Below are 72089 nucleotides of genomic sequence, written 5' to 3' on the forward strand. Positions count from 1 at the left end.
ACACCACCTATCTTTGGCCGTAACTATAGCGATAACCGCTGCTTTTTGTATAAAGTTTGACAGATTTTTGACGTTTGTCAAAGTTAAAGTAAGATGGTGCAACCCAGCCTAAGATTTTAACTTTGAATTGGAATAAAATAAATTTTTGTCAAAAGGTTTAATATTTTACAAGTTTGTCCTAGAAATTGGAACTCAATTTTTCCTAAGCTCCTTGATAATGCGTTATCAAGCAATAAAATTGTAGCGACAGTAAACGAGCGGGGCGGTTGCTATTTTCATTAAGGCATTAAGTCAACCTGCGAGGGAGGCATTAATCTGTTTACGGGATATCACGTTACGTAACCAGCCTACCTGGTATTACGTCGGGTTATTACAAGTACGCTCCTCGAACTCAATATACCGGATATTAATTAAATAATTACAGTTTTGCCTCGGGAAGCATTTGATTACGCTATCAATGGAACGGCGTTATAGGATTTGGTCAAGAGGCTGCCAAGAGTCACTGTAGTTATTACAATTTGGGCAGCATTCATTTTTGTAGTTACCCTGTTTCTCAACATCGAATCCATGTAATCTGATAGAAATTTAATACTATAAGGCTGGGTTGCACCATCTTACTTTAATTTTGACAAACGTCAAAAATCTGTCAAACTCCATACAAAATACACCGGTTATCGTTATAGTTACGGTCAAAGTTAGGTGGTGCAACTCAGCTTAAGAATTAATAGCTCGTTATGTACAATTATTTACGTAAAATTACGCCAACCAGCAACGTAGTTATTGATAAAATAACACTCTATTATTTATGAAGAAACCAAATAATATTTTACTGGAAAAGAAAAAGACGGGCCAACGATAATTGAGATATTGTACCAAATATTTTAAAAGTTGACTTTATATAATTTGGTTGGATTATTAAGTTTCACGGTCAATTTCGGTTAAGTTCGTCATAAAAAGAGCACGTGTATTTATTTCGGGAATGCTTTTACAGGCTACCTTTATTGGCACTACTCAAAGGCTGCTGGAATAAAATTTTTAACTTCAATAGGCTTCTTTTGTTTTGTTTATTTTAGTACTTCAACCTCTCAGACAAAGGACTAAAAGCTGCCTGTTTATGCCAATTGTAATCTGCCAAAATTATTTTATTATTTTAATACGTCTCAAAATACGTACTAAACATTAATGACGTAACATAATGTTGAATGAAACTGCTAACAGGCAGCAACTAGTCTGAGACCTGAGATTGTAGATGGCATATAAACAAGTTTTTTGTTGCATATTAATGCTGCAATAAATAGTTTTTAGTCTAAAATACATATAAGTTTATAAAATTTCTTGAAATTATTGCTCAAATATTGGCTGAAATGATGAGAATAATGGAGCATTGTTTGCATCTAAGCTTAAGTTTGAATCGAGTTTTATATATTCTCAACGGAGCAAAACTCCAGAAATACGAAGCCCCGGGAAACGAATGACAGTCGATTGTTTTATTGCTATTACCGTAAGAAAAACAGGAGCGTGAACACTTGTTCCTTTTTGCGAGGTTACCCGTCGGGGCAGCGGGTAGCAACAGAAATGGGAAAGAGCTATTCGCCGCAAATGTACCGGTATTACTGGCAGTGTCAGTCACGTTGGGGAACAAACAGCTAATCTCGTTCCAATGGAAAGAGCGGGAACAAGTTATCACGGCGGAATGCCGCGGGACAATGGAAAAACGGTGTTTTGAACGAGGGTTGGCAATTATAATTGAGTTTTCGTGAGAGTTGCCAGAAAAAAAATCTTATTTATTGATTTACAAACGGTTAGCCTCTTTTAAAAATCAACAATTCATCGCTGTCGTTAGCAACGAGTTGTATGCGACAAACTGACAATGTGGGTTACGAAAAATTCTTGGAAAAAAGTATACCTTTCATGTCACCGTATTTTCCTTTGTGTAATTTGATTGGGAAAAATAATTCAATGACTGATAATATAATAAATATCAATGGGAAGTGAAAAAAAATCTTTTAACCATATTGACAAATATTAATAAAAGCTTTTTTTATGAACTGGTATCGTACTAATACTATAAAGACAAACAATTTAACGATTTTTTTTAATATTTAAACGAGTTATGTTTATTTAATTTGTATGCTCACTGTCCTCAGTCCTGTTAACAATTTAAAAAAATAGAGTATTTCTTGAAAATAAAACTTTTCAATTAAAGAAGCTGAGATTTACTGTGCACACTTAAAGCTAAGACATTTCTCTCCTCGAGTAACGAAAACAATAAAAGCATCTACACACTGTCCCGAAAAGGTTTATCTTCGACTAATGCGGGAGAGCAGCGTTTACGGGCGCGTTCACAATGGCTTCAAAGGAAAGATGGTAAGTGCGCATGTACGCCGCCGCGCCATGAGCGCCCGGCTAAGTACCACTCCAGTCCGCGTACGGAATCCACGCGCGCTGCGCTCCATCGCGGCTTCGCGCAACACCGCACCGAACGAAATGTAAACACATTTTTTTTTAATCAAAACTCAGTGCAAAGGAATCAAGTGCCACACAAACAAAGTGTTTAACCACCAAAAAGTTCTACAAGACTCAGTGCGAATTTTTCGACAACAGCGAACGGCATTTAAAAGTTTCAAATTTTACCGCCGTCGCGTAACGTGCTCGAAATTAAAGCGCTCCCAGGTAAATAATAAAATAAGTCAAGGCAATAACCATTACCCAAATATTTTACGGGCGACTTTACAAAGTCACAAAATGGAACTAAAGATTACTTTTAATGTGTACTGCCAACATTAATCAGAACTCTTATCACGCGACCTCGCTCTTTATAGCTCCATGACTCTTAATGTTAGCGTCTTTGTCTCCATTTTTGTCAAAATTACTTACACGCATGATATCTTTTATGTCCCTTTTGGGCATAATGAATGAAAAGATGCGAACTAGTTCCACTAAATCGCCATAGTTTTACGTTATTGCTTTCCTTTAATCTTTTTAGTGGCGCACATAATGCTGACTGGAAAAACTTTTTAATTAGGTATGTTTGTTAAATTCCTTTCTTGGCTTTTATGTGATTGTTAACTATTCCAGTTTTAACTGCAGACCTAATCAATTCGAAGGTGAAATCCGGCTATAAATTAAAATAATGATTTTCATTTATAGCCGGCTTTCTAGGTGGCTTGGCCACTGTGGTCATTTACTTTTTGATCGATTTTACATGCTTCTATATGCCAAAGATACAATCAAAGCCGACAATAATATATGGTTCGTATTGTTTAATGATGACACTATCCGTTCGCTTTTTGTTTTGGTTACGTTAAAGTGTAATAAGTTCTGTAAATTTTGACTACTAGGTCGCATTTTACTAGGTCGAATTAATAATTGGATTGGTGAAATGAAATCACACATAGTTTACTTAAGATATTTAAAAATTAACAATACAGAACCTTTTTAACGATGTTCATATAAAATCAGCTGAGTATAAAAATAGGCCGTTGCACCGCATTGCTGTCCTCAGTCTTCCACATTATTCTCTTTTATTTGAGAAACGGTTTTATTCATTTATCCATAATCAATGCAACAGCCTTCGATATTACACACGTTTAAACTGGTTATTACAGTTGTGGTAAAACACAGTTTTGGTGGTATTTAACCTTCACATTAATACGTTGGTTACAATCAACATATTATTTTGTATTTACTTACTATACCTATTATCTGACCCGACAGCGTTCAAATGTTTAAAAAGTACAGATACACATGCTCATTACTACTAGCACAATGAGAATGTTACTAGGTATGCAAAATCACTTGAAACCTATGTTACAGTTAGGCTTTTAAATTTACAAATACATTAGTTTTTATTTCATTCAAAAATACCCAGTAGTTATGATTTTATAGGCATTCAAAGTTCGCTTAAATATTGAGTCCCGCCGACGGTCACGTGACCCCGCGTGACGTACATTCACAGTGTCCGCTCACTAGAAAACGGATATAAACATACTTAAATAATTTTTTTTTTGTAAATTCAAACTTTTTATACATATTAACACCCAGACCCATCACAGAAATTAAAATTGAACCAAACCCAAACTTGATGCGATTGTGTCGTTTTATTGCGAATTACCTTCCAGCTCCATCATTAGACCCTGATTACTATATAGAATTAAAGTACTCATCAATACAAAACGAACGAGCCCAAACTCGATGGATTTAAGTCGTTTTATTATAGAGTTCCTATGGCCACCTTCCAGCTCCATCATCAGATCAGCTCCATGTCATCATAATATTGCATGGTCATCCAAATCACATGCGTTTGCGAAATTTCAGCTTAATCGGTTGCCTGGAAGTGGGTCTTAATTCAGCTTGCAAGATTCCACCCATACAAATATGAGCCAGTCACTGTAATATGACGTCACGCGCATAAAATGGCGGGCCGGCCGCCGCCCGCACTTATAAAATTCAATATCTTGGAAACTTATTGACGTATCGAAATAATTCTTTCACGTGTATTTTTTATTTTTAACAGAAAATACAGAAAGCTAAAAAACAAAATTAGTGAACATTCTTCATTGCTACTTAGTAGCATGTATGTCGAAACATTGCTAATAAATAAGCATGCATGAGTATACCTCATCTACCCTGTTTGTGCCGTCTGGAGTGCCACAGGGCTCGCTTCTTGGGGCCATTATTGTTCACAATTTTTATCAATGATATTGGCGCTTGCTTTTCTCACAGCAAAATATTATTGTACGCTGATGACATGAAAATAATATGCCCTGTCCGAGACGAATCAGACTGTCTTAATCTACAACAAGATTTGAATGTTTTTCTAAGTTATTGCTCATTGAACCATCTCGATCTTAACATATCTAAATGCTATATCTGCACATTCTCTAGAAAACCCCATACAATAGCCTATAATTATACTCTCGATGATACAATCATCTCTAGAGTTGATTATATGCGAGATCTCGGCGTTGTATTTGACTCCAAGCTTCTATTTGAGAACCACATTGACTCGGTTGTGGCTAGGGCCAGTAAGGCGCTGGGTTTTGTTCTGCGGATGTCCTCTGAATTTACCGATATAAAGACTGTGAAAATGCTTTATTGTGCCTTCGTGCGCAGTCATTTAGAGTATGCTTCGCAGGTGTGGAACCCAGCCTATGAAACATACGTTACAAGGTTGGAGTCTATACAGAGACGATTTTTACGGCATCTGCAGTACAAATGCCGCGTCTTTATAGAAGACTACACACAGCGGTGCAGGCGCTTCCACTTCTTGCCATTGTATATGCGAAGAGACCTAAACGACATCGCATTCCTACTAAAAATATTTCAAAATCATGTGGACTCCTCAGAGCTTTTAAGTCGTTTTCATATTAATACCCCCAAAAAAGTTACACGACACTTTAAAATACTGCAAGCACCCTTGACTCGAACCAACTATCGCAAAAATTCGTTTGTAATTAGAGTTCCTGATCGATTTAATTCAGTTTGTGATGACATGGAACTAGACTTATTCAATACCCCTATCAACTAGTTCGAAACAAAATTTAAAAATCTTTTTTTTGTTAAATAGTATAGTTTGAACTTCATAAATTAACATCGTTCTGTCCGCAATAATATTTATTAATTGTATAACTATAGGTGGAAACTTTTAATTGGCCTTACTTTAATCATAAAAATCACCTAACGTAACATTTAGCTGTAAGTTTTCCAAAAAATTTTAAAATAAAATAAATAAAAATAAATAAAATAAAATAAAAACTACTGAACGGAAACTTTACATTATTACTATTTATACGTACTTACATCAAAATAACACACTTAAACGCTTATAATATACTCAACATCAAATAAACCGCACCTTCCGCGACGCGAACTTTAACGATTTTCTTCTGACACAATCATGGTGCCCCAACAATATTGGTGTTATTTGAAAGCCCAATAAATATCCTTAAAGAAAAACACATTTAATTTCTTAATAAATGATTAACATATACCATAAATGTGACTTGAAAAAATACCTCACTTTGGGCCCACCTATGGGATCAATTAGACCAATTTTTATGATTATAAAACCAAATAATGATTTCACGTGTCGTCTTTAACAGATGGATAGCGATTAATCCCAACTTAACAGTTTTATAGCCATAAAAGTTGGCTTTAGCGTAACTAACTATTTTTTGAAGAAGTGACTCTGAATCCTTCTAAAGACACATTTTTGGGGTAAAAACCTTTCCTATAATGAAATGAAGGTTAGAACTAGGCTTTTAAATGATGCCAATATTGGTGGGAAGTGGGGATGCATACGTTTGAAAATGCTTGTAGCGGGAGGTGCGATTTATTTGATGTCGAGTGTATAATGATCTGTAATTTTAATTTCACGCGGGCGGAGCCGTGAGCAATAAATAGCTTAGGCTGAGTTGCACCATCTAACTGTAACGGTAACTGTGACGATAACCGGTGCATTTTGTATGGAGATAGACAGATTTTTGACGTTTGTCAAAGTTAAAGTAAGATGGTGCAACCCAGCATTCAATTATTTTTGACGGGCTAAATTTCGGGTTGAGTTCATTCTGAAAGCGATCTTCACTTATTTGACTTAGGTCAGTTGGGAGATGCCGCGGGCATAATTCTATTGTCCGGCACAGAGTGACAGGGATATAGCCCCTTATTTGGCCTACTATTATGATGACGGGTGCGATCAGCATCCTTATCTCTTACCAATTTATTAGAATTACTAGCTGACCCAGCAAATGTTGTTTTGCAGAGGTGGAAATTGTTAACGTCCTATTCTCAGACCTACTGAATATACGCACTAATCTCAGGAACTTCTGGTCCGATTTAAAAAAAATCCTTTCATTTTGGATAGTCCATTTATCAAGCTATATAACATCGCCCTACGGCCAATAGGGGCGAAGCAGTAAAGAAAAATGTTGCAAAAACGTGAAATGTGAAATATTATTCAAACCATTTTCACATGTACGAAGTCGCGGGCACAGCTAGTAAATTATATTGGAACTCCGTGCGTTTATAAGGTTGTTAACATAAATATTTAATTATTTACCTGATGGAAATAGACTGTTTATTTGTCTGTGGGCTGAGTGTGAGTTTACATCAAACGCGCTCTCTAGTGAGCGCGTTTAAAAAATGTATGAAAATTTTAGTTCTTGAGAGTTTCCGTTAGGGGTGCTGTACAATCCGTCATACATTTAAATGTCATTTTTTTACTTCTCTGATGTAAACTCGCACTCAGCCCTTGCTGCTTTAACTGGGCTTTCTCAATCGTTCACTGATAATATTATATGACATTATAAAGAAACATTTCTCCCCTAAAGCAGTAAAGAGCTGTCAATTATGTATGAATGACTATTACGAGTATGGTATTTTTAGTCACGATATTACAACCCTTTACATAAATAAAGACTCATTTAGCGTCTACTAGAACATTTTACCTTGTAAAGTGTATGTCATATGCGTGGTGGACTTGTTAAATCTATTTTTAATTATAATGGATATTCAGTTCTTAACAAGTAAAACATTTTACCATTTGCTGTTGTGGCGATGGAAAATCTAACTGTAATAAAGTATATTTCCGCGTTTAAGTAAGATTAACCCAGATACTCCTGAAACTTTTTATACTTGTCAATTTTTATAAATTTTTAGTATGTTTCTAAATAGAGGTCAAGTATCCACAGAAAAATATTAGAAAAATTCTTGGTCAACTGGAAAAGCCGGAAAATGGGTGGTGTTTTAACACCTGGTCGGAGAATGGACTAGTACCACACAACTACTACTATGAGAAAAAAACATACGATTTTGTTAGGTTTAAGAGTTAAAAACGAGTTGTAAGTTATACTCATTGACTAAAAAAATACCAAAATCTTATTCAGAGCTATGGTATATGGTAAGACATAAATCATAGCCTAGGATGCTTTAGTAAGTGGCGCATTTTTTACACTAAATTGATTTTTTCTTGCAAATTTTACATGTCAGTTGCATGTAGTACTCGTAAGTAAAGTTTTACACAGGGAGGGATGTAAGCTCCGTGGACCCTGGTTGTGGTGCCATTCTTCATAAATATTGTTTAGGAGTATGACTGCTTTGCCATGTATATTTTAGACATTTTGGCACAGAACTTTCACAGAAGGTACTTGCACTATATTGCATTGTTGTAATTGTGATTGCGGTAGGTACTTTCATGGCAGAAGAACTAACTGCATTGGAGGCATCATTAGATTCATTTCGTCTTACTTTAAAAAAATCAGAGAGCGGGATGTTATCATCTTTATCTAAAGAAGACTAATTGTCGTACAGTACTTCTGCCTAGGCTCTAAGTTGCGAACCTGGAAGTTCAGGAAAAATAGCAATAGAAAACTTACACGCTATAAGTAGTAATGCAGAAGCAACGGATGAATATTCTGGTGAAGAAGACCACATTACCTTACAAAATTTTCCAGGTTATAGTTAGATAAACGGAACCAGGCTAACCTGGAAGATTTTGTAAGGTAACGTGGTCTTCTTCACCAGAATATCCATCCGTTGCTTCTGCATTAGCATTTTCTGGTGGTAAAATTGCTATGTGGTTCGGTATCTGAGCATCGTCGTCAATGTTTTCTAATACGTCCACAATTTCGTGAAGTCACAGCGGTCTTTTATATCGTGGCCTAAACTTTTAATGAATATACAGGTTAGACGTGGATTATGCGACCAGGTGTTAAAACATCGATCGTAATTTTGTCATAAAAAGTCTCAAAAATGTAAAGTTTTTCAAAAACATATGTTTATAGTTTTGTAGCTAACAGTAGTACATAAAATAATAACTAGTATAATCTGAGGTATTACTAGCAAGTTTATGAAATATCTTACCATTTATTAGTCGGTTTACACAACTAAATAACAGAATTCAAAATAATAAAAAACTAACAAAATAAAGCAAATATGCGATATCGAACATTATCAATTACAGCTTGATTCGTAATGAAGAGAAAATACAAGGAACAGTAAACAAATTCTCGATATTTTTATAATTTACCTGAGGATATTCCGAACTACTTTTTAGCGGTGTTATAACGCCTGGTAGGAGTAAGTGGGTTAATTTCATTGTCAAGAGCCTATCAAAATTAACAAATGGCAGACACTCATAATTATTTACTTTATTACGACACTGAAACTGCTTGACACGAGTATTGATCAGTAGGTAATTGGAATTTCTATTTAATAATGATTATGATGGCCGACGATTGCTCAGTATTAAATGTTTCGAGGCCTGCTCATTTCAAAGAGTTAATTTGTATCTCTTTAACATAGAGCAGACTGACTTAAAGAATAATAATACTACATAATTCTTAACTCATAATAAACTAAAATGCAGCCGTGTATTCTTCTGTATATTCAGCTCATGTTTCTTTGTTTTAGTATGAGCTATAAAAGTTTAACTTAGCGAGCTAGTTTTGGATGTTGATACAATCGTGTTCGCAGTCCATTCAGTAGCCTAACAACCTTTTCATAATACACAAAATATTCAAGTAAGTTACCTACGTTTTAAATAGATCTTCTGTAATAAGTACCTACTCTTATAAATGAAAATCGAATGGTCCTTGGAGTGTTCAAAAATATTTGCTATTGACTTGGTCGATCATCTTTAATATTTTCCTACTATCCTACTTATACAGGGTGTTAGGTAAATGGGTATATGAGCCGACACTAGCCCATGTTAACATGGTCATATAAAGGGTATGGTGAAGTCAGAAATTTGATATCATCATTTTATTTTATTTTATTTTCATACAAAATAAATTTTATAAAATCCGATTTGTATGAAAATTAAAATAATTAAAATGAAGATATTAATTTTCTGACTTCACCATACCATTTATATGACCATGTTAACATGGGCTAGTGTCGGCTCATATACCCATTTACCTAACACCCTGTATAATATCATAAATGTGAAAGTTTGGATGTCTGGATGTCAGGATGTCTGGATGTTTGTTACTCTTTAACGCAAAAACTACTGAACGGATTTTGATGAAACTTTTTTTAAATCTCATAATGACATTTTAAAAAAAAATTTTTTTCTCACCTTTTGCAGGTGTAATTTAAAATCAAACTACAAAAACACGCTCCAGTTAACTGACCGCAGAATTGCCAACAATAGTGGCAATAGCCCTGTTTTTGAATATAGGTATGAACATGAACATTGGAAATATTTTCCGAGTTTTATCAGCGTGCAATATTCAAAACCACCTCGGCTATTCACATACAAATCAAAATGGCCGATTCACGTGAAATGGTTACCATAACTGTGCCCGTTTCATATTTTATGGGAATTTTTAGACCAAACTTTAACTTTTTCATCAAATACAGATTTCGATGGCCGGTGACATCCTGTTGAAAGTACACACTCGGTCTGAAAAAATATAGACAGCTTACTGTCGAATACAAAAATATTTGCTTCTATTTTCGTTGGCGTTTTCGGAACACTTTAGTCCCACTTTTTTCTAAAAACACTCACTGAAATGACGATTCAATTAAATGTTCTAATTCAACGATTGGTAGAGACAGTAGATAATAAACGTTGTAAAAAATGGTAATGTTTATTACAATATTATTCGTGTAGATAAACAGTTTAGGATAATGAAGATTGACGTTTCTTTTGTGATCTTGAGAAGGAGCTACCGCGTTCCTCAAGTCACGTCCCCCGAGGCTGGAGATTGCGGTCAATGTGTAGAGGGAAACACGTACACATTAAACACACGAAAATACTTTGTTTATTTCGCAAACATGCGCATAAATGGAGTGGAATGGCCTGAAATGTTACATTTGTATCCAAAGCCTACTTGAAAAATGAGTCGTTAAAGTTTCAAATAGGTATGATCTGTGTTTGCTTTGTTGAAGAGTTTGCTATGTTTAAAATATTTTAAATAATTTTAAACTAGTTATAATTAGTGCATGTATAAAAACTTAATTTTGAACAATATCCTCGATCGATTAAATGAAACATAAAAACATTTTCATTAAGAGTATAGCACAAAATATCTAACTTTTATAATTTGTCGTATTTAAAATTTCATAAATTATGCTCGGGACGTGACCTAGTTACAAATGCATTTAATTTTGAACAAGAGCATCAGACTCACTCCAACATGAGAGAGTTACAGCTATTAAAGAGTCAGCATAACTATTACTCGACTAGCATTGTTTAGACTCGTAGGTATTTTGCAGGAAAATATTAAATAAGTAAGAAGTCAAATTTCACATGAATATTCTGTCTCTACCAGACCCATCAACATGGGTTGTCGACTTTTTACTTGTCAAAAGTCATAGAAAAAAGTCGTCGATATGATTCTTTTAAAATGAAGAGTCCAAAAACCAACATTCTTAATAAGAGAAGAGGAAAGAGACAAATGCAGGGTGTAAGCGACAGGTTGACGTAAAATTAAGCAATGAGCCAGACGCTTTCAAGTTGAAAAACAATGGAATCTTTTCGAGGAAAAATTACCTTTTACCGAAATAAATTCAATTAACTTTTCTTTACTTGTGTGTGTCGTTTCGTGATGCCGTCTGTGAATTGTGAAAAAGAACATGTTGAAGTAAAAATAGAATTGCTGTAAAAATGTTGGCCTTTCATTTCCGCGAAAAAAGAGTAACGTACATAAATAATACATGACGATTAATACACCCTGTATTATATCCGATTGTTTTGGTCTGCCAAATTACGACTCTGACTCGGACCACGAGACAGGCGCGTTGTAACGGATGCGGGCTCCAAAGCTGCAAGGCTTTGTACATACTCGTACATGTTTTAGTGCCAGTTTGGAGCTATCTCGACCGTTACCGTACATGCTCTGTTTAATTTGGGAATAGGGTCTACCAGCCAATGGACTGTATATTTTATTGAGCATACGAGAACCTCTTTATCGGCCTTCGAGGTCGAGGTGATTACAACTGACATCTATTTATTTCCAATATTAGGTAGTACGTATACAAGTAGTTCCAAATATTTAAGTAACTCTATTCGAAAAAGATTATATTATCATTAGAGTGGGAGAGAGGGAGAGAGAAGATTAAATAAAAATATAATTAAAGCTGAATAAGGTTTCATATTCTACATTTTCTACCATAAAAATAATACGTAATGAAATTTCTGTCGCCGTTGTATAAATTCTTCAAACACTGCCCTGCGGCGGTGCCTTTGACGTTATGGCACGTATAGAAAAGATATTTTGTTGAACTTAACACGTAACTAAGTAGATAGAAATAAGTAATAGCCAGGATCTAATCTTTCTTATAAAACTAATTTTTGAGTTTACTTTTCTCTATATTTTAATTTTAATAAGAGCTGGATGCACCTTCTACCATTATAATTTTTTGGCTTATTAAGTAGTACAAATTACTTTATTGTACATTGCTGGAACTAGTGAGAAACTAAATAGAACTAGGGTGAAGTTTACATATTCATAGAAGTAAACCAAAGCTTTTAAATAATTCTGCTATGGTGGAGGTAGAAAATTGTAGCAGTGTATTAGTTACTTAGTAAAAATAAATCCTAAAAACGAAAGAAAGGAGGACGGTAATTAACAGCTACGCTCTCTTAAAAAACACTGACCCAGAAGGTATGTGATATAAGGCCCGTATTCCACAAAAACGGAGCGGAACAGAGCAGAGCGGAGCAGAGAAGTGTGTTGAATAACCAATCAAATCTCATTATTTCCAGTTCTCGTCTCTCCGCTCCGTTCAGCTCTGCTCCGCTTTGGTGAACCTACTCAAAATGCTAGTTTCAAAGTACCTAGTGTCAGTAGAGCTGTTCGAATTTAAACTCGAGTCGACATGACATTTCAATGCACATTGACATTATCGCACGCGCTCCGTATTGACGCCCCTTGCGGGTACTTGAGCGTGTCAGGCTTGCGGAATTCACTGAGTTATCTTGGAACGCTATTCACTTCTTAAGTGAAGTACACTTTCACTCATAGTGAGAGACAAGTATTTATTGCACACTACACAAAAAAAGTAATGCACAAGTAGAAATGACACAATTACTGAAATTCATTGAAAAATCTACTGCTCATGACAAATTATAAGATTTTTTTTCTTTTAAATGGCACCTTATTATACCAGTATAACTACATAAGACACACAGTGTTTGCCTTGTCTGCCGTATTAAAACTCATTTACTTACCTGTGTGCTTACCATGAGTTTAAATTAGGTGTGCTCGCTAGCGAGTACGTCAAAAAAACTATGAAGATTTTAGTTCTTGAAAGTAGCCGCTAAGGGCGCTATACAATACATTTATTGTCATTTTTTACGCAGTCGCTAGCGAGCACACGTAACGTAAACTCATGGTAAGCACACTGCTGTATTGTCTCATGAAAATCACTTGTCGTTAGAAATACCTAAACATTAAATAAATACAAAGACAAAACATACTGAACTCGTATTAAAGATCGATACTTAGTTTATAAAAAGAATATCCGTTTCGGAGCAGACAAGACTAGCTTAAACCAAAAGACAACAGTAGAATGTTAGTTAATTGAAATCGACGTAACATTCTTAATATAGAGAACTAATGGAAATTCTTCTTATTAGAGACGTTAATAGAGTTACAAAAAAGCCGATGTGGTCTGAAAGTTTTGATTTCAAAAATCAAACGGTTATAGAAAATAACAGATTTTTGTTAGGACAAAGTTTAAAGTCAAGGGACTTATTGAGCTTGAATTTAAGCTGAAATCGAGGTGACATTTTCTCCAGTATCACTGCACAGTAAGAGACATTATCGAACTTCGCATTGGTATGCTGTCCCGGACCAAATCCTTTGGGAATAAGGTTGTTCCACCACTGTAACGGCTAGACGAACCTATCTTGACGTTTGCATTACCCGTATTCTTAGAGTGGGTTGCACCACCTAACTTTGACCGCAACTTTAACGAAAACCGGTGAATTTTGTATAGAGTTTGACAGATTTTTGACGTTTGTCAAAGTTAAAGTAAGATGGTGCAACCCAGCCTTAGTCGTCCGAAGCAATCACTACTTGACCAAAGACCAAGCGCACGCTTACTTATGTCTTATCAGCTTTCAATAAGGAATATCTTGGCGTGCACCAAATCCTCGGTCAACGAGAAAATATCTTAGATAAATCCTCTTAGAATACGGGTGTTTGAGTCGGTTTAGTTCTTGTTTAAACAGCAAGCAATTTAATTAAACCAGCCAAAGGCCCGGCTACAGTCCGAAACCGTCTTATGCCGGCAATTGGTTTGAACACCAATGATTTCCGAGAACACTTAAGATAGTATTGATCAAGTATCAGGTTAGTTAGAGTCAAAGGGTAGCCAATAGACTGTGCAGCTATTAATCAGCATGTGAAATACTCGACGATGCTGTATGAAAGGGAATATTCAAATAAATTAAATATTTCATTACCACATTAAACATAGGTCAATTAAAGATATGAACATCAAAAACTATAGACGATATTTCCTAAATTCAATTTTCACCATTAGCGAAAACCGTGACTTTCGTTCGCGTGCGGTTCTAGAACCATTATTTCGTAAACAGTTTAATTAATAAAATTGTACGTTCTTTTGTTATGTAGAAGCTATATTGCTGGATAGTTTCATAAAAATATATTCAATAGTTAAAGTGACAAATTGTAACAGTTTTGCAAACAAACAAATTTCTCTAGTCTAGAAAATATACAATACACGCTAAATATGTTTTTGTTTTAAGTGGTTTCACCATAAAAATCCCGAGATCGACAATTCCCGTCTAGCAAACACCCATCCATTCTCACCAAAATTCCGTGTTTATTCACGTTGTTTTCAATCAACGCTATAACGAACTTACCTATCACCTGCAGAGGTGCTCGATCTGGCTTATTAATACTTGGTCACGTACTGGCTAGAAAAAACAAGCAATGTTTTCGAAATACACGAGGATAGGTCGCGTAACGAGAGTTGAGGCCATCAACACAAGCAAAGATTTGTATCTGTATACGCTGTCTGCGCTGACATCTGGCGTAGTCGGACTGACAAGTGCTTTCTGTTCCCTTGCAGACTTTTTAACCGTTTGGCCTTGTCCAGACGGGCGAATTCGTCGCGAATCCTACGCGCGTAGAATCATACGCACGTTGGCTATAATGCATTCGATATTTAAACTTGAATGTGTATTGTGTTAATTTGTGTTGTTAGTGTTCTATATTCAAATATTACATCAGTGTGAGTACGTGTTCGCCTCAGTTTTCTTTGTGCAACCTATAGATATCTTTTTCCCGGGTACGTTACGGCCCCAACGTGATACTCCCGTTCCTTACTGAAGGACAAGACATTTGCATTACAGAAATATTGCAAACGATGTTAACAATGTTTCCCCTGTTAGACCTTTCTCTTTTTTCCCGAGATATGGGCCGGGATGTGAACGGCATTGGAATATTTTATCTTGTCCCATCCTTGATCCTACAGTTGATATTTGTCTAACATTTTCGCTGTATTTAATGAAATTTTTATTGCGATGCTCACATATTTTTAAAGTTGATAAGAAATGTGTAAGAAGTGATCTAGATATAAAGTTTTGAAGTAACAAACGTTCCAAGTTTCGCGCAGTTTTGATTTCATTCGGAACTGTAAATTTAACTGAGTAGGTACCTAGGTAAAAGTTACATAAAACTGTTATGTAAAGCCTAAAGTAGTAATGTAACTTAGGCCCAATTCGACCAAACTTTTATCCGAGAATAACTACTGGTATAACTGGCACATTGACAGTTTCAGTATGGGAAATATGTCAAAATGACGATTTATTCTGAGGTTAGTATTTACTCTTGTTTGGTCGAATCTACCCTCAAGGTACTACTACTACCCAACCGTACCTATTGTATTTTGATGAAGCAAAATTTTGATGTCTTAAATTAATTTTAGCTACAGATGTAATTGTTAGTTATATCAACATTAATCATCGCAAAATTGGAAAAGCCTATTTATAAAGAACATCGGAATAAATATAAAATTGCCGGCACGTCAGAGCCCACCTTTACCCTGAATGCTTCGGATTTCCCATTAACGAGATGATTTATGAGACCTTACCTGAAGATGAAATAAATTAATGTTTAGGAGACAACAAAATATTTCCAACAATTATTTTGGAGTTTCTCACTAACGAAAATACCTGGGGACTGATAATGTTATAATAAAACAGGTTCATCGCACTAAGGAAATTCTCTCAAAACTTGATCATAATAATTTGATATAACAGCTCTATATTTAGTACCATAATTGAAACTAATAGAAGTGGGAAGTCATAAGAATCCGAAACGAAGATTGATTTATATTAAAATGATGAAACCAAATCAAATTTGAAATAAGTGTGTATTTTTAGGTTTTCTTTTTTACGACATTTTATTTTATTTATTACATTTGTTCCTCCAATCGGAAAATATAAAAATCTACGATTTTTGTTTAATAAGTATTAGGTGAATTCTATACTATCGATCAAAATATATTCCACTGAAACCAATACCACACTTTAACCTGGTTCGTAACTCAACAAACACTTTTGTGTTTCAGGTACTCGCGACTGACTGTAACTGAAGACAATAAGAATGCGACCGTGGGACCTATTGGGCCAGTTCTGAACTGTGTCAGTGTGTGTGTGAAGTGTTGTGTTTGCACTATGTGATTGGACACACACACAATGTGGGCGGCGGAGCTGAGTTGCTTTTTCATATTGTTCGGTGAGTTTCCTAAGTTATAATATTTCGTCAAAGTTTCTTATAACGCCTTTGTAAGTTTATGCTTAGCTTTATTCTGTAATATTGAATTTCTTTTTGCAAAGGTTCGATTCTCTGTGCCTCGATTCAAGTTTGTAACAAATTGTTAGATACATATTTATTCTTTTTGTCGCCATACAAAAAATATAAGGAAACGATATTTTTCCCTTCCATCTGGTTTAAATCGCTTTCTTGTATAAGATGAGGATTTTGCGAGTTACGTAGTAGCCTCCGATAGGTATTGAACGTAAAACAAGTGTATTTAAAAATATTTTTAGTTAAGGGGCTTCTAAAAATATTTTTTAAACACTCCAGAGGATATTGAATTAACGTTTGATAAAAAATAAAAGGTTCCCGTGTCCTCCAGACTCCAGTAATCAATACAGTCTCAATTCCAGGTAATAGACACACACTGCACGGTCGTTAAAAGCAACTGTATATTTTTTTATTCGTTTTAAATTGATCATTTCGTATTTCCAGGGCATAATGAATATGTCCTTCCATTAATACCGTGCCTTCGTAAAAGTTTAAATCACAAAACGGCCCAATTTTTTGCGTCATGTAAAATGGAGAGAAATAAAACACCGTTTACTACGATTCCGCATCATGTTGTTAATTTTATTTCGATACAGGTCACGCAGAAAAGTTGCGATCTTTTTAAAACATTTTCCATTTACACGTGTTTTTAGGTGTGATAGTGTTGCTATGGTTTACTTACTAAGCTGGTATTTAAGGCTGCTAAACTTATGCTGGATTTCTATATTCAATCCTAATCCAAATTGGACGGATTTGGATTGTCAACTGTCAAATTTTAATATGATTTTGGCCAAAATATCTGCGGTTTTTGATGTTTTTACATTTTTATATTGTTTATAAGACTTTTAAACAATATTAAAGTTTAAATGCATCGAACATTTTGGAAATATAATCTAAAACTGAATTCAATTTGACAGTTGTAATCCGGATTTGGACAAGGATTGAATATAGGAAACGGGCGTTAGCTGACTAGACTAAAAATACGCCCTAAAAAAAGAATTCGAATAAGTAAATAGTAAAGTACGTCATATAACTTATTAATAATTCACTAACGTTTTCATTTAAAAGAAAATTATACATTTTCAGTTGTAAAATCCTTCACCCCAGAGCGCCTGAACTCTATACATACATACTGGTTGACCACTAGGAATTCAAATTGAATACGGCTGGTGCTTTAAAGTTTACAAAAGATCAATTTGACTTTATCAATCAATTAAGAAACTACAAAATATTGCTAAAATTTTAACTTCGATTAAAATGGTGTACCTACCTACTTGATGACTACGTGTCTACGTGTTTTCATGCATTGTTACAAATGATTGAAATATGAAACCGCTATCGTAATGAAATCGGCGAAACGAAATGAAACCCATTCAATGTTTAAGGTATTACAAAGTTATAAACGTATCACAAACCCGTTAACAGCACAATGAAGCGCAATATTCGCCAAAGCACATTGTTTGATTTTAGATGAACAATAAAGAAAACAGTCATGACTTAAACGCAATTCGGTTTCGCGTTCCAACAAATGAAACCCTTTTATCTCAACAACAACAGAAATTTCCTTTTCAATAGGCTGACTACATAATGAAATATTTACAAAATATCTCGGTTAATGTTCAAAAAAGGGGGAAATAAAAAATAACTGGACGTGACGCAAAACAAAGCACGTTTTTATCGTTGGCGGGGATCAGGCTGATGGAAGCGGATTCGGATAGCATCGTCCTCGCTCGGCCGCGCTCGGGAAGGCAACGTGTACTCAAAAATTGGCTTTCGGCGAAAAATAATATTTTATGAATAAACAAAAGATGCGGTCCGTATAACTTGATTGATCAACGGCGTGTTGGGGATAGGCATGCGTGAGGAAAACGCGATGGATGTACGCTTTACCTAATTCCAAAGAAAGGTTAATTCTGTTACAGTATTATTTCTGTAAAAAATGTTTTCTTTAAGGCAAGAATCTTGAATGTGACAGGAGATATCATCGTGCGAAAATAAGTGGCACGTAGACGCTGTTGAAAATTGAAAGCATTGGGGGAGGCCTATGTTCAGCAGTGGACGTCCTATGGCTGAGATGATGATAATGATGATGATGATGAGACGCTGTTGATTTATTCAAGACACCATAAATGTTCTAAATTCAGGCACCCTTTTAAATTTTTGAAGACTGAAAAATCAAATTAGGATATAAAACAAAACCAAAATGTTTTTTTGTCTGTACTCTGCTTGCACCCCTAAGGCTGAGTTGCACCAACTTACTCTAACCGTAACTATAACAATAATCGGTGCATTTTGTTTGGAGTTTGACAGATTTTTTACCTTTGTTAAAGTTTTTTTATGCATTATAAAGTAAATGAAAAAAGTAAGATGCTGCAACTCCGCCTTCTTGTGTTTTCACTATTACCAGAATTAAGCTCTCGGACTCCACTTCATAAAATCAAGCATATTCGATGATTGGCTGTCTAATTAGACTGTATGTAATTCACCAGCAGCACACAGGTCGTTGTAGTAAATTGGTACTTAGTACTGTTGATAGATCCTAACTTACCGTCAAGTACTAATTAACACAGATGGCAATATACTCTGGCAATATAAATGAAATATGAATACGTTTAAAGTGGTACAGACGGCACACCAAGCCAGACACTGTAACATCTTATGTAGTTACATTAAGAGTTATTTTCCAACAAAAATGTATAGTTTGATGTGCTTTTGACTGTATATAAAGGCACATGTTGGGTTTAATCTCTGACCACATCATTAGAGGTCATCCTAGACGGAGGACGTGTTTATTAACCAACCTAATTGATTTTCTGGACTTCTTAAACACAGTTTTCACGATTTAAGTGGACAGTGAACCTTAAGGTGCCGATAATTGGGTACTTTACCCTACTTAAATTTATTGGAAGAAGATAGACAATATACATCTTTAATGTGGCTTTTTTCTCTTGCCGTCTGGTCAGTAGTTTAGACTGAAAATTACATTTTCAACTCTACGTAATTATGGGGTGACGCACTAGTATTAGGGAACATGTTATGTCCATTCCCTTAAAAGTCGTACAAGCATTGACTGTGTAAAAGCATTAATTGTTAAACGTACTCTTTCGTTCTAAATTTACCGGTAGTGTGCACGTATCGATATCATATGCTATAGTTATGTTTTTTCTTCTATGTTTGACCTCCTTATTCCTGCAATTATGTCTTAATTAATATTTTTCTTTCTACAGCTAAAAGTTTTCATCATTGTGAATAGTATTTGAAATGTTATGGTCTACATCTTCGTAATTAAAGTAATTTTTATGCAATCAAATTTCCGTAAGCTGATGTAATTTGTATGCGTGAATATAGACGACAATCCTATTAAACTTAAACAGATATATCATTTTTCAAAATCATAACTCTTTTCATATTATCCCTGGTTAAATAAATCTTTATAATTCAGAATAAATATTTATTCATCATTATTTTAATCGTCCTTATTGTGCTAAATTCATTAACTATTGTGTAATCAAGCTAACATAATATTCATAAAGGTATTTGATTGAACAATCCAAAGCATTGAATTAGGAATTGACAATAATCGCGCGCTATGTGGAAAATGCATGCCTGAATTACGTTACACCAATATTGTATTGTAAGTTTATTATATCAAATGTATGGAATAATACTACTCGTATTCAGACTTTTATTGCTGAAATACTGCAATTGCATATTTTATTATTAAACAGATAACAGAAAAATACGAGTAGGTAAGTAGTTCTCAATTAAAGTAAGAGCAAGTTATAACGCAACGTAAAAATTTCATTTACGATGTTTTCATTATTCAACAACATGCATCGGTAACCAACCTGTAAAAAACTTGATATTGGAAAGAGTGAAAACTTATCTTTAATAGAAAATCGTCTATTTACGGACAAAATGCAGTCGGGTCGAGTATTAAATTTAGGTTTTGTAATGCTGTATAAACGTTTTTCTATTTCTAAAACATGTTTTGTCGACGGTCGACAACCTCCTCTGTAAAGTTGGTTAAAAAGGCTCCCTTCTCTTTTGATGTAGTATTTATAAATGCCAGTCACCGACCCCAAAATTCCGCAAGATGATATTTGGTTCAGGGTACGCAATCTCCAGGATAATTTGCAATTTATAATTCAAGGATTCGACCGTAATATTACTCGTTCGTTTTTCCCGACTTGCTTCGTATTCAAGTAGGTAAATACGAGTAGCATTTTGGTTGCAAAATTAAAAATATCACCAATGTGCAAATACAGGGTGTCCCAAAAAAGCACGTCACACTGACACTGGAGGTAGCTTGGCCTAAGACGCATCGTACAAGTCTAATAATGTCCTATACAGTGTGAGTCACGTTAAAGTGTACATATGAATTAAGGTAAAACTAGACCTATTTTTATCGACAAAAAACAGGTCAAATTTTTTTTGAGATTAAAAAAAAAAAATAGATTTTTTTTCTTTCGATGAGGATCAGTACTGTTGTAGAAAATGCAATAAAACTAGTATCTACGTTAATCTTTAAGACATAAGAAAGATATATCTTTTTGAATTATCCAAATCGGACCATTACTTACGAAGATATTAAGTTATAAACATAGGCCGTTTTTGCCGCTAAAAGTCAACGTACGCAGGGCCGCGTGACGTCATTATATCCGAATCGAGCGCAGCCGGCGTACTATTGGGATGGAAAATATTTTTTTCCAGCTAAACTATCAGTTTTAGAAAAAAACTTTTAATAACATTTATACATCAAAATAAAGTAACGCATCGACCAGTAATTTTTAAAAATAAAAATTGTGAAAAATAAGTATCGCTATGTCCAAAGACCACATTTTCATAGGTTTCGATGGAATGCGGAGACGCGGTTGGGGTGAGAGTAACTTTATGATTGTTTGTATTGAACATAATAATACATAATATGAGTGCTAATAACCAGTTTCTGGCCTAGGGGGGGGGGGGGGGGGAGAGGCAAGTCATACCCAGTTTCTGGCCTGGGGGGGGGGGGATTAAGTCATACCCAGCTTCTGGCCGAGGGGGAGTCATACCTAGCTTATGCTTATGGACTGGGGGGAGGGGCTAGCCTTACCCAGCTTTTGGCCTGAGGGGAGGGGGGGATCAAGTCATAACCAGTTTCTGGTTCTGGCCTAGGGGGAGGGGCTAGCCTTACCCAGCTTTCTGGCCTGGGGGAGGGGGGGGGGGGGTCAAGTAATACCCAGTTTCTGGCCTGGAAGGGGGGGTAAATCATACCCAACTTCTGGCCGAGGGGGAAGTCATGCCCAGTTTATGACCTGGGGAGTCATACCCAGCTTCTAGGCTAAGATTAAATAATTTCCAGGAGGGAGCAGCAGCTGTCCTTTCCTGCAGCAGCTGGCCCGCCCATGGGAACGGCGAATAGATAGGTAGGTAGTTACGTAGGTTAAACTCAGAAAAAATAAATAACAGGTAGGTATTGCGTGTACATCGAAATGATCTTCATAGCAATGTCTTGCTTGTAGCCTAGGCAGAGTGTATCTGCCTCAGCTATACCTTATTGTTAGAAGTAAATAAATTAATACTATACATTTTTATATTTTACTTGGAAGAAGATATGACTAACAACACTTATGAACACTTTATTTGAATAAATCGTCAAATATACCACCGCGCAGACCCCAATCGCGTCTCCGCGTTCCATTGAATCGTATGTATGAGCATATGGATTTTTTGCGATATTTTTCACAATTTCTATTTTTAAAAATTACCTATCGATAGCTTACTTTATTCTGATGAATAAATGTCATTACAAGTTTTTCTCTAAAACTGATAGTTTGGCTAGAAAAAAATATTTTCTATCCACGCAGTACGCCGGCAGCGTTCGGATCGGATATAGTGACGTCATCGTTCCCGCGCCGGGCGGTCAGTGAACTTTTTTAGTAATTTGGCCATAACTTCGTCAATTTTTGTCGTAGAACAAAAATTTTTGGACTGTATATTAAGGATTTCTTAGCCCTATAAATCTGCATTCACAGCTAAAAATCGAAATGATCCTCATTACTTCATGCAAAGAAAAAGTAATAACTTTTAAACTAAGAGGTATATCCTGATAAAATAAAAGCAGTAATAATGCTAAATAACAGGCGAAACTAAAAAATACATAAAATACCCAGAAAATGCCAACAAACAATAAAAAATTATACTTTTTGAAAAAAATCTGCATAAAAATTCGTATTTTTTTGGTTAATTCATAAATTTCTCCAAAAAATGCCCCTATAACAGGTGGTTTTTATTACTTTTTATTATTCTCTATCGTATCACTTTTGTAAAACCAAAAATCGCATGTCTCTATCCCTATCACAACGTTTGCAATGATCGTTTGAACTAAGACTCTCCGGGCGCGCCATTCAATGCTTCGTTAACAACGAAAGTGAAAGTGGCTCTAGATTTGTAATTTTGATAAATACAAGTTAGATCTATACTTATAATAAATCTGTAGAGAGGTCAATTCTGTACATGAAATAAATTTTCAAAATAACTATCAGATTAGTGATCGATACTGATGCCAAAAATGCAATCAGTAAAATTTTTGTCTGTATGTCTGTCTGTCTGTATGTTCCTTATAGAAACAAAAACTACTTGACGGATTTTAACGAAACTTGGTACAATTATTCTTCGTACTCCTGGGCAGGTTATAGGATACTTAGGAATTCCCACGGGCACGGGAATTAGCGGGAAAATCCTTTTGTATGAAAAATCTAAACTGCTTAAGTTAGACGCTTGAAATTTGGCATGCAGGTACCTTAGTAAACTCAAAGCTTAGTTACAACAGGATATTGCAAAATTCCCACGGGAACGGGAGTTAGTGGGAAAAAACATTGGTATGAAAAAATCTAAACCGCGTAAGATAGATGAAGGGGGTAAAACGGGATCCACGCGTACGAAGTCGCGGGCGGCCGCTAGTTTCAAATAAAAACAAGAGATTTCGAAGTAAAATAAGCATTTTAGTTAAAATTAAAATTGTCTCTACCTGTAGCGGAGAATAATGTGGTGGCAGGCCTTTGTTCAAACGATCATAGCAAATGTTGTGATAGGGATAGAGACATGCAATTTTTTGTTTTACAAAAGTAATACGACAGAGAATAATAAAAAGTATTAAAAACCACCTGCTATAGGGACATTTTTTTGAAAAATTTAACAAATAACCAAAAAAATACGAATTTTTAAGCATTTTTTATTATTTGTTGGCATTTTCTGGGTATTTAATGTATTTTTTTAGTCTTGCCTGTTATTTAGCATTATTACTGCTTTTATTTTATCAGGATATACCTCTTAGTTTAAAAGTTATTACTTTTTCTTTGCATGAAGTAATTGAAAGAAAAAAAAATCTATAAAAAATTAAAAAAAATCTCAAAAAATTTTTGACCTCTTTTTTTGTCGATAAAAATAGGTCTAGTTTTACCTTAATTCATATGTACACTTTATCGTGACTCACACTGTATAATAAATAATATTAAAGTTGGATGAGTTTTGAAATACGACTGATAATATGTATAAGTTGTTTTAAAAATAGACTTAATAAATAACCTAATAGGCTCATCTATCTCTGGTAGCCATGTACGTCCACGTAGAGTTGATGATGAATATATTTATAAAATAAGATACAAAGTAAAATTATGGCCACTTTTATACCGTTACATTGCCATGCCCTGTCTCCGTAGTCCATTACGAATTCAAGTAGCTATAACCAGATGGAAGGCTAACTTTACACTCACGGGAATTCCCTTCCAAACACTCCCCTACCTCCTTTTCTTTCGACTGGGATTCCCTTTTAAAAATCCATCCGCTTTTTCAGCAAAATCGCCTCTGAGTCTTGAACTTCACAATGTTTTAAATTGTATATTGCTTGTAATAGGAATTGCCTTCCGAGAATCTGCTCTTTTTTCAGCAAAATCGCCTCTATATCTCTTGACCTCCACAATGTTCTAAGGTGTATATTGCATGCTCCGGGAATTCCCTTCTGAAAATCCGCTCTTTTTTTACAGCAAAACCACCTTTATATGTATTTCTTGACCTCCACAATGTTCTAATTTACTCATTGCTTGCTACGGGAATTCCCTTCCAAAAATCCGCCCGCCTTTTCGGCAAAATCGCCTCTACGTGTGTTGACATCCACAATGTTCTAAGGTGCATTATCGCTTGCAGGTGTATCAGCCGGCGGCGGGGGCTGGGAGCCGCTGGGGCAGCCATACTTCGACAACAGCACGAAGCGCGAAGCCACCGCCGCCGTCGGCCAGCCCGCGTATCTACACTGCAGAGTCAGAAACCTTGCTGACAGAGCTGTAAGTATATTTTAAACTGTTATGTTGCATTTTTTACTACAAAATTATCACTCCCCGGGATTTTGCAACAAAAACTATAGCGGTAATTAAGATATTTACCCTCCCGACGTTTCAACTCGGTAGCATGAGTCATGGTCGCAGGCAGACTGAAGAGATTCGGCGTCTGCTTAGGGGCGATGAATTTTCTTCACCCACCCGCATTTGCGCAATCCCGTGGAGAGATAATTTGCTATAATCATCATCATCATTTCAGCCACAGGACGTCCACTGCTGAACATAGGCCTCCCCCAATGACTTCCACATCGCACGGTTGGTAGCGGCCTGCATCCAGCGCCTTCCCGCTACCTTTATCAGGTCATCGGTCCACCTTGTGGGTGGACGTCCCACGCTGCGTTTTCCGGTACGTGGCCTCCATTCCAGAACCTTGCTGCCCCATCGGCCGTCAGTTCTGCGTACTATGTGCCCAGCCCACTGCCACTTCAGCTTGCTGATCCGTCGGGCTATGTCAGCGACTTTAGTTCGTTTACGGATCTCCTCATTTCTGATTCGATCTCGTAAAGAAACACCGAGCATAGCCCTCTCCATAGCACGCTGTGCAACTTTGAGCTTCTGTATAAGGCCTATAGTAAGGGGCCACGTTTCCGAGCCATAAGTCATCACAGGTAACACACATTGGTTGTAGACTTTCGTCTTCAGGCACTGGGGTATTTTGGACGAAAAGATGTTGCGTAGTTTCCCGAACGCTGCCCAGCCGAGTTGGATTCGACGATTGACCTCCTTCTCGAAATTGGACCTACCTAGCTGGATCGTTTGTCCGAGGTAGACATACTTGTCAACAATCTCAAGAATCGAGCTCCCAACCGACACCGGGTAGGGCGCAACATGGATTTGCTATAAGTATACTTCCAAATCTAATGCCTATTAGAGTCCCTGTAGATTGCAGACTTTTTGTTGGCCGGATTCTCATTAATTTGTACGAGGAATGGGCTGATACCAAATCGAAACTTGGAATATTCATACTGAAGCAGTCCGATTGTCATTGATGGTCAACAAAAAGTCTGTACTTTTAGGCTGGGTTGTACCATATTACTTTAACTGTAACAAACGTTAAACGTCTGTCAAACTACATATAAAAACACCGGTTATGGTAAAAGAAAATTCAATTTGAAAATTATTTTAGCTTTATCCGAATTTTACGCATAGGCATCATCATTTTTCAATATTACTAAATTGAGGCGTCAATTCTAATTGTTAAACCACACACAATATATACATATACATTATTAAGCCAATTGATCTCGTACAGCACGTGTAGTGTAAGCTTATACACCCGAACTTGTGGATTCCGCAGCATTTTCTCGGAAGCTCCTGTGGGATCACTTCCGGTAGGAATGGAAGCCATTATGTCATACATTGATGATTCGCTACCTCCTACGGGAAAGCGTATCGCTCAACATCTCGTATCCGTCACGACCACTTTCAGAGGCTTCCTGTGAGCCTGTAATGGACGTGTAACAAGAACGTTACGAAATGTTTTGTGTGTCTCGTGACTACACAGTCACGATGTTCTACAATTGCTTCTGATTCCCCTATTTGTGTATTTTGCTGTTCAATTGTTAATTTTTTTTCAGTGTAAAATCTGAAAACATGTGCCGCGGTTTTTTTAGAGTTGCAAACTTGAATGCCAACTTTTCTCTCAAGGAACTTAAAAACATATAAAAAATCGTAGATACATGCAGACGTGTGCCATGTTTACCCTTAATTGTGTCGATATTGACTGGACTGCTTGAATGAAATCTCGATCTATTGTAATAAAATAGCAAGCATTTTTCTTTCTCTATTCACACAATTTGCTATTTTAATGGTCTATTTTTATGTTTTGCAAACCTAACTCAAAGCAAGTTATTATATTCGTAATAGTACGATAGCACCAGGGTAATTGTAATTCTTTGGACTTGGCCTTTATTTAAAATCCGAAGGCCAGTAATGTTATGCCGCATACACTATGCGGGAAATTGACCGAGACGTATAATACTGTAAACACGCACTTTAGTGACTTTAGTTAGTTACTCCGTGGGTCGTCCATACTTCGGAGTGCGTACTCACGCTCCGACTCGGTCAATGTCCCGCATAGTGTAGATACTTGCACCATTGGTTTAATTTCCCTAACACAAAAATAATTTATTTGAAAATGGAACCAAAAAAAAAACTGACAGCTAGATTCTTCTTCTTTTTTGATGATGTTGGCAATACACGTCGAGGTCAACTTGATTTGTGCCATTTTCAAGTATAATATAAGTGATACGAGTTACAAAATGAAATCAAGTAATGATATAATGAAGGATGATAGATGATACCCCTTCCCACCCTTTGAGTCTCAGTAAAGTTGTGGTGCTTTACTGAAACCTCCTATGGACAACTTGAGAGAACCAGAAGAATCACGATGCACTGTTTTGCTTCACTTGCCCACACCCATGCACGTTCACGAACACTCAATGGTTAATAATCCACCATTGTTACACATTAATAGTCGCCCACACACGAATTTGAGGAAATAAAACAAAACCGCTAACATGACGCTTTAGATTCCCGCCAAGAAGCCGACAGCTAGATTTTTTTATGGCTAGGTTGGCTAGGTATGCTATGCTATGCCTCTTCCCAGTGTCGAGTTAAAGACAGCAAGATTTCATGTTTATTTTTTTATTTTGAAATTCGAACGCGTATTCAAAATTCAACAAATTAGTTCCATGTCTTGCCGCACGTGGCGGTACTAATCAAAACAAAAGAGTGCGTGTTCACCAAAATAAACGTGAAAATAATTGTGACTGAAGTTAAACAATGGACGACTGCGCCATTGGGCCGTCAAATTAACTGTTAATAGCCCGCCTCAAGCACAAAATTCATACGAAAAGCGTTATTGAAAAAAAGTCGTGTAAAAGGCAGCAGAGCAACATTTTAAAAGCAAAAATCGGTAAAATAAAGTTTCATTATTTGTGATTTTAAGGTTTAACCTCAAAGTAAAATACGTTGGGGCAGGAAAGTTCTCGAGTGGCGACCACGGGCTGGAAGACGTAGCGTGGGCAGGCCTCCTACTAGGTGGACCGACGATCTGGTGTAAAGGTCGCGTGAAGAACCTGGATGCGGGCAGCGCAGGACCGTTCATTGTGGAAAACCTTGGGGGAGGCCTTTGTCCAGCAGTGGACGTCATTTGGCTGAAACGACGAAAATACGTTGAATATTCACTGCGCCGCGCTCCGCCGCGGAGCGCGTGATTTTCATATAAAAAATCACGCGCGTGTTAGATTTTTGGGCATTAGTCATTTGTAAATTGGGAAATATTAATGTATTAAAGCAGATTCTTTAATTAATAAAGTTACCACAAAAAGGAGAATAAAATTAAGCAAAATCTAGCATAAAATACTTTACGTTATATTCCTATCATATCGTATTATATCGTGGAAATATATAGGACTTTAATACTGTAGTTTAATAAATAAGCAAGTTTCAAATTAAAAATCCAATTATAAATTCAAATGGTTTATTCAGTATAAAGCCCTTTTCCAGGGCACTTATACACGTCCCAAATATAGCTTGCCCTACCACCACTTCGGGACAACTTGGGCTGGTGCTGAGAAGAAGTGGCGGAAGAAACTCAGTCACCTTTGTCAGCCTCTTTTCCAACCAGTTATAACTAATATAAAAAATGAGTAATCTAGCAGTAATTACGTCTTATTTATTATTAACATTTTGACGGTATTTTGTATAACCAGTATTTATAATCAAATACACAGAACACAAGTTCTTAGTTAGGTTACGTTAAGACTTTAGGTTAGGTTAAGAGTTAGGTTTAGGTTAGGTACGACTTAGGTTTTGTACCATAACATAACCGGCAACTATAAGCATTGTCCTTCTTTATACTGGTCATCAAACTACCGACCCGACCCCGTGGAATGTCACCATCAATTGGCCAGGTGTCAATATAATAGGCCTGGCGCAGCCACATAGCCAGGTGTTAATACAATATCACAATAATACAATACAATTACACAACAAGCATAATAATAGTACCAATAAACAATGTATACTTAACTTTGGTCAGCAATCAGCATCACCTCAAAGATCCGTTCAGACTGCCTCTCAATGAGAAATTCCATCTATTTATACCCACATTCTCCTTCTTTTTACTCAACTCCGATTGGTCGGCTTAAAACGACCAATCAGAACAGTCAACCAATCAGAGCACAGGATTTTATAACTATTTTTATTCGGAAGCGGAAGTTAGAGTTTCTCATTTTACAATATATCATAAACAGGATTTTAATACTTTTCTTATTTAGATTCAGAGATCTAAATTAAATTCTGAATTATTAAGAAACCAGAAACCTTACAATAAATTCTAATTTACGAATTATATAAATCTAAATTTTAATGTCACTTAATATGGCGGCTGTGCAATGTTTTGTGTGTGTAGTGTTTAACAAGTTAAAAAGTGTACCAATTATACATATTTACCATGGAATATTAATATAAATCAGGTATGTAGATATATATATTCTAACACGCGCGGACGCGTTGTCAGTGTGAAGTGCCGCGCGTGTTTTCTATACAAACTGAGGTACTTGCATACAATAATTAAATCTGTCGCCCCGCGCTCCGCGGCGGAGCGCGGCGCAGTGTGATAACCGCCTTAAAACATGCCGAGCGTTTTACAAACGAATGGACATTTATGAACTGCCAACAACATGATTACACAAGCACACTATAAACTAATGAACTATTTTATTAGCATCAATAAAACACTAACTATAACTTTTTCTATTAAATTACCTTGACTGTTTTACTAAATTAGTCATTGTAAATGTTGATAAAAATACCTATAGTACTTTTGTCATTTTACTTGTGTTAAAATGCCACAGTTCAACTTAATAAGACATGTAATAAAGACTAAAATGAGTCATACTTCGAAAGTAGAAGCTATTACATAGATAAGTACTGTAAGTAGTCATACAGCAACAATGTAAGTAATGAATTACATAATAGAGTATCCATAAAGTTTTATGTCTTGTAATCTTTTACGTAAGAGAATGTTTTCTATAACGTAATTCTAGTAGTTATTAGCAAGTCAATCAAAATTACTCGTGGGTGATTTGTTTCTTTTATCCACAAAAAGAAGCTTCGTATTACATAGAATAATTTCAATCCATTGAAATGTTTTAACAAAGCTCGTTACCACAACACAATGGGATTAAGATATAAAGCATGATAGGCATATTTTGAGATACGAAAAAAGCCGTAAAGCCAACCTTTAGGCCTTTTAGCTGAACACTATTCACGGAGACCTTTTATGCGGTTTCCGATGGGACCGCGAGTGAATAGTGCCCAAATTGCACTGAAGGGTTGACTCATTCCGTAGATTGCTCCGATTCACTTCACTTGCCGTAAGTTCACTTACGTTTTACTGAGCAATTTCGATACGATGCACAGTGTCGCGGCAATATTGCGAATACGGGTTAACCCAGTTTTTATTTGTACAAAATATGTTGCGATGAAGACATGAGTTTTGGTTTTTAACTTTAACTGGCTACAATATAATTTTGACTATATCACTGATTAACATTCATAAGTTACACTAGCATGGATAAATGTTGTTGCCTTTTTTTGTAAAGAATGAGGCGTAGTATTGTTGTATTTAGGTTACGAGAGCAGTCTACGATAAATCTACGAGTAGATTTTAACATATTATTATTACTTTTGGAACTCTATCAGAGAATAATCAAATTCTTATCTTGCTGTCTGTGGCTGAAAATTACCATAGGTAACTTAGCGATAATTACATGATAACTCTTAGTTAAATGCGACACCGTTTATCATCATCATCATTTCAGCCATAGGACGTCCACTGCTGAACATAGGCCTCCCCTAATGCTTTCCACGTTGATCGATTGGTAGCGGCTTGCGTCCAGCGCTTCCCTGCTACCTTTACGATGTCATCGGTCCACCTTGTAGGTGGACGTCCCACGCTGCATTTTCCGGTAGGCGGCCTCCATTCCAGAACCTTGCTGCCCCATCGGCCGTCAGTTCTGCGTACTATGTGCCCTGCCCATTGCCACTTCAGCTTGCTAATCCGTCGGGCTATGTCAGCGACTTTAGTTCGTTTACGGATTTCCTCATTTCTGATTCGATCTCGCAAAGAAACACCAAGCATAGCCCTCTCCATAGTAGTACGAGAGCCCACGACCAAAACCATGTCTCATAGTAATACGGCAAAAACCCTATAAAATCGTTAGATTGTATGATTCTGAACCCGACTAGATGTGTAGTAACGGTCGAAAGTGTAGCAACTGCGTGGGAGGCCATTTCTGCTGTGTCAAAAAAAAAGACAGTCGGTATTATAGCAATACGTCTGATAGTGAAAATGTACATAGATTTTATAATTGTATTACGAAAAAGTTTGTTTTCAGACATTTTGCGCGTAGCATATAGCCTGTGCGCATTTTTCAAAATGTCAACAAATTTAGCCGACCTGTATCATAGCAATACGGATAAATTTTTTTTTCAACTTTTTGTATTGCTGCCATGATTACCAAAAACCTGTTTTCAGACACTTTAAGTGTATCAAAAAGTTGTATGATAGAGAAGGTGCTACACTTAATTTGTCTAATATAAATTTTTTGCACATATGGACAACTTATTTTATCATGTCCAACAATTTTCAGACATATTGCTATGATACCGATCGGTAAAATTTGTTAACATTTTCAAAACGGTCTCAAAATTTAATGCGTTCACATTTCCGTCTGAAAATTGTTTTGTTCGCATCAAATAACCAAAATTTACTAATAAAAAAGATTTTCAGACGTATTGCTATGAGACATTTTTTTTGTCTCATTTTTATTTTTTTTAAGTGATTTTACGGGTTTGCGCTACACCACTAACGTCTGAAAATAATGTTTCCGGTATCTCAGAACTATCATTCAACTACAGTCTGCAAATCAGGCATATTGCTATGATGCAGTTCGGTAAAATTCTTTGACAATTTTGAAAATTCGGTCAGATCAAACGCTACGCGGAAAATGTCTGATATTGGTATTTTCGAGTTCAGGATAATCGTATCTATCGATTTGATGCGGTTTTGGCCGTATTGCTATGAGACAAAAATTTTGGTCGTGGGTTCTCGTACTATAGCACGCTGTGCAACTTTGAGAACCGTTTATAGAAAACCTGTTTTATCTTTCCCAACAATTTTGATAAGAAGAAAGTGGCAAACCATTAAGAAGCTTACACAAAATGCTATCGCTCCATTTTTTCACTCTTGGGAGTTGGCTCTATGTATTGCACCTTATGTTGATTGTAATAAGTGCGATTTCTGTAATTCCGTATACCAGTTCCTACTTAGTGCGGTTGCGGTTTAACTCTAAGGCCACTTCAGAAACACGCCTTTATAACTGGCCTTCGCTTAGTCAAATCAAGCTTCACTTTTCGTACAGGCCGCTTTGTTGATTCTACTTATTGATAATGGAATTCTGCAACCAGTTGATGTTCTTCTAATTGGTTTTAAGAGCTTCTTTGATGAAACTGTCTTTCCTCTATACTTAGAATTATTTCATCAAGCTACATGTCAGGTTGCTAGTTGTGATATATGTGATATACTTTTCAGCAAGAATTTCTATATCTTAGCTTGGCTTTCTCGTCAAATACTTTTTATTTTATTTATTATTATTCATATTTATATTAATAAAAGTAAAAATAAGTAGCCAGACACTGTCTAGTTCAAATAGACAGTACAAAGGTGTAGGACAGACACGCAATGCCTCGCTAAATGACTGAACAAAAATGGTACCTATTGTCACGCGCTCTTTTATTAGGTACTCAGATCTTCAAAAGAATTTAGCAATATTTAGTCGTAGAAAAAACAATTAAACTCATGGGGTTAGGCTCAGTTCTGCTGAAAAGGCACAATAATTATAATACCATAATATTCTGAGTCTGTGTAAATATTTTTATATTCTTTGACTGAGTTGCACCATCTTACTTTAACTTTAACAAATGTCAAAAGTCTGACATACTTCATACATAATGTTGAAGTTGTTATAGTTACGGTTAAATTAAGATGGTGCAACTCAAGCTTTGAATATATTTATTGTCACTTAAGCAAATAGTACGCGTTAATTTAGGTTAAAAAGAAAGAAATAAATCAAAATGTTTTATTTATTTGGTTTAGGAGATACCACAGCTTAGTAAACTAACGTATTGTTATGTTGCGCACTAGAAAAATGGAATGATAGATCAATAACATTAAAACTATTGATTAAACTGTTAATCCAAATATTAATTAAAATAATTTACAAATATTGACAATAAACACAGCTTTTCACGTAACAACTTATTTATATCACCAACATAGACGCATGTTCACGGGTAAAAATGTTTAATTTATTATTCGATTAACCAATTTGTTGATTATTCCTGATTCGGGTAAACCCACAGACCCTGAACACATTTAATTATTTACAGTATAATTACGCGCACGGTCCAGTTTGTAAAATATTTAACGAAACAGAAAAGTGTACTTTAAAGTTTATTAATCTTAAAAACTAACGCAAACATTTACGTTATTCGTTTTATTGAGTAGAATAAACGTTTGACACCTCACTTAACTGGAGTTATAGAGTGTATTGAATTTGATAACGTTAAAATTTGGTTTTTACCCGCGCCAGAAGGAGGGTTATGTTTTTACTACTAATTACAAAACGTACATTCTATCTATTCACACCACTTACGAACTCGTAATACGTCAATACATTCATCTAAAATGCGAAGAAAATATTTACTTTAGCAGAAGAAACAAAAACATGCTATGATGTGGTCAAGCAATATCTAAAGCGATAACAATAAGCCAAGTGCTTACAAAGAATGGCTCAGTCTTAGTAGAGTAATTTACATAACGCAATCTAGAGTAAGTAGTGTCAATGCCATTCCGTTGCGCCGCAATGAGTCCAATCCGGCTTGATCTAGGTTTGACCCATAAAAACTTCGGCGGGAGAAAGAATGGTTTGGGGGATATCCAGTTATATCCAGTTAGTTCTGTCTCCGCCACGCTTAAACCGTGCTACGAAGAAAGTTTTTAAACCCTCGGCGAATCGTGCCGAATACAAATTCCGAATGAAACTCATCCAATGCGGTCCTATTAAATGCAAGACTGAAATTCTCCGTAATCACTTTGTACTGTTTGAACAATTCGCTAGTAAATTATTCCGTTTTTATTCGAAACTTCAATTGTTTTATACCAAAATTATCTGTAAGCTCTATTGTCGCGTAGAGATTAATCTTTGACTAAGAGCATTACGGTTTTGTTTGATCTTTGTTAACTATTGTCTTTCATTATCTTTTTCATATTATTTTTTGCTATCATAGTACTTTTTTGAGGTCCTTCTTTGATTATAATGTCTGTAGTAGAGTCTAGGTAAGTTGCCTTTTGTTTAACTAACATTTTTTAGGTTTTCAATTACATAATTAAAATATCCATAATTAAGATTATCTGCTTTAAAGTAGACTAGTGAACTTTATACATAATTCACGTAAGGTTGTTTTTGTTATCTATGAACAGGGTTAGAAAGTTGGTTCCAGACAGCGATTTATTTTCGCTTCTCGATTTTAATGCCTTTTTATTATGGCTACATAATGTCACAATATTGCAGTGGTTTGAGTAAGAAATTACTCAAACCATTGCAACGGCTTATTCACATTAAGATTGCATTAAACTAATCTTGAGATATTCCATAATTCTATTGCAAAAGCAGTTGTATTTGGCCGTATTGCACAACACAATCAGGTCCGATGCTGATTGATGAATAAGCTAATATTGATTCACGGCGTGTGTCTGCTTAAGCCGACAATGAAGATACATTAGCAGCGGGGGAGCGGCTTAACTTCCCGGTAGAGCCTGATTGTTCGTGTTCGAATACGGAACTCTACCAAACTTGCAACTTTGCACACATTGTGTTACTAGTTACAATCCGAAAACATACCTACTCACAAAATGTAGTGTGGGTTTGGAATTATGATTAATGTTGTCAGATTTTACTCATACTTATTAAGACTGAGTTGCACCACCTTATTTTAACCGTAAAAATAACAATATCCGTTGCTTTTTAGGGTTCCGTACCTCAAAAGGAAAAAACGGAACCCTTATAGGATCACTTTGTTGTCCGTCCGTCCGTCTGTCAAGACCCTTTATCTCAATAACGCGTGAACGTATCAACATGAAATACTCAGGTCTATTGTCCCTTTAAGCTGTGAAAATATCAAACTTCTAAGCCAAGCCAATCAAAAGATACAGCCGATTATGTCGATATTTTCAACAAATTTTCGACACTCGCAAAGGAATCAAAACCTACAGGATACTTCCCGTAAACTCAGAATCTTGAAATTTGGCATAAAGCATTGTCATATAATGCAAATATAGGAAAAATTGCGAAAATTACATTTTTTTAGTTATATAATATAATAAAAATATTTTAATAAAATGAAACTTACTACCTTATTTCTCACGAACGAATAAAGGTATCAAATTGAAATTTATACCAAATACCTAGATCTATTGTCCCTTTAAGAAGTAAAAAAATCAAACTTCTAAGTTAACGCGATCAAAAGATACAGCAGTTTATACCGACACCTTAGACGAATTTCCGTCACACGCTAGGGAATCAAAACCTACAAGGTACTTCCTGTGAACTCAGAATCTTGAAATTCGGCACGAAGCAACGTTATATACACAGTAGATATATGAGCTAAAGCAGTACGGAAACTTAGCCCTTTCGGCGAGTTAAATACCTACACTTCAACTGAGTGTTAGGGTTGGCACTCTTAATCTTTATAAAATTAATAAGGTTCTGACTTACTTATTTATTAAAACGTTTATTTAGGTTTTTTAATTATCAAATACCTAATGGAATAAATTAATTGACTAAGTAGTTAACAAAAAAATAAAACGTTAATTAGGTTCTATAATGATCGAATACATAATCGAATAAATTGATTAAGTACTATTTAGAGGCCGGTAGAAGATATTCTATTCTCATAAATAAAATACCGGATACTTACTTTCACATAGCTATTGCCTCATTTTAAATACAGTTCATCACTTAGTACAAAAGCGCGCGGAGCAAATTACTTTATCAAATAGAACACATAAATTGTTAAAAAGCGTAATTACGTAATTTAAAAAGAACTATTACAAAATCAGATGTAAGCACTTTATTTAAAAAGTAATATTTAATCATTTTTACAATTCACAATTATTACGAAGTTTAAAAATGAAAGTTCTGGTTTTGAAGATGCCGAGTTCAAGCAGCCGTATACTACGCAATACACTCGTGGCATGTTTTTTTTTAAATACAGCGGACAGTGCATGCCGCGACACTCGCGACGGATGGACTGCGAGGTTCGCTTAGAGCTCGTGTAAAGCGTGCGTCTGTGTGCGTGAGTCTGATTTCGAGCGTTTGTATGAAGCTCCCGTACTGTTTGATTCATCTACTGTGTTATATAGTACAGATAAAGGAAAAATTGCGAAAATGATAAATTTGAAGTTATATAAAATTTAAAATATTATTTTTGCTTACATGACATAAAATATTTTTTTAATAATTATAAACTTACTACCTACCCTTTTTCACATGAACGCGTAGAGATATTAAAGTTGAAATTCATATCAAACACTTCTTAAATCTAATTGCCTCTAAACTGTGAGAAATTCTAAATCAACGCAAAAATTCAAAACGCTGAGGTAGGTACCTACCTATAATGCAAATATAGGAAAAATAAATAAATAAAAAATAATCATACCGCATATTTTGAAATTCGCCACTACTCGCAACGGAATCAAGTAAGTAATTTGATTTAATACGTCATAAATTGTAAACCGCTACGTTTGTACGGCGGAACCCTCGGTGTGCGAGCCCGACTCGCACTTGGCCGGTTTTTGTATGGAGTTAGACAGATTTTTGACGTTTTTCAAAGTTAATTTTTAAATTTGATTTGATTTGATTTGATAAAGTAAGATGGTGCAACTCAGCCTAAGTAGGTACTGTTCTTTAGATATAGGCACATACCTAATTCAAAAAAATTATTTCTTCAACCATTAGAAATTATTAATTGGCTGTTAAAATAACCATTGGATTTTAAGCGTGTTTAAAACATTATACTTTTGAAAGTTGCAAAATTATTCTGTCTGCTCCAATAGTGCTGAAATATTCATCAGTACTAAGAATTATTTTCATCCCAGACTACAAATATTTGTTTTATGAATATTCTTATCCAACTCATTTAACAATCACCAATTAGCCAAAGGCGATCCGTTGCTAGGCTCCTTCAGGAGTACTAAGAGCTCTGTCGCTTTTACAATCACAGTTAATTAGTTATCGTCTGTCCTTGGAGTTATCACAGATTAAATTTGCTGAGAGATTATAGTTAGAAATTATATTTGATAAGCTTAAGATAACGGCTTCATTCATCCCACAGTGTTCAAGGCTTTATTATGACTTTATTCAATCTTTAATTTTTAAGCTTCAACCACACCAACGCGTGCAGATCGCCATCGCCGGCGCGATCATAGGCCAATGACAGCTCGCGCGACCCATGACAGTCCGCACGACCTGTCATTGGCATATGATCGCGCCGGCGATTGCGATCTGCGCGCGTTGATGTGGTTGAAGCACTAGTTAAATAAGAACTGTTCCAACAAATTATAATATTACTAGGTTTTTATTTGACTTAATAGGTACTATTTTGTTTCAGGTATCCTGGATAAGAAAACGTGACCTGCACATCCTAACAGTGGGTGTACATACGTATAGCAGCGACGCGCGGTTCGCGGCGCTCCACGCGGACGGCTCGGACGAGTGGACGCTAAGGGTAGCGCCGGCGCAGCCGCGGGACTCCGGCGCCTACGAGTGCCAGGTGTCCACTGAGCCTAAGATCAGCTTGTCGTTTCGGCTAACAGTTGTTGGTGAGTGCGCTAATCTTATTTAAATTATTTGAATCTGGTAGAGAGGCTTCAATATGTACTCGTACGCACGTGATTGCTTGGCATAAACAGTTCCATGTGTCCACCTCCACTGTGCCTAAAAGCAGCCTGTCGTTTCGGCGAACAGTTATTGGTGAGTGCCCTCAAAAAAAGTTATTGTAATCTAGCAAAGTTATGGGTTTATGATTTGTGTAAAGGAAAGTTTAATAGAGAGGCACCCACGTGACCACATGACGTAAGAGCGCTTTTACATTTAGGCCATTTTGCAGCGCGACAAACGCGCGACAGACGTGCTGCCGAAAATTTCATACTATGTGACAGCGGATGCATGCCTTCACATTATAAAAACGCCGCTGCCGCGCTGCAGTCGCGCTACTAACGCCCTAATGTGAAAGCGCTTTAAGGTCCGTCGTGGCTCGCGGAGCTTCACGTAGACGATAAAAATATGCCTCCTCTTATAAGAGGCTGACGCTGGTAAAAGTTTTTCAGAATAGGTTACATTCCCTAACCTACATATTGGTTCCATTTCTTCAGAAACCCACTAAGATCGGTTACTCATAAAACAAACTAACTTTATTCCGGTAACAATAACTCCAATATGCTAATGCTATTAACTTGGTATTTACAAACAATATACTAAAACAATACACGAGCCATCAAGCAAACACAGCACCTACTTGAGTCTAAGACCGAGTTTTAATGTATTCTCATAAATTGTTTGAAGTTAAGCCCTAGAGAGCTCTCTCTAAAACTATAGCCATTCGGAAAACTATCTCTCGAGCGGGAGTAAATTATATGGAAATGATAGATACGCGCTGAGGGCCATTTACAAAAACTGTGCTATTGACACGGTATTTTATATTTTCTAATAGAATTTCGTGCTCCTTGGCTCCGTAATATGCCTAAAACGGTAAAGCTTTAATTTAAATTCAAGAATACATTTATCTGTTCTGTTACTAGCTATTAATAAATGTATATTAAACCAATCATAGGCTCAAATTAATCCAGGGTTGAGCTTCATTTCAACATCATCATCATCATCCACGATTTAATCTCCACTTCAGGAGTACAACCCTCTCTGACTTACCGGAGGGGACTTAAATAGGGGATTTGTTGGCCTACACTCCCCACGCTTTGGCCAGACGGGTTGGGAAAGAATTAATTTCATAATACAAACCTATCACTCCCTTTATAATGGTTCGGCCATTCTAAAAAGCTTATAAATCCGGCAGTAAGTCTAAAAACCGCAGAATTATCCCAAATATTTAACTTGATTTACGCAAATGAAAATGTTGACTTTAGCTTTAGCGACTGCCCTCAGCAGTTAGGTCGATTAGCAAAGATTTCTGTTGAATACCGTTTCCTTAAAATACACAATGAACTTTACTAGGCTACCGACTACAAAGTTATGCATGTCCTCAAACGAAACTGCCCGCAATGAAGTCGAGTATGTTTTAATTTGTGATTGGCATTGTTCTCTCTGCTATACCATATTTCATTGAGCGAGATCGGCATGTCCCACTTTCCACACGGAATAAATTCTTACAAAAACTTATGTAGGTCAGTATATTTATGGCCGTCGCTGGTGTAATGACAAAAAAACTACATATTGTTTACAAGGCTTACCCTCACTGGCCCCGCATAAACTATCTGGTAAAAGTTTGGGTCCCGAATATTTAATCTCAACTAGAGCCGAAATTGTTGATGCATGCAGCCTGTCGTCGTTTCAAACTAAAATCTGAAGGCAAAACATGGACTCGTATGTCAAACTTTCACGTTAATATTTCTTTTTACCCAACTACGGGAAATCCAAAAGGTCATGATTTTAGCAGTCTTTACTTTGTATGTCTCTGAAGGCGATACGGTAGAGAGAAGTTCATTTATAATAGGTATAATGTTTTACTACATAATGAAAACGCTCTACATATTTAGCGACATAATTATGTCAATTCATTTTTACTCATAACACTGAATGATCGTTTATTTTCAGTCTCTAATTACACTGTTATAATTTTAGTTAAACTGCATTGTTCGACATCCAACTAGTATGAGCGACATAAATAAATTGTTGACCCGCCATTATTCACGCGATACCCAATAACGATAACCTATCAGTGTTTTGTAACAGATTATTTTGCCCGCAGTGTCAAAGGCCGAAATCCTGTCCGGGCCCGAGTTGTTCGTCCGGGCTGGTTCGGACATCAATCTCACTTGCGTCGCCAAACACGCGCCGGACCCACCGAGGTGAGAATATTATGCGATCAAATGGAAGTATCACCTGATCAAAGAGAACGGCTAGCTCAGATTATTCGTTCATTAGGATTGCCGTCAAAGCTTTGAGCAGATGAAGCGAATCGCTGGTCGATCTAGTTTAAGGGCATACGCAGTTGGTTTCGATTCCACAGTTAATGAACATGATTCTGTGAAGAATGATCTGAGCTTCCTGTTAATTTTTCTAAACTTTAATAACGTGATGTACTACAGCAAAATTGACGAAAGGGAATAAGCGACTAAAGGGATACATATTGTCAATTTTAAAGAGATTTGTTTACTATGATTATTTTGATTTTTTATTAATCCAGCTTCAATGGTAAGAACTTCAAACCATATTCAAGTCACAGACTAGCCCTAAAGACTATCTTGAACTAATTAGACAAGGTAATGTGATTGCAGTGATAAGTCGTTACAAAGCTTGGCAACACTATCGTCCCCACACTATGGCTATTCTTTTTCTATGGGCTATGTGTTGTTAAGCAAGATTACCCTCGCTCAAACACTCGACGCCTTTATGCCGCCATAGAGCTTTCAGTAATTGAGGTCTAATGAGCCGCACTCGAGAGCTGAACTGGTTTTTCTCTTTGTTCTGTGGCCAAGGGGTCTGCTCGACAAAACGATAACTATTTATTTCTGTGACCGTCTCTCTCATTCACGCTGACACCCCAAGGTGAGTGAAAGAGCCGAATATATCGATGTGCTTTTCAGAGTAGGGCCGCTGACTAAAATGCTGCGATGGGATCATTTATTTGCAGCGTCAGTGCGGACCGGGCTGCGGTAAAAAGCCGATTAACGTGGTTAATACGAGTATTTAACTGGTGCTTTATGTAATTTTTGAACTCTACATGTTACTTTACATTCATTTTACCATAGTGAGCTTATTCAGCGTTTTCCTTTCAATATTGCAGCCTATAGCTTTGTGGCGGCAGTGCTTTTAGTGATTATCGAAGTGAAGCAGCCCCCGCTTGGTTTGTGAATGCATAAATTATATTCTGACCGTATTTGATGTTATATGGCATAGAGTTTTTTACAAGTATAACATAAAATAAAATAACAACCTACTTAATAATAAAACGTTTTAAAACATCATAAGATTCCCGACACGTGATTACAAATGCTTAATACGTGTCCAAAAACATTTCACATTTCCGTAACAACACAAACGACAGCTGAAATGAGAGAAATGTGTCAAGATTCGAGGTATGAAGACAAATCGCTGAAACCATTTAATTAATTAAACAAATGACTAGTTGTCTCGTTATTTATTCGCCCGTTTCGCCGTTAAATAACGCTCTCCAATCACTTGAGAAAAAGAATGGGCCACTCCAAAATCTCATTATGAAACTTAACAAGACGTTTTCGCGATGTAATTTCAAAGATTATAAATAAAGGAGCACATTTCTCTGGTTGTTCACATTGGGTGGACCTAGCGACATATTTGGGTCACGCTACGTGACGTGAGTGTAATGAGACCATTCTGATAGAGCGGTTTCAGACTAGCGTTTTTTACAAGCGTAAAAAAGCTCGTCTTTGGGAGCACATGTAGGTGCGTATAGGCTCACCTTTTTCCACACGCAGTACTTGGAAGAATGTTGACGAGCTTAATAATTGTCAAGTAAGCTCTTAGAAGCGCGAGCCGGTAAAGACACCACTAGTCTACTAGCGGTTCGAGAGCACACGCCGTATAATGTCCATGTACGCAAGTCTGGTTTTACGAAGCGCGCGTGTAAACGCGTATGCTGAAAACGACAAAAACAACAAAACGCTAGTCTGAAACCGCTCTTAGGGCTGGCCAGTGGCCACTACCTTATAAATGGTAAACTTGTTTAAAGCACTTCGCGTTATTTACAAGAAACGCTTTTGACTTACTAGGGCTGAGTAGAAGTGGTTTCTTAACTTTAATGCCGCGTTTTAAACACTATTTTTTTGAACTTGAATTGATGTAATCCTCTGCTAGATAAGTAATTTGAATAAGCTTGACTTAATCTTAATTTGTATGGCATATTTAAACATAAATGTCTAGTCTACTTAAATAAATATAAAGCCGTAGACTTTAGGTTTCATAATTTAAACAAAACTTAAGTAACTATTTCTGAACTTTGAATGTAAATTCCTTGGTAGTTATTATTATGAATAACTTGAAGACGCTAATTTTGCTTTAAAATTTTATAGTCTATTTGAAAAAATAGGTTCTAATTAAATACCTACATTATACATATCTAGTCGTACCCAAACATTTTAATGGTTTAAGATGAAAGACATCGAACGTGTTACGGTGAAATCATTATCTGAAGTCTTGAAACTGCACATCTACATAACTGAGAACCCATAAATGACTTACATATGAGACTTGAGTATTTCATAAACTTGAAAAAAGGTCTGATAATAGCTAATACCTTTTTCTTTTAATATGTAAAACCCCAAAACCGAAATAGATCTTGTTAATATCTAAGATTTTTAACTAGATACCTACTGGTGCAAGCGGTATCGTAACTTGAATAGACGGCCCCGTCTTTCAGCTCCGGCTGTATAATGGAAGTGTGTTATCGTGTACGTACCTTTCACACCCGCACCTATACATTTAGTCTTCGCATCCATAAACATGATAAGCTCATTTTCAGATAAAAGGGTCGGCTGGGGTCCCTAAGTGAGGCATTCTTTGACTATCACCGTTTAATGGGACCCTGTGTCTGAGATCTCTTGGCTGGGGACCTTCAATTTGAATATTGATAGGATGATACGCTTCATGTGTAGAGATGTCATTTTTTATTCAGGTCAACCCATAAGTTATGTATACCGAGCCCCAGGCGTATAAAAGTTATAAAATAATGTTATATCAGGTCCCTACAATAGCGCCTCTAAATCCAATTTTATTACTTATTGGTGTTTTGAAAGTATGAATAGCGTGATAAAAACACAAGCCTTAATACGTTTTCTGTGAAGATTTTAATATAGTATTTTTTATCATCCCTAGTCTTTTTGATTTACATAGACCAGTACTATATCGTTAGTGATGTGGAATTATGTTAGCAGCAAATGCTAAATAGCATTTTGCTTATTCCTAAAGAGTGTTTTTAAAACGTACGGTTTAATTAAATTATAAATACAAATGCATGTAATTTTGCAATTATGACGCAAACACATTTTAATTCCATGTGTTGGCATTTGTTATTTAATCGCTTGTAGTCCAGTCAATAAAGCATTATAGATGGAAATCCGTGGAACACAATTTTTGACTTCGGGACTTTATTTAGACTAGTTAGGAGGTGAACATAGCAAAAGTCCCCGCCCTTAGCCCTTGAGCCGGCGGGGAGAGGGGGGTTTAAAGGTACCACTTTTCGGTTTTTCGCTTAATCCTTAGAAACTATGAGTCCTAGTGACATGACTACTATGAACCAAAAAAAGCTTATTCAATTTGCTACAGGTAAGATAGTCAAGTTTTTCTATATCTTGTATAGTTTTCGCGGCATCTGCTCTAGAAGGTCTGTAATATTGGAAATTTTATTTTTGTCTTACATGTTTCCGTTAGGAGAAAATCGACTAAATCAACATTAAGCTAATATTTTAGACATGCGGGAGCATGATAAGCCTAGTTCCAGGGAGGGGACTGCACCGTGCGTATATTTAGACGAACCAATTGGATCCACTTTTGACTACTCATCACTCAAAAAGTACTGTGCATTAACACTTCAAATTTGGCTCATGTGTTGAGACTTGCAAGATAAACATCAGCTTCAAATTTCATAAATATACCTCAAACGGTTCTTTAGGTATTGACGTCTAAAAATCTACATGGCTGACTATAAGACCAAATTCTAACCACTTCCAGATGACCTTGAAGGTTCAAATTTGGCATCCAGATAGGCAGTTCTGTAAATACAAAGGAACAAATAAAAAACCAGTAAATTTTAACATTTCACAGGTGATAGATAGATTTTAGTGTCCTAAATGTCGATTTTTGAACGTCAATACCTAAATAACCGTTTGAGGTATATTTATGAAATTTGAAGCTGATGTTTATCTTGCAAGTCTCAACACATGAGCCTAATTTGAAGTGTTAATGCACAGTGCTTTTTGAGTGACGAGGAGTCAAAAGTGGCTTCAATTAGTTCGTCTAAATATACGCACGATGCAGTCCCCTCCCTGGAACTAGGCTTAACATGCTCCCGCATGTTTATCATGTTTGCTCAATGTTGATTTAGTCGATTTTCTCCTGATGGGAACATGTAAGACAAAATTAAAATTTCCAATATTACAGACCTTCTAGAGCAGATGCCGCGAAAACTATACAAGATATACAAAAACTTGATTGTCTCACCTGTAGCAAATTGAATAAGCTTTTTTTGGTTCATAGTAGCCATGTCACTAGGACGCATAGTTTCCGAGGATTAAGCGAAAAACCGAAAAGTGGTACCTTTAAACCCCCCTCTCCCCGCCGGCTCAAGGGCTAAGGGCGGGGACTTTTGCTATGTTCACCTCCTAACTAGTCTAAATAAAGTCTCGAGGTCAGAAATTGTGTTCCAGGGATTTCTCTCTACACCGTCGTTAAAGCATTCATTGACTGGACTATTGCGGTTCTATTCCGAATTTAGCAGTTTCATGCAGACGCCGTCGGAATTCGGTTCATAATGTACGTGCGATAGAGTTAGTGTTCGATTTCACTGCATTATTCGGGAGTTCATACAGCGCCGCAGCTCGTGTTAAAAGCATTCTTGCCATTACCAAGGACAGCAGTAGAATACTAATGCGGGTTACACAAGGATTCGGATACATCTGTTACCGTTGATCAGCACTTCGCGGAACATTAATGCAGCTGTATCGATTGCATAGCATACTCCGGATTAGTGTTGTGTTTGGACCACAATTGCCAATCATGTGTACAATACATATCAGGGTTGTTACTTGACATGGTGTAACGTGAAACCAATTCTGAGTTATTAACTTAGTTACCGTCAATAATAATTATACAGTTCGTCAAGCTTTTACAATAACAAACGAGTAATTACTAATAGGTAGGTACCATCTATATTCCTTTGTCCTTGTGACTATTTAAATTTAAATAATGATATTCATTTTTCAGCCTGAAAAAGGTAGGACCTAGTAACCTTACTCATAATCCAATATTTTTGTATTTCTAGGCTCCTGTCGTTACGTTCATAATTATCAGAACATATTTTCTGTCATAAGGATTATTACCATTTTCAACCGACTTCAAAAAAAGGAGGAGGTTCTCAATTCGACCCGTATGTTTTTTTTTTTTTTTTTTTTCTATGTTTGTTACGCGATAACTCCGCCAATTATGAACCGATTTGAACAAATCTTTTTTCTGCGTATAGGTAATACCTCAAGGGTGGTCCCATTTAAATTTAATAATAGAAAAAACAACCCCCAAGGGTGGAAAATTGGGGATGAACTTTTTTATACGCAATATCTCCGCCGATTATAAATCAATTTGAACGATTATTTTTTTGTTGAATAGGTATTATCAAAAGGGTGGTTTCATGCGAATTTGAAGAAAATATTTCACCCCCAAGGGTGGAAAATTGGGGATAAACTTTTTTATACGCAATATTTTCAATTTTTAGTTTTTTTTTGTGTTCACGCATTTGAAGTCGGTTTTATTTTTTTTTAAAGTTAATTATTGTAGATTATAAACTTTCGCGTTCCATTATAGAAACTGTAGGTACATTGTAAGATTCCACTTCCTGCATAATTAAGGTTCGAAAGTAATAAATACATTTTAAATACAATTTTAACTGAGAGCAACGGGTCTCAAACGCGACATTTATGACACCGTGGTCAAAAGCGGCGTCATCTGTTAGAGCGAATTTGTAAACCTTCGCGTCTGCCCTCAAATTGTCAAAACAGTCATTATGGCGGTTTATATCGATCATATTAAAGTAGCTAGCTTAAACATTTTCCCTTTGCAGCTTCATCTACTGGTATCGAGGAGAGCAAGTGGTGAACTACGCGCAGCGTGGAGGCATCAGCGTGGAGACGGAGCAGCGAACGCGAACCAGTCGATTACTGATAGCACGCGCAGCGCCGCACGATTCGGGGAACTACACGTGCGCGCCTAGTAGTTCTGGTAAGTACTTTTAACCACATTTGAGGCTACTCAGGCTACTGGTACCGAGGCGAACAAGTGGTGAACTACGCGCAGCGTGGACATGAAGTAGAGGGCACGAACCAGTCAGTTGCTGATCGCACTCGCAGCGCCGCACGATTCGGGGAACTACACGTGCGCGCCTAGTAGTTCTGGTAAGTACTTTTAACCACATTTGAGGCTACTCAGGCTACTGGTACCGAGGCGAACAAGTGGTGAACTACGCGCAGCGTGGACATGAAGTAGAGGGCACGAACCAGTCAGTTGCTGATCGCACGCGCAGCGCCGTACGATTCAGGGAACTACACGTGCGCGCCTAGTAGTTCTGGTAAGTACTTTTAACCACATTTGAGGCTATTCAGGCTACTGGTACCGAGACGAGCAAGTGGTGAACTACGCGCAGCGTGGAGGCATCAGCGTGGAGACGAAGTAGTGGACGCAAACCAGTCGGCTGCTGAACGCAGGCGCAGCGCCGCACGATTCAGGGAACTACATGTACGCGCTTAGTAGTTTTGGTAAGCAGGTACACATGGTTTGGATTTGGTTCCAACGAGACACAATTTCAACGGGACACATTTTCAATCAGACACATTCCCACGTGGACACATCAATTATAGTATCATCAGTTAAATATTTTAATGAAAAAAAATAATAATAAAATGTGTTAATTGTCATGGGTATGTATTCGTCTGCCGTTTGGTGTAGTGGTTTAGAACGGACTACTATGCCGAGAGCTCCCGGGTTCGATTCTCGGCCGGGCAGAAATTGAAATGATGCATTTTAATTTCTGTGACCGGTCTGGGTGTTAGACTATCTATCTATACTTATAATAAATCTGTAGAGAGGTCAATTCTGTACATGAAATATAATTTCAAAATAACTATCAGGGGGTGATTAGTTATCGATACTGATGCCAAAAATGCAATTAGTAAATTTTTTGTCTGTCTGTCTGTCTGTCTGTATGTTCCTTATAGAAACAAATCTATTCGACGGATTTTAACGAAACTTGGTACAATTATTTATTTTTCATACTCCTGGGCAATACTTAGGAGTATCCCACGGGAACGGGAATTAGCGGGAAAAAACATTCGTATGAAAAAATCTAAACCGCGTAAAATAGATGAAGGGGGTAATAAAACGGAATCCACGCGTACGAAGTCGCGGGCGGCCGCTAGTCTTTCCATATCTATGTGCGGAAACGTCACGAAATCTGAATTTTAGCTGACCTCCTAACCCCTCATAAAAGACAAGGTAAATTTTATTGATTGGTCTATGTTATGTTTAGGTTATTTTATTGATTTAAGGAAAGTACGCGAAGATGCTTATTTCTGTTCAATTTAGTTTTTAATTGTAATAAAATATAGTTATTTTAATGTGCATATTTTTCATTTCACTTTCATTTATTCGACTGACTGTATTGTGTCAGTTTGCAACTGTGTCCACGTGGGAATGTGTCTGATTGAAAATGTGTCCCGTTGAAATTGTGTCCCGTTGGAACTAAATCATGGTTTGTGGTACCACAATTTAAATCATGAAAGAAAGAAAGAAAAAAATGAGAGCAAAAGAGTATTTTTAAATAATAATATTATTGTAGTTAAAAACTGTTTCATACGTTTCATAGGAATTTAATTAATATTCCTTGCCAGTACATGGAATTAGCTAGATCATCTACATATTTTTCTAATCATGCCTAATGAGACACGTGCCGCCTTAAAACAATATAAATTCAAGGCTAGAAAAAGGACACGTTACCTTACCAATTACAAAATAAAAGGTTTTTTTTGTTTAATTATTTTGAAATTAAGGAGTTTGTTTTACCATTCCCTAGATTTTAATGTAACGTAATAATATAATAATTACGTATTCCTTGACCCAATTTAAAATGTAGCAACATTGTATGTTAATTAAAGGGTACGTGGCTTATGGAAACTCCACGTAGTCACTTTTTGAATAAAATGTAATATATTGTAAAATCTCCTATTTTACTACCTGACGTTCTCCTAACATCAACAACCCGGTTACCATCGCAACCGCCGTAGCCTATACCCGGGGCAAAGAGTTTTGCTTACCACTACACTACCCCCCCACGAAGAAAGATAGCCCACGGCAAAAAAAAAAAACTAACTAAAAAAAAACTTGGATCCACCATAAGAAAGAAAAAGAGAAAAAAAAAACTTATGAAACTGCGGGGACTTTAAACCTCACCCTACGGCCTGACCGAGTGGTATAAGCCTTCGTGAATGGTAGAGGAGGCACAATTGCGGCGGGTTGTGATGAATGAGGCGATGACGGTGGTGACGAAGATGGAGATGCTACAGACACCCGCGTGGATGATGCAATCGCAGATGGATCGACATCAATGAAAGCGGGCTTAACCCTATCCAAGCTTACAGAAACATTCCTCGTGCCGACATCAAGACTTATCGTTTTATCACCCCTTTTAAGTACCTTATGCGGACCAGAATATGGGCATTTCAAAGCAGGTCTGTTTGGAATATCATTTTTTTATTTTTTTTTATTTATTTATTTACACTTTTGCACATACAATTGTACATTGGCGGACTTAATGCCAGGTGGCATTATCTGCCAGTCAACCACAGGTCGAGTAGAGAGACTAAGGCGGTGCAATAAATATGACGTTTAATTAATATACTTACATAGCATTAGATAAAATAAATATCATCCCTAAGGAACACATGGCTAGTCGTTGCCAGATCTTGTGATACAAATGTCTTCGGTTGACCGTGACGTACAGGTGAGCAAGGTTTCAGTAGGGTAATTCAAGTGCAATCTGTCATTTCAATCTATTCTATTTGTCATTTAGCTTGTTTAATCTGTGCTCAATAAAGTGCACAATATTTAAGCAGGATATGGTTGCACGCGGATTTTTAGAGAGTTAAATCTTTTGGCCAATAGAAAACGTCATAATAGTTATTATATGAACTGGGATTGGTCAATGACTTTTGAAATTAAAATCCGATGGCCTGAAAAAATCGGTTTTCCAACAAACGTCAGTTACGCGCAAGGAGGTTTAGCTATTTATCCATCGAAGTTAATAAGGGAGAAGACATAAGACTAATTTTATTATTTGCCTGCCGCGACCCGGTTTTTACGAACAATGACGATGACGAACGATGAACCAGTAACGAGGAGCACACTTAGCAATGCTTCCAGGTTGCGCCTCGGTATCAATTAAGTAACATTTTTCGTTAAGTTTACTTTATGGCCAACTAAAGGACTTTTGCCGTCTCCATGGACAAACTCGAAGTATGATAACTAGAGTCATTGTCAAAATTTTGCACTGCCATTGCCGCTGGATACCATATATCGCTACTATATTCATAGATAATAGACTTTCAGTTAATCGTCAAAATTGACATTGTTTTTTAAATAACAACAAATGGTATGAATTTTTAAATGTGATATTTTTATAAAGGTAAGTCCCCAAAACAACATTTGATAGCCTATTTTCTTTCGTTGGCATCTAAGTTCCTGTTTTCTACATATATGTTACTACTACCTATTTGATAAGTAACTAAAAACTTTGTCATTTTTTCCGTGTGAACAAAAGCCCTACAATAAATCACCTATTTTTACCTAGTAGGTATACCCTACATATTTATGCTAGACGTGTTGCAAAGACAATAATAATTATTATTAGCATAGCATGCCATAGGTACTACTCGTACCTATGTACACGTGTGGAATGGCTCACATACTACCCGTTCGCGCTAAGTTTGCCGCCCTTCTGACCGACCGCACCAACAAACCACACTACCAGTAGTGTCGTGGGGAATATTTTTTCCCTTCTACACTACCAAGCCAGTAGTGTCCTGGGTAATGGGTTATTTATAAGGACCATACATCTTCATTCCCATCGACACTACTCCATAACTAAACGCGCGTCCCCTCCCCCAACCGCGATTCAAGGCAATCGGTTAGTGATTAAACGCAATTAATGTGTCTTATTTTATGCAAATACACAATTCTTATCAATATTAATAAATAAAAAACATTCTAAATATAGTTTGTTATAGTTATAGACGTTTCCCTTCGAGTGACGTCATATCGCCAGCGGCAAACTTAAAGCGAATGGATAGTAATTAAGCTGTAAATACACATCCACACGCACATGGCTCAAGGGTATAGACCCTTGAGCCATGTGCGTGTGGACTGAGTTACTTAGGGCTGTTATGGATATTATGTAGTTTCGGTTATGGATACGGTTACGGATATAGGAATAATATTATACCGGTTTCGGTTACGGATATTTTTTTCGGTTCATTCATGGCCGCACACTTTACATCGAATAAATAATATAAATTTATACTAGATGGCATTATAAAGGTAAATCAGACTGTTTTGCCTTTACATTAATGCTATACAAAAACAATTAAAACTGCCTACATCCGAAACTTTTAAATCGGTTACGGTTTCGGATAACCGAAAGTTTCGGTTACGGATATCCCTGGACAGAGTGATCTTTTCAAAAAACTCATCCAACACAACCAAATTTTGAGAGGATTTAGGATATAACTGTGAAAACTTCATAGTAAGGTATTCAATTTGTGAAACCTAAACATCGAAAGCTATAACTAATTTAATAAATCTACTGTCTGGGCAGCGCAGTTCTTTCACAATTATTCAAGTTTTATTTATTCATTCATTCATTTAATTTAAAGCAAGAAGTTATGAAGAAACAAATTTTATGGCTTAACTGCTCTAACTTGCTCAAAACTAAACAAATGTACATTATAGAGCTGCTTCAATAAAACAAGGAGGTATGAATTTTTTAATATTTTTATTTTTTTTTGGCAGCCTTTACTAGGCAGATTCAGTGGAGAACCTTCTGTTCTCTATTAAACAAAATCTTTTAATTAATATTATACACACTGATTGCTTCCCTTCTTGCCAGTCTGGTGAATGCATGCGCATTAAGTAAATCAAATAAATTGTTAAAATGCTCCAGAAAAGTGGCTGTTGCAACAGATCCTGCAGGCAGCTCATCTTAAACAATATTACAAGTTTTAGTTAAGTAATCAGATATTTTGACAGCATTTCTTAAAATAAAGAAAAGGGAGAAGAAACTAAGAAGATAATAATTTGATAGATAATTTATCCAAACAATATATTGGGCACTAGCGGCCGCCCGCGACTTTGTATGCGTGGATCCTGTTTTACCCCTATAGCCTATAATGTTATTCTGTGTTATAAAAAATAATACTGTATGGTTTCATTAAAATCCGTTCAGTAGTTTTTGCGTGAAAGAGTAACAAACTCAAACATCCATACGGACATCCAGACATCCAAACTTTCGCATTTATAATATTAGTAGGATGTTATTATGACGTTTATACAATAATACTATAAAGTTTCAACAAAATCCCTTCAGTAGTTTTTGCGTGAAAGAGTAACATTCATAATACTCTTTTAATTTAATTTTAATTTGTACACCGCAAAGGTAAGAATGTTGATACCATTTTAAATGCTGACTTAACACCTTATGTAGGTACCTACACATGTTTGAACAAATAAATGTATCTTTATCTTTATACTCGCATAAACATACATTCACACACACTTTTGCATTTAAATAATATTATGTAAGATATTAAACCTTGGATTCCAGAGAAATTATTGTATTTCCCCGCAAAGAGGTTTCCTGTTTCAATATATGACAAAGCTCCTGAAATTGGCCTTTGTTAAGCCTGTAACGTTGCCTGAACAGAAGCTCTGGCATGTCTTCAAAATTTTCTTCATATATTCTGGCTAATTCTCGCATTTTCCGCCTTCTCCGCAATTCTTCCCTGTGGGCAGCCCACAAGAAATGTAAAGTATTCATTTCGTTAGATTTTGTATCAAATAGTAGGATAGGGCTATTTGAAAAATAGCATCTGACAGTTTTGGTGGTAAAAAAAATATGATAGAAATAAAACCTTGACATTGGCAGCGGGGCGCCACCGTCAATACCGGATCGCTGGTTCCGATTTTTTGCCATGTTGGAAACTATATAGTTGAACGACGGTAGCGCCCCCTTATCAATGAGTTTGGTGGGACAGTTCAGTTTAGGCATAGAGTTTAGGTCATCTTTAAGATGTTTTTATATGTCATTGGATTGGAGGGAGGAATGATTGATGAAAGTTTACATTAGAGCTATAAAATAATAATTTAGTTATGTAAAGACAGCCTAATATAAGTCCCTCTGTTAAAATTACATAATATATTTACTTTAATGAAGACATTTATAATATACTAATATTATAAAGCTGAAGAGTTTGTTTGTTTGTTTGTTTGGTTGAACGCGCTAATCTCAGGAACTACTGGACCGATTTGAAAAATTCTTTTTGTGTTGGATAGCCCGTTAGTTCCTGAAGGCTTTAGGCTATTTATCATCACGCTAAGACCAATAGGAGCGGAGCACCAATCAAGAATATTTCAAATCAATGAATTTTTACCTTTTGAGAGCTGATGCTGCGTAAACGGTTAAAGTTTCGCAAAAATCATGTATGACAGGATTGTTCCCCTTTAAAAGCTCTTTAAAAAAGTCCGCGGTAGCATATGTCTATCTTTTAAGGTTGACTCATAGTAACCATTTTTATGCAAAAAAAATCTGTTTTAAAATAATGCATTATTTGCGAAGGTGTTTTTATAAACATGATATTAATCCTTATCCAAATAAATAAATTATTCACCACAAGTATTTAATTTTAAACATTCTTGCCCTTTACACCATTCGATTTCAATAAATATCTTAGGAGATATCCCAGTTTTAAAATCACATCGCAGCAAAATAATGATCAAGTAGGTACTACGCGCGCTACTGATGGATCAATGCACAGCCTAAACCGCTGATCGTAAAGACCTGAAACTTGGACGGTGTGTTCTTTGTATGACGTAAGCATCTGATAAGAAAGGATTTTCCAAAATTCTACCCCTAAGGAGGTAAAAAGGAGGGGCAAAGTTTGTATGAAATAACGAGATTCCTTCGTCCAATCTACTTAAAATTTTGCATAAGCATTCTATAACAGAATTAATGGAAGACGTGTTTCGTATTTTAGTGAAATGCCCCCCCTAACTATGTTAAAAAGGGGTAGAAAGTTATTTTAGTGGTGATTTGCTTCAAAGTTGATATTAATTACTCATTAGTGCATTTTTTTACAATCATGACGTCATGTTAACGACTACCATACTCTAGGGGCCTCCACTTAACCTCGGAGTGGGTGCCCGCTGCGTGCGCTCGCCCAACAATGCATAGTAATGCATGAAAGTCATGCCGCGGGCATGGAGCCGCGGGCACCTGCTTGCGCTGTATATGTTACAGGAAATGTATGAAATCCGTCATTGTATACAATTCCTAGGATTTGTGTATAAGTCCTAAAATCACCCGGAAATGTGTGATGTAAATTATATTAGGCACATTTCCTAGGAAATTTACACATTTCCTAAACAGCAATCGGAAATGTAATTAAGATTTCTTTTTTTTCTCCGAAACATAAATGGCGCTACCGCGCCGCGGCCGCTGTGTATGTGTAAGGTCGCAAGTCTAACCTAACCTAACCGAGACTTTGTTATCCAGCTACAGGAGTACTAAAACCTTCATGCCAATAATAGTTTAATAAAAGAGATGTTAAAATTAGGGTTTTCCAATACTTCAGCGTAATATGCGGGATGCCGAAAGAAAGGTATGCCAATAGGAAAATATTTTTTTCAGCCAAAGTATAATAGTGCGAAAACAACTTTCAGGCTAAACAATATTATTATAGTTGTGAGTTAAAAGTACCTATCGGCCAATGTGGTTTGGCTAATGGAAATTTTAGGCGTACTGAGGGGCACCCGATCACACGACCGCGCTTGTGCCGCTTAGTTTTATACATTTCCTAATACAATATTGGAATTCTATAAAATTCCTAGGAAAAGTATACATGTCCTAGGATATGTGCGTATTAAAAAATCTCTGAAGCAATATTTTATACATTTCCTAAATAGCTTCGGAATTGTATACATTTCCTAGGAATAGTATACAATTCCTAGAATTCATACATTTCCTGTAACATATACATAAACTCATTTTCGCGCGAGAGTTTTGGCGGAGGCCCTTGAGGTAGTGGGAGTAGTCTTGAGGAAAAGCTCCTTCTCCCACGGCCAGTGGCATGCTGGAAGCTTGGTGATTCTAGCACCCGTAGGAAAATATAAAAAAAAAGTTTACCAATAATACTGCGGTAGGTGTAGTTTTCGATTTCGTTGTAAAAAAATAATACCACCGAGTAACTTTCACCGGATCAAAGGCCGAGCTGCATATTCATAAAATATAAGAAAAAAATATTTTCATGTTTATTTAACCTGATTTTAATATTTTTTCTGAACATTTAGATAATAACGTTAAAACATTTAAAAATAATCGTATGAGAACGTTTTCGACTTCTCCACGGACGAAGTCGCGGGCAAAAGCTATTTGTAAAATAATTAGACTAAATTATTAAAAGTGCCTACCCAAAGTCATTATTCCACGCGGACGAAGTCGCGGGCACAGCTAGTTTAATAAATAACACTGTGATTAAATCTGGATTTATCTGTATAAGCCTGACCAGCAACATAAAAACCCTCGCCATGTTGCGGAAAACTAATGGTACTAATTTCTTTTAATGGCAACAGTAACTGAAAACTTCATTGTCATGTCACCTTGCATGTCAGTCTATTGCTGTCAAAGTGTAAACAAACTTTATTTTATATGTGCGCAATTGATTTTGTGAATTAAATTGCTAAAATCTTTTTATAGTCGTGAAAGAAAAGTGGTTTACAATGTGTTAAAGTATTTGTCGAAGAGAAATACTAAGGGTTCGGACAATATTTTCATTGAATAATGTTTCCGACAAAGGTTGTCAAATTGACTGACATGTTTATCGCATAGTACAGTCCACTATGAAAATTAGCTGTGGTTTGTTTCAACTACCTATTTTAAAATTTTTTGTCACTTTCTAAGTGTTGAATTTTATGGAATTGGGAAAGAAGTACCGAGTTTGAAGCGTTCATGAGCAAACATTGCAGTTGAGTATTCAAGTTCTGAATTTGATTATTGATGAATAATAAAATAAATCCTACTAGCTCGATTGATGGTTTCATTTAATTTATTTAAACCAGGTTACCTATAATAATATTTTTTCGTTAATTTATGAAAATATCAAATTAGCCCGTAATCCTGAATCCTGATACATAAAGTTAGCCTATAAATTTAACACAGGTACGACTGTACTCAGTGTTGCACTATCAAATGCAATTGACGCGCCTCTATGCCAGGGTTTTTATGTTCCTGGTCAGGCTATAATTTACTATAAAGTGAATTTTAAAAACAAACTAATACAAAAACCATAAAGAAAATCGTATCATTTTCGGTCTTATTTAAAACATTACACTAATTGTCAAAAATGACAAATAAAAAAAACTATACGAATTCGAGCTAATTATTTTCATTGTAAATGGTTAAAATCTTTAAATGGTTTTCAGATTATGCACCAAATCAAATGAACACAGTAAATAATGACAATAATTTAATCTAGGTGGAGAGATGTGGGTGTGCGAGGGAAGGGGTCAATCTTAATGTTAGATTTTATCAAATACCTACTCAATACTCAATACGTTTATTGCTTCCATAATAGTAATATAGGTGTTACAATGTGATAATACAGTTAAAAACTGTTGTAAAGCCTTTGAAAATGACGAAAAGAGATATTAGGCCAGACCAACATTTATCGTGCCTTTCTAAGCATGGGTTATAATACTTATACCTACTAGCTTTCCGCCCGCGGCTTCGCCCGCGTGGAATTTTGTCTGTCACCGAAATACATTACCGTGCGCGTCCCTGTTTCAAAAACCGGGATAAAAACTATCTATGTCCTTTCCCGGGAGTTAAACTATCTCTATGCCAAAGGATGATGGGCACAAATGTATGGAAAGTGGTACCCGCTCCAATAGCCATAACCAATATATATTTTAAAAGGCCTTTAGATGTAGGAAAATGTCTGCTATGGGGCCAGTTCTAATTCACGTTTTGAAAGCAGTAATTCCACTAAGTATTATAATGAAAGTATAACACAATCATCCATGTATACGAGTATGTATTATGACTACAATCTATTAATATAACTAAAAGAAGCATTGAAAAGGAAAGGATTGTACCTACGATGAACTACCCAAGCTATTAGCCCTTTATTCGCTTTCATCATCATCATCATGATCATTTTAGCCATAGGACGTCCAGTTGAACATAGGCCTCCCCCAATGATTTCCACAATGGCCGGTTGGTGGCGGCCTGCATCCAGCGCCTTCCCGCTACCTTTATGAGGTCGTCGGTCCATCTTGTGGGTGGACTTATTGAGTCTTGTGGGTTTATTCGCTTTAGCAACCCATAATAAAATAAAACCCTTAAGAAGTAATACAACTTTAACCCCTTTATTAATAAAAGTTACACCCTAGTTGAACTCTAGCTTAAATTGTCATTTGGTATGGAAATGTCATTTTAATCCAAGGTTCTTCCTAGGTGTAACTTTTTATTAATATGGGGGTAGTACTTCTTTAAATAAAAATATTTATTTCACAATTATCCCCATCAATAATTATAGAGTTAAGGAAGGATGGTGGAGCAGTAAACCCTTCCTGCCTCGCATAAAGTACCATACGATGGACACGTATGATAATTCTTCTTCTTCTTCCTCGGTCCCTCACTGATGAGGATCGCGACCACAGATAGTGTTCCTCCACAGACTGCGGTCATAAGCTGTGTGGACCGCACGATGCAAACTCCCGCCCACCGTCTTCCTCACCGCGTCCGACCATCTCGTCGATGCCCTGCCCCGAGCGCGTCCCCCTTCATACTGTATGATACTTAGGTTACACAAAAAGTATCTTTATCTTCGAACGCAACCAGATCTGAGGCTGGTGGCCATAGTAAATGTTGTTCGTCTTGGTAAGACCTTTCAAATGTCACTACAAACATAACTATTGGAGCCGGGTACCATTCTGCAAAAAAGTATGTATATCTTCGTACACAACCAGATCTGAGGCTGGTGGTCATAGTAAAAGTTGTTCATCTTGGTAAGACCTTTCAAACGATACTAGACACATATCTATTGGAGCCGGGTACCATTTTGCCCATTGTCCTTTCATCAAAATCGGTTGAAAGCAAGACAGACAGATTCCTTTTGCATTTATAATATTGGTATGGGTAGTATAAATTTATAGCAGTAAAACTAATAAGACACAAATCATTTTAGGCACTCTTACACAATTACGACAGCTTCTAGCTGCAACTGATTTCTACATACACACATACACGGTACTGCTCGAGCAGTTGTGACTACTTCGGCACGGTGAAATTTCAGTTGCCAGGTATATTTTATACTGACTGCTCGAGCAAATATTACAAAGTAGCAGTGGTTCCTCTTCCTCAAAATCAATGTTACTACTGATTTGAATGAAAATGAAATTGTGACCTGTTGAGCAGTTTCACTACCAACTACTCCAGCAGTTACCTATCAATGGTAGATTCAAGCTGTTGACTGGCTGCAAAAGCGGTCCGTGCCTTTATGTTGACCACTGGCTAATTGCTCGAACTGTCCGTGTATGGCGGGCCCAAACAGACTAATTTTTGCGCATGATAATTTATTATATGAAAGTTCTGTAGCTCTACCATAAGTTTAACCTTACCAAGTGCGTACAAAATGTATGGCAGATTGCACAGCGCCCCTAGCGGTGAACGGCAGAAGTTTGTGTAAGTTACAGTTAGTAGCAGCTAGTGGTAAAGTTTTTTTGCAGTTTTACAAAACACTCCATCCACTATGTCATCCACTCCATCCAGTAGGTACCTATCCATATTTCTGCTTACAAATCCAGACATAAGTGTAATAAGTTATATTATGGTAAATTTATGTTCAAATTTAAGCAAAAAGCATTCTGTGTTTATAAAATATGTTTATTTGCACCTAGTTTATCAATCACCATGTTATTTCCATGCTTTCTATCCAGTCGACTGCTCTAACGACAAGGGTGGGCAGTCGTTGAGATGACAGCGCGAAAATCGTCGGCATCCACTAATTATGACCCTTATGTACCACTATATTGACAAAGTTCTCCGTCTTCGTACGCGATATTGGAAATTTGGCATCTACCATCGGCTGATCTGACATTAGGCGTAGTCTGGCTTTGATATTCAATTTTCAACTGTATTACCTTGACAATCAGTTCAAAATTGATTACTAGAAAATTATTTGACAGACGATTTCTACTCTCGACAAATGCATTTGAATTAGCCCACAGATCAGCCACATATTTCCGTAATTGTGCGACATAAGATTTAATATCTTCAACACGATCAGTCTTGGCATGCGAAACAAACTCCCCTGGTAAACGCAGTGGTTCCCCATACACCAGTTCTGCCGCAGAAGTCTGTAAGTCCTCTTTCAACGCAGAACGCATACCTAATAAAACAACTGGAAGGCTATTGCACTAGGAATCGCCGTGACACATGAGAGCTGACTTTAGCTGTCGATGCATTCTCTCAACTAAGCCGTTAGCACAGGGGTGGTAACTAGTAGTGCGTATTCAATCTGCTGAGCAAAACCGCATCAAATCTTGGAAGAGAGCAGACTCAAACTGCCTCCCCTGGTCAGTTGTTACGACAGACGGAACACCGAAACGAGCAATCCACTCCCTAGTAAGAGTTTCAGCAACTACCTCGGCCGTTATGTTACTGATGGGCCAGGCCTCCGGCCAGCGCGTAAATCGATCAACGGCAGTAAGGCAGTACTGGAACCCTTTGCTAGGTGGAAGTGGGCCAATAATGTCAACGTGGATATGCTTGAACCGGCCGGAAGGAAGATCAAAGTCGCCAACAGGTGTTCGGGTATGTCTGCTAATCTTGCTACGTTGACACTTGATGCAGGAACGAGCCCAATTCCGACAGTCCTTCTTCATACCAGGCCACACGTAACGTTCAGCCATCAGACGTGTAGATGCCCTTACGCCATTATTGGCTATCGTACTAAATCACTTTTTACGGCACGTGAAATGTTAGTTCCGTTCGTGGGTGGAAATCAATAAAACTGTACGGTCAAATAAAGATTTTATTAAAGTTACAGCTTTAACCTTTCGTTAATAAAGTAAGTCAGGCAGCTGTTTAGTTTTTATAACGGGTTGAACCAACCACCCTTATTGAGTAGGTTAGGTACCGCCCAATTGTGAAACCCAATTTCTGATAAAAACAATTAAGAGTTGAATGAGTTTGGTAAATTATAATTAGGCAAATAATAACTTTCAGTTTACTGATTTTGATTTAAACGTTTACACAGATGTAAAGCTGTTTATGAAATCCCAAATACTCTACCATTATCAAACAATAGTACTTATCATATTAAATTATCCATTTGTAGTTTTGCAACTTGATCTCCCAACCATATTTGATTATTATCCTTTGTTACCATAGTCATCTGTCAGGAAGAATAAGCACGATCTCGTTAATTTAATAGCCGATTAATGTCAGCAAATGATAAATATATCAACGTTACGACTATCGGCTACAATAACAAATCTCATTCGCAATTACCAACAGTATGAAACACTGACGCTGCTATATTCAATGTGCACAATAATAAGTTTAAATGCAAAACGTTGGATGATTTACATTTACAAATTTGGCAGCTTGGTTAGCGAGCGTTTTGTACAAATTAAATTTACTGAAATAAACAACCATCATATTACTGGGCTCATTCGTAAATTAATACATTTCTGATTTTACGTAATACAAACTTTGTTAATTTTGAACTAAATTACACGAATATGTTATTTGATTTAGATTAACTGATTAGTACATTATAGAAAATGATATTTCAAATATCTTGGAACAAGGGGTTTAAATATAATAAACCTGCATTGATTTTCATTTGAAACAGTGGTGTGAATGAATCGTACTGACTAAATTGAAGTATATGTATACAAAGAAGTGTGTAAGACGTTTACACATTTTTACATTAAATATTATAAACAAACACTACTAACTTTAGTTGTAGAAAAATAAAAGTTTCGAAAAACTGCCACAGAATTCATTCTTTACGCTTCAGCGTGAACAAAACTCTTATCTATGTCCCTTTCTAATTCCACCTACTTTATTTGTATCCACCAATATTTTAACTTGTCCTTCGCAGAATCAGCGTCAGTGATAGTCCACGTGCTGAGCGGCGAGAGGCCAGCGGCGATGCAGAGCTCAGGATCAACGCCGCCGCGCCTCGACCGCGCCATCCTCGCCACCGTCGCCACCATCTCAACCATCAACCGCCCCAAGCCCTGGCTGCTCATCACCCTACCCTTCATAGCACAATACATCTCCCTACTAACACTACTCGTCATCATCATCCTCGCCAACACCATCAGCGAAACCATCACCACACCACTCCTCTCTACAAGATGACCAAATTCAACACAATAATTTCTTGGCCATTTTTATCCTTGTAAAAATTGTACATTGAAAAGAAGCGTTTGTAATTGAATGAGTTTAACAATCCGATGGATTACGTTAATGGATGTATTTAATACAACGACGATAGATACTAATGTTTCCTGAGAGGTAAATAAGGTGATCAAAATTAATAATTTCAGTCAATTTTAGGTGTTTATGTTCTAGAAAATACATCCGTTTACCCTTTTATCTTAGGATGATGTCAGTATAAACGACTTAAAGGATTAGACAGCGCATTTAGTTTACAAGAAGCTGTTATAAGATTATCCGTGACTGACTTCTCTTTGTTTTTCCAGCTAACTACGCCCGTCGTCTTAATCCCGTGCCGAGATTACGGACGAATCGATTTCGTCAGTGTTACACTATACGACTGGAGCAATATTCAATCTGTGCAAGAGGTTTACCTGTGTGTAATGTGTCTAAGCCTACACTTGCTCTCTTTACCGCATTATTTGCTTTCCATCTAGCTGTACAAACAAGCTCCCCAAGCGGCAGTGCAACGGCGTCCGAGTGAGGTTCCAATACCTCTGGATCTTGCGTGGAAATCGAATATCTTTCAACATCTCACCTCCATTACCACCTGCGTGATAAAGCACACAACCGCGGAGCAAAGCAGATAAGTAAGTACTTCACTTAAATATATTATTTGCTTTACGTTAACATCGCATCAATCTAATGGAATTCACAGTTCCCAGAGCGAAACGCAGGGGAAGGAAAAACCTCGTTTCTTTACAAAGTTTTGCGACGTCGAGTTGAGCTGCGTAATCTGCCTAATAAATCATCTCCGTTTGACCTCACATTATTTATTTTTTATTCGGTGTCAATGTGATTTATTTGTTGTAAGGTTGAATTTTGCTTGCGGAAAGTAAAAGAGTATAAGCGTTGATGAGATAATCCGCGACTCGCCGCCTCGTTGCCTGACCGTGCGAGCAGTCAGTCGTGTTTGAGCACGCGAGCCAAATTTTCTGGCAAGGTTGTGCCACGGTCCTTCAAAGTGCGGTTTAGTGATCGAGCGGGCTTTACCGGCGGCAATAAAACGACTATATCTCGCAAATTCATCACCCTAAACCCTGAATATTTACTTGGAAAATTTAACTGGTCCGTACGTCGCTTTTACGACTTACCTACAATGATCGCTGAACTTTAAGAATTTAAGGAAGCCTAAGCATAATATCGTTCCAGTCCATTTGCAGGAATCTGTTGGATCATTACTAAACGTTCCTCTCGGCTAGTTTGGTTTTTATGTCCCATTCGGCCTTGTTACCGTGTTCATGTCTGAGTGAGGACACAAAAACAAATTTACGAGTTTCTAAGCAAACATATAAGATAAAAGGGTAAACATAGGATTGGTCGGCTGTTTCATAGAAGTGTTCGTAAACACGATCTATATTTTCAACGTTGTTTAATTTCGCTTAAAAGACTATAGAAAAATTTATGACCTTGTCAAAGACAATTGAATTGTATAATGTTATCTTCTTTCTTTAGAATATTTAAATATTTATGTATAAGTAAGTTATTTAAATTAATATCAAACTAAAATGTGTAGGCATAAGAAGAGTTTAGTTACTGTAAATATTAAAATAGATGTGTAAATATTTTCGATGTAAATAAGTTATTTATTTTTTGTTTATAAATACCTTGGACGCCAAATACATTTTATGTATTTAAACATCAGTAATGATTTTGTAAATCTACGGTTACACTTTGCAAGTAGTTAACGAAAGGGTTGTGTAATAAACTATCAGAATGTAGATGTATTAAACAGTATGTTACTTAACGATTTATAAGAATACAGAATAGTAATAAAATAATTGAAAGGACTGGAGAGTTTTATTGTTGGATGATTTACCTTTTGAGATTGTTTACATAACCCATTTGACTTATCGGTCGCAAAATATTGTGGGGGTGAAATCTTATAGAACGGTCTCGTCAAGCGAACATAAAAGTTGGAAAAATCATAGCGTTAAGTAACGTGGTCTGGGAAACGAGTTAAAGGAAGGTCGAATTGGGACGGATAAAGGGTACCAACCAACCGTATCAAAATGAAAGAAAAAGAGAGGAAGCACTGTATTTTCTGCCTATCTCGCGAGATAGCGACCCTGTTCGACTGAGGGATTCATTTAACTTGATGTATGGCGAACTTTACGCGTCCGGGTCACTATGTCAAAATACTATTCTGATTTATAAAACGAAAACGGCATGTTTTAGAAAATAAATGTTCAACAACGATTTCAATTATGTAATCTAATTTGTTTTATAATATTAAGTAGGTACTCGTGATTAACAATGTTCGTTACACATTATTAGCTTTTAAAGTTCAGCCGAAATTCATTTTAGGCTCAGATGTTGTAACCCACACGAAATTACTAATATCTTCTCGTAATTGTGCTTCTATTTAACCTTGAATTAACGAAATGTGCTCTCACAAATACTCGTAACATTATCTAAATAAAGCGTTAATTTCATTTAACTATTTCATCTTAAATAACTCAAGGGATAACGTATTTACTTTTAATTGAAATTGAGTTTAAGTTTAATAAAAAGCACCAAGGAATTTTAAATTACAGTCTAGACTAGATAGGTACATAAAAATATCTTCAACTCGATCAATCCACGTCATAAAATAATTCGTTACAAAAAGTAATGCCACGTGATTGCTTATTTCATCTATTCAGTCTTCAAAAGTAAACAAACCACTTAAATAGAACTCTACATAATAAATAAGGCACTGGTTTATTTCCGAGAGTAAATATAAAGGATGGCCATTGATGAAAACCTAAATATTTTACTCGTGTACAGGGTACACGCAAAGAGACCACGTTTATTTAGGTAATATCGACATGTGGGTTACCCTTTTACCTTAAAGCAAACTTTGTAAAAACGGCGAGTGAAGGGTTGAGGGAACTGTTTTATTTAGTTTATAAGCTGTAGTACGATGAGATAAAACATTTAGGGAGGATTCGACCAAACAAGACTAAATATTAATCTCAGAATAAATCGTCAGTTAATTGACATTTTGACATATTTCCCATACTGAAACTGTCAATGTGCCAGTTAAACCTGGAGTTATTCTCGGATAAAAGTTTGGTCGAATCGGGCCTTAGGCATTCCTAAACATTTTGTTTATTAACTAAGTATAATCTGGTATAGGTAGGTTTATAAGTTGAGTTCAGTTCTAAGAGAGAAAATAAATGAAAGCCGTTGTAGCACAGACGAAGCCCCCAACGAGCCTCATTAAAATATAATAAACTTGATAATGGAAAACTATACACGTAAAACAAGCAATTACTCGTATGATTTGAATAACATTGTAAATGTAATAACATTTTACCTACATTAGGTACGAGGTTTTATTATAAAATAATGCTAACTAGACTAGATTTTTTGGAAAATATCCTCTGCTGGAGCTTAAAACAGATTATTATACTTACAATATGAACACGCAAGCCTAGTGCAAACAATAGAACTATTCAAGTATGGAATTCATTGAAAATTAAAATTTTCATGAGGTCCGCTTTAATTTCACAGCAACTATTCGCAGTGAAAGCCTGGCGACCTATGAATAGACCTGCCAATAAAGAAAACGTAAAGCGGGCATCATGGATTCATAGCTCCCGTTAGAGCGTTCGAATGGTCAAAACCAAATTTGAAACGCTAAAAAGACAAATTTATATTGGCGATTGGCGTAAAACTCGTCGGCGGTATATTTTTCTAGCCGGGAATTTTCGTTTATATGTCATGTTCGGCCACTCTTCTCCCTCGGGTAGAGAAAGTTACGGTCACGTTTTGGGAATGTATTTTTACTATTCGCTTTGTGACCTCCCCGACATTGGAGCCTTTCTCGCCAAATTGGAAAAATCTTTCGGGTTGAATTCACAGCAAACTTTTGTGTAAACACTTATATCTATCGCGGGCTTTCATATAAATGAAAACCATTTACTCTTTTAGGATGGTATTTTCGTAAGTATGGATATCACGCCGTAACAAACCTTCTTGCGTCCGTTATTTGAAATCTAAATATTTATATTATTACGGGCTCTACCTTAAATTTCGCATTGTATTACTTTGAAATTAAAATACACAAAATTATACTCGTGGTAACCATTGAATGCTAGTTAAATAAATTTTGTGTGAATTAAACTACAATTTAAAAATAACTCTGAAACCTTTGCGGTAATATTGATTGTAAATTACCTCATTTATCCATCATCCATTCCCGTCTCTCAAAGGAGCTTACCTTCTTATTCCAGGAAATGATGGATGTAATAATCCAAATGTATTAATAAAGTATTGTTGGAACTCAATATATCTTGTACGTAGGCGATTCTTTTGATGTAACAAAGCGAGACAAAACAATAGGCGCCTATCTGACAAACACACTCCTCTCGCGAAGTTGACATATACGTGGGATATAGGACGAGGCAACGTGCGCGTCGGTCCCCCTGGGGGAAGAACATCTATTTCGTTAGTTTCGCGGAGTCACGCAGGACGTCATTTGTCATGCTGCCTATTGAGGGGCAAATGTTGACCGCCTGTTATCTCTCGGACATTTTCATAATTCCCCATGAAAGATATATCCGCTCTAGGTTGACGTCCCTATCGCTCGCGTTGAAAAGCTAGAGATATTGTTCGGTCCTGACATTCGCACGACAATAAATTGCGTAATCCACGGATATGGGCCCTTCATGTTAGGACATTTTTTATTAGGCCATTGTTTGTTTGCTCGTGAAACAACCTGCTATTGTCATTTTAGATGGCATCTGCTCGCGCTACGTTTATTTATTACCTTTGCGAGGAATGGACACAGATAACGCCTTTTATTCTGAAATAGGTACCAGTAATTACCTTGATCAGAAAAAAAGATAAGGAACAGAGACATATCTCTCCATCTGAAAGACATAACACAATAAATATTTCGTTACTTATCCTTTGCGATGGGATCAAATTACTTATAAGATTTACGTACACTCCAAAGCAGAAAACCTGCTTAAAACTGAAGTAATATTTATACAGAATTGTGTTCATTATCCTATCCTTATTACTTACCTTCCCCCTTACAAATAAAAGTTATTCACTCGTTGAACACTTGTTTAAAGTGACATTTAGTAGGAAATGTCACTTAAACTACTGTTCAACGAGTGTGTAACATTTTATTAGTAAAAGGGTTAATGTCGAAGGGGTTTTATTTGTTTGTTTGAAGCATATCATCCACTTACAACATCATTAAAGCCTTATCAAGTAATGAACGGTGTTGTTCTTGTAGCTTACCACGTGTATGGTGAATGGGAGTAAATATGGTCGAAATCCTTATTGATTATCAATTTACCATATGCTTGGCCTACAATTTATTGCTCCGACACACCCACCAGCTACTATCATTATAGTGAGTCGAACCGTAAGTGGCACTTAGCACTTATTTTATGGCAGCGATAAGTTTATTTAGTGAAGTATCGTCATTAAATGTTTTTAATAAAATTGTTTCAGGGACGCTCAAACGAAAGAAAAATGGGGATGTTAAGTTATATTATGGTTACCATTATGTGCCCTAACGAGATTCGAAACGCAAACTAGACGATAGTCCATTCGTCAAACGTAAATTCAACCCTACCAACGGATAAGAGGCGTTAAAAGTTTGTCTAATTGAGGTGTAATGGAACCTCTAACTTTGTGTGAGAAATCCAAAAGCGCAGTGGAACTTACGTGTTTCATGGTATACTTACGTGAATTAGAAGAAAGTAGGTGACTGAACTTTGGCAATGTTGGCTTTCGGAGAACCGAAAACCAATGCGGTGGAACCGTGATATGACTTGGCAAACGTGGCGGAGGTATAAGGCCCAGTTTCCACCAAAGCAGAACGGAGCGGAGAAATGTCGGGCGAACTGATTATTCTATAGAATTTGACAGCGGCGCGAAGTGGTGCTGTGCGGAGCGGAGAGAAGTGGAAATAATGAAATGTGATTGCTTATTCAAAACACTTCTCTCCGCTCTGCCCCTCCTTGGTGAACACCGGGCTTTAGGGTTGTATGAAGATTATGAAGGCTGTTGGGTAATTGGAGAAAAAACGAGAATATGCCTGGAAAGTGTTGATTATGAAGACTTATAGAAAGAAGTATAAAGGTCTGATATTTTTTTCTTTAAATTATAACTTGATTTGTAACTTAACACTCTAATTCGGATTTATTTTAAATCGCAAGAAACAGTTTAAATAGCTAAGACATAAAAATCATACCATCTTCTAAAGAAGTTTTTTGCGATAACTAACTTAGACTGAAAATAAAATTTAAAACAAACTTTCAGTGATAAATAACTATTGCTTATGTTGGCACAACGCTCAAAGGAAAATCCAGACGACGAAGCGAAGTTATTCCATTGAAACATGGCAGATATTACGAAACTTGTCTCATACGAATATCACGGTTATGATTGTATTTATTAACAAAGATAAAGTACTGGGAATTGTTTATTGAATAACATTGTGCTACATTTACGAAACAATAGTGCTGGATACATTTGTCTTATTATAGCTTTGTTCGATTTGGGAGCATGAAATTCGATTGTACTAGACGAATGATTCATAATGGGTTTGTGAGACATTATGTTCACTTTTCGAGCAGACAAGACGTTATAATTGTTTAAAATATCGATTAAATGACGAGAATAAACTTAAGATTGTGTTACGTATTGCGAGGATTTTAAATAATTTAGATGATAGTTACTTTATCAATTTCGACTTTGCCTCAAAATTGAAAAAAAAAAAAAGCACAGGCACTCTGTCACCTCTGAAAAAGTAATTCGTACCTATCTAAGCATTACATATTATACCTACTACTATTCGTTCGTTTCAGCCAAATGACGTCCACTGCTGGACAAAGGCCTCCCCCAAGGATTTCCACAATGACCGATCCTGCACCGCCCGCATCCAGGCACCTCCCGCGACCTTCACCAGATCGTCGGTCTACCTAGTCGGGCCTGATCACACTACGTCTTGCCACTCTACTACTTTAAAGTTTATGCAAATTATTATAGTTGTATTATTCTTATTATAAAGGCATAGTTATATTATACTATAGCAAACCTCTTTACGCACGCTGCGCAACGCTTTGTAATCTAGGCAGCCATTAGTATTGCGCTTACTACGTCTCGCAAACGATTTGGTCTTATAACATTTTTATTCAGACGCGCTCTCACATAAATTAGGCTCAGCTAGGGCTGCCTAGACTTTGATAAACTTCTTTATAGATTGTTTTTATTTCAATTACTTTGATCTAAAATATTTTTTACAGCCTAACTTCAAAGTAAAGTTGCCATACCCTAGAATAAATAGGTCAGAGAGCTAGTTGGGTCTTTTGATACATCTACTAGAAACTTACACAATTTATATTCGCGTTATCATCGCACGAGCAGCAAAAAAAGGTTTTAAAATCAATCTGAAAAATGGTTTCTGTGTAATTACACACAATGTAGGCTATGAAACAGCATGCATGCAATGAATTTTATGAAATGTTTTTTTAAAATAGTTAAAAGTGAACGCATTTAATAATTACAGTAGGAGAGGATCAATTCGATTGTGTATTTTGTGTGTGTTGTGCGCTCACCTCATTTTTTATTTTAAAAGAGTTAACCGATAGTTTACGTTCCATTTCAATAAATAAAAAAACGTAAGTATCAATCTCGGACAAAGCACACTTGCTTTAATAGGCTTAGAGGTCGCATACGCTTATTTTTAGAAACATCCTTGTATCCGGCTTAACTTTACCAGAGAAGCTGAATTGTACGAACATATTTCACTTTAACGTTATCATCGGACCGATCGCCAAAAAACAAGCACGTCTATGCTTTGGCTGTAGAATTATCAATGGTTTCTTTTCGTTTTTTAGTGATCAGCGAAAAAGACACATATTTTCAGTGTGATTCAACGTATCCCGTTTGTTTTGTAGCTTATCCGTCGTTATGCATATTTTATAGTTGGTAGTTTTTGTGACGTCATAGTGTTCACTTCGAATATTAAACAAACCATGAAACATCATCCATGTTCTACAAAATATAGCAAGAGAAAGAAACAAATAAACACCTTTTCGTAATGGCCTGGTAAAACTTTTAAACATCGACTAGTATCATTTGTGAAATCACCGAAAAAGAAATAGTTTACTGGGCATCGAATACACAAATTTTTCACAAAAAGTGTTGCATTGTACCTATATTACTGTGTCACCAAACCATCACAGTAAGCATGCCACATACATAAATAAAACACATTCCTCTTCTGAAATAATACTTGCTTCTTTCTACAAATAATACATTTTCCACGAAAGCAGCTGTATGACAAATTGGAATCTTTTCGCAGCACAGACGTCGTGATATAAAACTGAAATTAATATCAATAGAGCGCTAGAACGACGCAGTAACTTCATTTCTTAGATGGCACTTCCCAGTTAATATTTATGTTTCTTCGGAGAACCGCAAAACACGAACGACTCTTAAAAACTACGGCTGTTTTGCCGCCGCAAGTTCCGAAGTTTCCGCCGCAGCTTTGATAGTGTCACGTCGCCAGCAAGTTATTTAGATTCCTTAATTAATATGTAGCAGCTAATATTTGTTTTTCACCAGACATTGCTTCGTTTCGCTGCAATCACACAGAAACCATATACAAAAGTTTGGATAGGTTTAAACGCAATCTTGTTAAACAAAACAAGAGAAGGTCGGAATGAATAATATCTAGGAATCAGATAAACATAGTCATGAACAGCCGTATTCGCTCGACTCCGGCTATCTCTGTTTGTTGAATTCAAATTAAAAGCGAATAGGGCAGTCCTAACGTTTAATACGAATAATCCCATTGTAAGCACTAGTCCCATTAGCATGAAAAGGCCGTTTGGACCGCGGAACAGGACCTCCCTCCCCCGCCGGGCGTACGAGTAACTTTTTATTTCCCACTACCCCTCATAAATTGAACTGAATATCCGGCTCGCGAATAATTCACTTCTGTTCTCTTAGTCTAGCCACTTGTTACAATATTTACAGAAATCCCTGACGATTATGAGGGTCGTAACCGCGAGGGGCCTAGGAAGCGATGCTTGGTTTGCTAATGAGCAGATTATCTACCGTTCATCTAGCAGAAACCGAATATTGAGAGGCTAAATCGGTAGCCTTGTTCGACGGGAATTTACCCAGGATTGCACCAATAGATGTTGTATACGTCGGCGATCCTTTTGTGAAGGGCTTTCAGACAAACGGGATCCAAACATCCGTTCTCCGTATCAACTAGTGCATCCGACTACAAATTGAATCGCCGAGTCTACATTCAAAGAGGTAAGGTTAAATATTATTGAGTTTTGGTTGTATCAATTTACTGTCAGCATAACATTGTGGAAACAATAATAATTTATTTTCTTTTATCACAGCCAAATTAGGTATCTATAATAACGAAGTAATGTGAACTAGGTCGTTGTAATACGAAATAATTAATATGATTAAGATCATATAATTACAACATAAATAAACTATACATATTTGGGTGAGTCGTTAATCCTCTGTGTGGGGACCTACTTATTAGCCCAATCCATAACTTGACCTTTTGGCACGTGTAACTTAAATAAAAATAAATAAAAAATACAGCAACAAAATGAGACTACCATAGAATATCAATAATAATACTCGTATACACCACATGTCGACCACATGGCATAGTAATCACATAATTTGATCATAATTCGGAACTTTACTACCAACTAGCTCTACCAGAGCCGTATTTAATTACAAAATAATCATGTTGTCCTTCCATAAACATAATTAGACAAGACGAAACGAGCTATAATGTAATTGGTTTCGTCCTTTCTATTTACAACGTCCAAGTGTTCCCAAACTGCTTTTATTCTCATCTCATTATTTGTTCTTGCAGAAAGGGCAGGATTGTAATACGAACTAGTCTTATCTTGTTAGATTCAATGGCCTTAAGAAAGCTGGAGTTTTTTTTATGCACAACAAGGCAAGGATATTTGACCGCAATCGCACCTGGTGTTAAGTGAGATGCAGTCTAGGGTGGTATATATCTGCCCTGTAAGTACCTATTCACTCTCGCCTTGAAAAGTTATGTGCATTCGCATTAGTGATCTGCATTTTCAGAAAGTGAAAAAAGTTCATGTGGTCCAATTAGTACGACAAAAGTATCAATCAGGACGTGGCCAGAGGGCTATATTCTAAAGTTAACGGACTGTTTTTAAAATAACTTGAAAAAATATTTAGATCGAGATGCAACTCTTAACGCCAGACAAATTCTAATTAACGGACTATTGTTGTTGTGATAATTTATTGGTACTAAATAATTAGCAGGCGTGATGGTAAAACAACTGGTTATAAAACGCAGGCCTTGCTTAATTTAGATTCGTTCGTACCTCAGTAGCTAACTAGTTCCATAGGCTATACAAAATTCTTCGTTCAAGTTAAAGCGAAGTTTTTGAATAATTCACAAGGTAATTTAATTCAAGCTGTGTAGGTTGAGTAATTTCGTTCATAAGTCTCAAAGCCCTTCCAAATTTTAAACACCTAGTTTAGACAGTGGCTACTTTAGTTTTGAATTTATATTACAGTTTAAAATTAGTTGATTAAATTCTTGATTGCCTAATAAATTATCACGGCAATATTGCAACCATCATCTAAGTACTCATAGAAAGCCCTAGTCTATTGTTTATATAAATAATAATATTTTCGTAACAATGGAAATAAAAGCTATGTACGAGTATTATAGAAAAGGTGATGAATGCAAGGGAGAAGACAGAAAGATATAGACCGACCTTTGAAAAAGTATTTTTGATATAAAGAGCCTGGCTGATCACCCAACTATTTATTAACTCTTTTTCTTTGCTTCATTTTTATTTCAATCAAAATTACATTAAAAAAGTGTATCTTAGTAGGAGTTGGATTAAATAAAAACTAAAGAAGTAAATAAAAACTTTTTAATAGCTATCCATTAAAAAAAATTGTCCAGATCAAAGCCAAATGAGATCCTATTAGATTCTCCGATATTACGGGAACAATCCGGCGTTTGATGGTGGCTAGAGCAGATTACTGC

General features: G+C 36.4%; 1 protein-coding gene and 1 long non-coding RNA gene across 2 annotated transcripts; one reads left to right on the top strand and one right to left on the bottom strand.

Annotated features, from left to right (window-relative positions):
- The first annotated feature begins 2433 nt into the window (after positions 1-2433).
- On the top strand, positions 2434-46665 carry LOC135079528 (protein sidekick-1-like). Its single transcript, XM_063974181.1, has 7 exons — positions 2434-2673; positions 16552-16718; positions 24978-25114; positions 37910-38120; positions 40283-40382; positions 46343-46500; positions 46535-46665. The coding sequence occupies exons 2-7, from the start codon at positions 16679-16681 to the stop codon at positions 46663-46665; spliced, it is 777 nt and encodes a 258-aa protein (XP_063830251.1). The 5' UTR covers positions 2434-2673; positions 16552-16678.
- Positions 46666-51300: 4635 nt separating this feature from the next.
- LOC135079328 (uncharacterized) lies at positions 51301-53063 on the bottom strand. Its single transcript, XR_010258780.1, has 2 exons — positions 52136-53063; positions 51301-51525 (listed from the first exon to the last, which is right to left on the bottom strand). It is a non-coding gene; the product is annotated as an uncharacterized LOC135079328 (long non-coding RNA).
- Between the last annotated feature and the right edge of the window lie 19026 nt (positions 53064-72089).

Source organism: Ostrinia nubilalis, chromosome 16 (assembly GCF_963855985.1).
Source record: "Ostrinia nubilalis chromosome 16, ilOstNubi1.1, whole genome shotgun sequence".
NCBI classification, from domain to species: domain Eukaryota; kingdom Metazoa; phylum Arthropoda; class Insecta; order Lepidoptera; family Crambidae; genus Ostrinia; species Ostrinia nubilalis.

Excerpts from the sequence above, each read along its gene's own strand:
- LOC135079528 (XM_063974181.1), top strand. The coding sequence starts at position 16,679 with ATGTGGGCGGCGGAGCTGAGTTGCTTTTTCATATTGTTCG. Across the intron at positions 16,719-24,977 it reads TTGCTTTTTCATATTGTTCG|GTGTATCAGCCGGCGGCGGG; the intron begins GTGAGTTTCCTA and ends TATCGCTTGCAG. Across the intron at positions 46,501-46,534 it reads GTGCGCGCCTAGTAGTTCTG|GCTACTGGTACCGAGGCGAA; the intron begins GTAAGTACTTTT and ends GAGGCTACTCAG.